Source organism: Nansenia antarctica (assembly GCF_963989245.1).
Source record: "Nansenia antarctica genome assembly, chromosome: 1".
In the NCBI taxonomy this organism is placed as follows: Eukaryota; Metazoa; Chordata; class Actinopteri; order Argentiniformes; family Microstomatidae; genus Nansenia; species Nansenia antarctica.
This window is the reverse complement of record NC_137674.1, coordinates 16,932,604-17,004,692: the sequence shown is the minus strand read 5'-3', so window position 1 is coordinate 17,004,692 and position 72,089 is coordinate 16,932,604. Positions and strand designations below refer to the sequence as shown.

The following is a 72,089-nucleotide window of genomic DNA, read 5'->3' as shown; positions in this document are numbered from 1 at the left end:
GTGTGACCGAGGCTGTGGAGGTGTCGGATCCCATTGATAGGGCCATCACCTGGTTGACCTGGTTGACCAGGGCCCTGGAGAACAGATCCACTGTGTCGTTGTAGATCTCTGAAGAGCTGGTGGACAGCAGGCTCTTGTGGCTGGAGTCTCTGGTCGGGGCGTTGCTGTTGGAAGCTTCCACCTCCATGCTCCATGATGAGGGAGGGACGATCAGTTGAAGAAGCAAACGCTTCACCGACTCCTCCACAAAGGCGGAGACCACCTCACTGCACACCATCGCACGCTTCTCTGCCGGTGGCCGTTTGTACAGAACACTGTCCGACACACTGGTCCCAACGGCCACTGGCAGACTGCTGTGGAGTGACATCAGCTCCTGGAGTCTGTCCACAAGGGCGATGGTCAGGATGCGGATCCCCCCCTGGGACAGCAGCTCCTCCCGTCTGGTGAGGACAGCTCCGAGAGAGGTGACCTCTTCAAGAACCATTGGGTCCATGTGGTCCATCAGGACTTGCACCACGTCGGCCATCCGCTGTTTGGAGTCACCGACGGAATCCTCCGGCACAGACTCGTCAGAGCTGCTTCTGACGACGGGGAAACTGCTTTCTGCTGGAAGCTCTGTGGGAGGCTGACATGTGAGACTACCCTCACTACACACCCTCTCTACATTCTCCAGCAGAGATCCTACAGCACTGTGCCATTGCTGTAGCTCCACTGAGGTCTCCATTTCCCCTGACTGTGCCTCCATGTCACCCTGAATGGCGACCAGGATCTGGCTAATGCTGTCTCTAGCCTCAGCCATCGATGCACTCTGCTCAGAGGCATGCATCTCACACCGAGTGAAGAACTCCTTCAGCTTCCTCTTCAGATCTCTGCAGATGGTCTGCGCTGTAGACCACAGTCTCAGCTCACTGGGAAGAGCTGAGGACTCCTCGTCCTGAAACAGGCTCTTCACACTGTTCACAACCATGCCGACGAGGTCTAATGCTGACGAGTCAGCACTGGCAGGTGACAGAGAGGAGGAGGTAGTTGACCCAGAGTGGTGGGAAGAACTGAGGGAGCATCTCTCTGATCTCATGAGAACATCCCTTACTTTCTCAGTGGCTTGACTCTGAAAGTCCTCCTTGGACAGTTCGCTCACGACTGCCTTCGGAGACACGCACAAACTCTCTGATGAGGAGGAGGAGGAGTACTCCCATAACCATGTTAACACGTCCTCCACAAACTCGCAGGCAGCGAGGGATTCATCAGACGCCGTTGGTCCAGCGGAGGCTGTCCTCTCGTCTTCTGTCTTATAAAAGACGAGAATCACGCTCAGAACCTCTTTGGTGGTGCGGTCGAGTTCGAGCTGGCTCACCGGAGGGCTCTGGAGAGCCAGCATCGGTTGAGGGCATTCACTCTGACTTCTACGCAGCTCTACTCCAACCAGTGAGTTGGATGGAAACATAGGCTCACTGCGAGAAGACTCCGCTTTTACCAGAGTAGATCCATGGATGAATCTATCCTGGTCTGAGGGCAGTTTACTCTTCTGGCTTGTGCCTTTAAAAGACACCAGCCGCGCGTAAAACGCTCTCAGCCTTCTCTGAAGCCTCTGAACTAGGGTCAGGGCAACAGGCAGAGACTCCTCCTTTGAATCACCAGACCCAGCTGAGTGAGTGATAGACCTTATGTCTGCCACAAACTCATCAACAATATCTGAGGCCTCCTCCATGTTTATATCTATAGATATAAGATAAGCTAAGATAAGATAGCTATAAGATAAGCCATTCCGGCTCAGAATTGCACTCACGGCCTTGGTGGCTTCGGAGTGAAATAGACTCCTGAGGTGTCCCACACTGCCAGAGGAGGACACGCGTCTATGCGGCGCTCCAGCAGAGGATCCGTCCTCATCAGAGACAGAGCTGATCGTGCTGATCTTCTCTGCCAACTGTCTGAGCATGTCAGCTGCCCCCTGATCAGCTGTGCTGCAGGACTCCACCGTCTCAACGATGGCAGTCATGACTTCTGCCGCCACTGGCCCCAGGTCGGTCTTAGAGGTTGTGACCTTGACCTTTGGCACCACTGGTTGGGTGATCCCCAACTCCCGGAGCTTGGTGCACACCACGTGCAACATCCTCCTAGCCGCGGACATGGTGGTGTCCCTGTCGCAGACTATGGGGGTGGAGATTATCAAGGAGACGTCAGAGTTCACCTGCTTCAGGACGTCTCTCACCACAGGTCTGGTCAGATCAAATGAGCCAGAGGAGACGGAGCCCAGTGATTGGAGGATGGTGTCCTCTGTGATCCCAAAGTGGACCTGGAGTGGTTCATCCAGGGGGGGGGATCCTCCGGACACACACTGCCGCAAAGTCTGGGAACTTCAAAATAAAGACAAATATGACATTCAATTCAATCGAATGCAACTTTATCAATCCCTGGGGGATAAAAGCATAAGAGTTATGACATTGGTGGCTCACATCAGACTCTGATGTAGTGGAGAGGGATTTGACTTTTTACAGTACGTTGTTACTCATTCTGATTATTGTTGGTATTTTGTCTATGGCCAAAACATTTCATCACCCAAAAAATCATTGTATTATCAGCATTGATAAAGTCCAACACTTAAACTGTGCAACAAACATTTGGTTCTAAAACAAAACAAAAAGAGCTTAGTGTGGGTTTACCCCCTGATTTAAGTTATTTGTGATGTTATGATCATTGTAGTCATAGAGGCGTGGCTGTGATTATAGCATACCTCGCAGAGGAAGACCTTGATGTGCTGGTCTCCCACTCAGTGTCTGAGTGGCAGGGGGACTGGGCCTCTCCTTCCTCCAGGGAGGTGGTGGAGGAGAGCCCTGACCCACTCTGAGAGACTGCAGCCTCCCTGGCCTTACTCAGCTCTATGACCCGCCGAAGAGTCGGGAGGAGGACCTCTATGGCCATGTTGGCGATTATTCTCACAATCCTCCGACCCGTGAACTCAAGCTTTGCCTTGGTCATCTGTGTTCATTCAAAAGAGAGTGAAGAATTAGTCGGTGTTCAGCTTAAAGAAGGTAATCATTTCGATTCACTGATTCACAACACAAACAATGACTGGTATGGTATGCCTGCTAACTCTGAAGTCACACACATCAAATACACTTACAGGGTCTCTCATGCCGTCGTGGATCACCGTCCACTGCCTGGTGAAGAAACAAGTCAACATTTTCAGTTGTTTGGTCTTGGCTCACACTTGTTGTACTGTTTATGCGCAGGGTGCAAAATATTGGGTGTGTATAGAAACATAAGGAGCATAGATACAGTAGAGCGCATAATACTTACTCATCACTGAGACCCTTCATGAAGGTCATCAGGATGGGGAAGGAGGCCTGATCAGCTGTGTTGATGTTTAACGCACCAACCACACCTTCCTCCGCCAGCAGCTTCATTACTGCTTCTCTGTCCTCACACTTCGTTCCGGAAGCGGAGGACATCACAGAAGGAGCTAAAAGAACCAAACAGAGAGGATTCTGGGGTTTTATTGCCACCTATGACATATAGTCTGTAGTACATTAAGACAATCAATGGTTGTGTTACAATATTCACACTAGCATACCATGATGGAGTCATTTCCCAGCCTTGCATTCATAATGAATGTTAGCATGTGGATATTGGAATGATGTTCAAGTCATTATCATTGTCTGTGATTGGATGTTTAATGGAATGAAAGACATTTTTTCTTCTCATCAAACAAGTCTTCAAATAGTCAACATAGGGACTTTTACAGGGAGAAGTAAACAGAAAACCCTCTCACCTGCATCAGTGTTGGAGCTCTTCTTAAGGCCCTTGGCGCTCTTCCTAGCGCTCTTGGCGCACTTCTTAGTGCTCTTGGAGAGCTTGGTGGCTCTCTTGGCCCTCTTCATGCCACACATCTGCAACACAACAGAGTTCAGATCTCACATTCTGGTCAACTTGTTAGGTGAAGTCAAAGTAGCTTCAGACGGGATCACATAAAAACGGATTAAAATGACAATCAGTCAGAAGGCGACAGCAAAAGGCTTGTTCTGTTCATGTTAGGATAAGACCTGGGTGTACAGGCTTGTTCTGTTCATGTTAGGATAAGACCTGGGTGTATAGACTTGTTCTGTTCATGTTAGGATGGGGCCTGGGTGTACAGACTTGTTCTGTTCATGTTAGGATGGGGCCTGGGTGTACAGACTTGTTCTGTTCATGTTAGGATAAGACCTGGGTGTACAGGCTTGTTCTGTTCATGTTAGGATAAGACCTGGGTGTACAGGCTTGTTCTGTTCATGTTAGGATAAGACCTGGGTGTACAGACTTGTTCTGTTCATGTTAGGATAAGACCTGGGTGTACAGGCTTGTTCTGTTCATGATAAGATGGGGCCTGGGTGTACAGGCTTGTTCTGTTCATGATAAGATGGGGCCTGGGTGTACAGGCTTGTTCTGTTCATGTTAGGATGGGGCCTGGGTGTACAGCCCTTTGACAGGACACACAGTATAATGGAAATCAGAGATACATCAAACGATCTGACCCAACCCCAGGGGTTAAGTGTTATATGTGCTATACTATACTACTCTTCTTGACAGTGCTATATAGGCCTATTACACTCAGTATTGCCAGATGGGGCGGGTTACCGCCGATTGGGCTACTTTTAATAACACTGGGCTGGAAGAAAAGCATTTGGGCGGGTTTTAGGCTGGAAATTGACAATCCCATCTGGCAAGCCTGATTACACTTGACCGTGCTGGTTTGCACGTGTCGTCACGGCATAAGGTGAACGCCCACCTGGCGAAACAAATCTTTCTTCCGCTGCCTGCCAGCTATTTTATCAGGTTTTTTACCAAGTAATTAGTTGTTTGACAAAATGCTGGATAGTTGCTATGCAATCGGGTGCACTAACCGACGAGGAGACGACCCTGGGTTGTGCTTCTAAAGAATTCCCTCAGAAAAAGAAAACCCAGAGAGAAGATTGTGGATTTGTGCTATTAGACGTGTCTTAGTCCCTGTGGAGGGCAAACCATCAAAGTACACACGTCTCTGCAGCTCTGAACATTTCAAAGATAAGCTCAAGTTAACTGATTATTTTAATTATTTACGTACTTTAGCCACTTTACTCTATTATACTGAGCCAATTACCACTATTGCACTATTGTCATTGTTCATATTGTATCACACCCCTGTACATTGTACCGCACATTTCAAATCTTTTATCTGATCTTTTTTGTATAGATAGTTATTTTTTAATCTTGTGTCTGTACATATATTGGATTGACAATAAAGCTGACTTTGACTTTGACTTTGACTAATTATTCTATTTTTAGTCATTATCTTTGCATAATCGTTCTGACATGGTTTGTTTTTGTGGACGCTACCAGCTTGGAGTTGGTTGTGTAGGTGCTTTAGCTAGCTAGCTAACATTAGCATGTAAACATCACCGAACTGCATCTCTGGCAGCGACTTCGCTGTTTTTACTGATTGAAATACTGCGGCGGGTCTCTATATGGATCGCAAGTGTCCAAAATGTGTAGTTTGTTGACATATCTTTGTTTTTCTTCTTTTGAGAGGTGATCTAATTAATCGTTGCTTGAAACAGGTGGGAAAATGACAGGTCGCCAGGGCTCTGCGCCAGTCACGTGACTGCAAACTATGAATAGGCGTATTGCTCTTGACAGTGATTTCAAATAGGTATTCTTACCGTTTCTTCTTGCTTTCTTTGAGTCTCAATCTTCTCGTTGTTTTATTATACAACGTGACATATCAGATGTCTGCCAAGTTGTGATTGATGACAAGACGCACCGTGGTTTATAGTGGTACACTCTTACGTCATAATACATTGTGCGTCTACAAGTGGCCCGCCGAGGACATTTTTATTTCTTAATGAAAATAAAAAATGATATTTAAAATAAATACTTTATTTATGACTGTCTTGTATCACGTTGGTTATTACATATTAAGGGTTTTAACCATTCCGTTTTTTGTTTGTTTTTAAACGACAAAAAATATGTTTTGATTTTGATAGGCAGCAGACAAAGCTGGTCCCGCTGATGCAGGCAAAAAGGAAAGTTCTAGACGAGGTGAAATCTTTCATGTCATTTCTGTCAAATACCTTTGAATATGACTTGACAAAAAGTGCCACCGTTTGTGTCTTTACTGGTCTTGACAGTGCTATACAATACTATACTGGTCTTGACAGTGCTATACAATACTATACTGGTCTTAACAGTGTTATACAATACTATACTGGTCTTAACAGTGTTACACAATACTATACTGGTCTTAACAGTGCTCTATACAGTCCTATGCTTCACAGTGCTATAGGCATATTGCTTTTGACAGTGCTTTCAAATAGGTATCCTTACCTTTTGTTGGTTTCTTTGAGTCAATCTTCTCGTTGTTTTATTATACAACGTGACATATGAGATGTCTTGCAAGTTGTGATTGATGACAAGACGCACCGTGGTTTTATAGTGGTACACTCTAATACGTCATAATACATTGTGCGTGATGTCATACATCAGTGGCGGCCAATCAGACCATCTCCAAGTGGCCCGCCGAGGAAAATGCTTTTTTTAAAATGAAAATAAAAAATTATATTTTAAATAAATACTTTATTTATGACTGTCTTGTATCACGTTGGTTATTAAATATGAAGTGTTTTAACCATTCCGTTTTTGTTTGTTTTTAAACGACAACAAATATATTTAGATTTTGATAGGCAGCAGACAAAGCTGGTCCCGCTGATGCAGGCAAAAAGGAAAGTTCTAGACGAGGTGAAATCTTTCATGTCATTTCTGTCAAATACTTTCGAATATGACTTGACAAAAAGTGCCACCGTTTGTGACAGATTTGGACTTGACAGAAGACAATTTGAGGAAGAGTTGATGGAGGTGCGTGCGATGGATTGTCACTTGGGTCCCAAATGCCCCATTGGCGAGAAAGTCTGCTAGCATGATTTTTTTCCTGAGAAGGCTGAGGTCTTTCGGTGTCTGCAACAAGCTGCTGCAAATGTTTTATCAGTCGGTGGTTGCCAGCGTTCTGTTCTTCGCCGTGGCCTGCTGGGGTGGAAACATCTGTGCCAGGGATGCTGCGAAGCTAAATAAACTGGTGAAGAAGGCCAGCTCTGTGGTGGGGACCGGGCTGGACAGCCTAGAGGTGGTGGCAGAACAGAGGATGGGGAAAAAACTGGCGGCCATGCTGGCCAATCCCTCCCACCCGATGTACTGCGAGCTGGCGGGGATGAGGAGCAAGTTCAGCCACAGATTTGTTCTCCCCCGTCAAAGTACAAAAAGATTTGGACAGTCCTTTGTTCCAGCTGCACTCCGTCTCTACAACCAGGCCCTGCAGGGTGGGGGAGACCTGGAGCTGGAACTTTTGGAACTTTTTACTTATTGAGCCTGCACTGTTTTATGTATTTTATTGAATGTTTTCTGTTTTCTGTATTGAATGTTTTCTGCCCTAACTGAGCTGTTTGACAACAAAATTTCCCCATTGGGGACAATAAAGGTTTTCAATCAATCAATCAATGATGTGTAGGTTGAGCCGAAAATCTACCTGTTATGGGGGTTTACACCCAAAGATCCCGAACACCTGCCCTCTACAGCTGCTCAATGCCGTCCCCATCCATCCCTCTTCACCCACTGAGCTATGGAACACTCACTGTCATTGCAATGGCTAGACTGTAGCACACGTGACCCGGGGTTGAGAGATGGTGTGGCGCACTAGTTGGGGGGAAAAGTGGACCTGACTACCCAGGGCCCCAGCAGGGAGAGGGCCCTTGAAAGTCCTGGAATTAAAGTTTTGTTTTCTTTGTAATGTTCTTTATTTCGAGTGAATTAGTGTCATAACTTATTTAAGTTAGTTGATTACATCAATTGAGAGCATGAACTTTGTGCCACAGCTCTCCCAACATATTGGAAGATCTGTGAGACAGAGAGAGACCTCTTTGGCGCAAAATGGTTTAGTCCATGGGTCGTTTGCCTGTCTGTGTACGGCTCGCTCTCTGTGTCTCGATAGGCATCGTTTTGGTATGTCAATTAATGGCACTCGCCTTAAAACCCCTGTCTTTTCCCCCTGCAAATTAAATCTTTTTAAAAACGTTTTGTAATTTTTGTGATTTTATTCACACAACGGTAACTCAAAATCCGCCTGGTTCCATCTCCCTCCACCAGGTTACGCTGTAGTGGAGCGGGACATAAGAGGTTACTGCTCAGTTCCTCAACAAACGGAGTAACTGTGATATCTTCCTAATATAATAATGATGAGCGGACAGCGGGTAAACATTAACTGGTTTATATTAATAAGTGCAGAGCATTACAGAGCATGGCAGTTGCCCACATTAGACTAACTGAACCTATGCTGCCCCCTACGGGACCTACCTAACCAGGCAGATAACCTACTACATTCCTCCCCCCTTAAGCTATGAGCTTCTTCTAATAAAAAACAAAAACAAATACCCACACAGTATATACTCCATGAAACAAAACAACTACCTGTGCATAACGACAATTAACCGTCCCCTTCCTTCTTTTTTTATTTTTACACTCAAAGTCCTTCAAATAACTTGGCCTGGACACTCTTCTTTGCGACTGTCGCACAGGAGTGATCCGCTGTTGTGACTGCACTGGCGTGCCTGGAGGTGGGTTGTCAGTCACTAATGTTCCCGACTTGTCCGGAGCAGGTTCTGCAGGTCCGGGAGAGTTTTCCCCTGGAACACAGCTGTTTCCCTCAGGAATGGAATTCTCTGACGTTGCAACAGCTGCTGATGGCAATTCAGGCAGCCCCGGAGGGTCTCTAATCTTCGGGTCCATCAAGTCCTTGTCCTCAGGTCTGGCCAGTATCTGGTCGACGTGTCTGCGCACAATGTTGCCATCTCCCAGCATGACCTTATAGGAGACAGGACCTGTGATTTTGATTATGATCCCGGGTATCCACTTAGGCCCATGACTGAAGTTCCTTGTGATCACTGTGTCCCCCTCCTGGAAACTTCTCCCTGAAACTTGCTTGTCATAATGCTTCTTTTGGATGCCTTGTTTTCGTTCCACCCTTGTTCGACGGTCTGGATGAATTTGGTCGAGTGTGGATCTTAACTTTCGACCTTGCAACATTTCAGCAGGCGACAGCCCTGTGGTGGACTGTGGTGTAATGCGATAACTAAACAACACTCTTGACACCTTAGTGTTGATGCTCCCGTCACCTGCCTTTTTCATCATTGACTTGAATGTCTGGACTGCACGCTCAGCACAGCCATTGGAGGAAGCATGATAGGGAGCAGAGGTGATGTGCTCAATGCCGTTTTTCCGCATAAATTGTTTGAATTCCGTGCTTACAAAACATGAGCCATTATCAGACACAATTGTCTCTGGTAGCCCCTAAATGCTGAAGCTCTTCCGTAGACATTCATTGGTGATGGCTGAAGTCGAGGCTGTCACCGGGTAAGCATCCATCCATTTTGAATGCGCGTCCATCAGGATCAAAAACATGTGTCCCATAAATGGACCTGCATAATCAATGTGTAGCCTTTGCCATGGTTTGCTTGGCCACTCCCATGGATGAAGTGGTGCTGGAGCTGGCGAGTTGCGGTGTTCTTGGCATGTGACACATCTCTTGACTACAGCCTCGATGTCCACATCCAACTTTGGCCACCAGAAGTAGCTCTGCCCCAAGGCTTTCATTCTTGTGATGCCAATGTGACCTTGATGTAGCTGCGGTAACAAAGCGGCTCGTCCAGGCGGCGGCACCACCACCCGTGAGCCCCACAGTACGCAGCCATCTTGCACACTTAACTCTGTTTTCCTAACAGCATACGGTTGGAAAGCTGGGTCTGGGACTTGTGATGGCCAACCATGTTGGACAAACTCTGTCACTCTGGACAACACAGGGTCCCTGCTTGTCCATTTCCTCATTTCCGCTGCCGAGACGAGGGTCACATTCTCCATCATCAGCACTCGTTCTTCTTGCTCTCTCTCTGTGGACTGATGAGGCAGAGGGAGTCGACTCAGGGCATCTGCATTGCTGTGGTATTTCCCTGGCTTGTAAACAATCTCGTACTCATACGCTAGCAATGTTACTGCCCACCGCTGAATACGAGGGGATGCCATTTGAGGCACAGCTTTCATCTCATTGAAGAGAGATAGTAAGGGTTTGTGGTCAGTGCAAATGACGAACTTCCTTCCATGTACATATTTATGAAAGCGCTGGATGCCAAACATCACCGCCCTTCCTTGTCCAGTTGTGAATAGTTTGATTCAGCCGACGTCAGTGTCCGCGACATGAAGCTGATGGGCCTCTCCTGTCCATCTGGCATGCGATGTGACAACACCGCCCCCACTCCATACGGAGAAGCGTCGCATGACAGGATCAGATCTTTTTGGCTGTCATAATGCACTAACACCTTAGATGACTGCATAAGTCGCTTCGACTCCTCAAAAGCTCTCTCCTGTTTTTCCTCCCATTTCCATGTTGTCTCTTTCCTCAACAGTTCATGTAAAGGCGATAACAATGTTGACAGGCTTGGCAGAAACCTGTTGTAGTAGTTGAGTAGGCCAAGGTATGCTCTCAGTTCTGTGACATTGGTCGGTGCTGGTGCCTTCTGTATGGCACTGACCTTGTGTGGTAGAGGATGTAATCCCGAGGCGTCCACCTTATGTCCTAGGAACTCTACTTCCTGTTCCATGAATGCACACTTGTTGCGTTTCAGACGAAGGCCAGCTTCCTGGAGCTGCGTCAACACCTGGTTTAGTGTGGCCAGGTGATCTTGGTCGCTCCGCCCCGTCAGCAAAATGTCATCCAGATAGACGGCCACATTTGGAATGCCGGCCACCAGACTCTCCATCATCCTTTGAAAAATTGCTGGGCTGGAGGAGACCCCGAATGGAAGACGATTCACCTGAAAAAGACCTTTGTGTGTGTTAATAGTGACATATGGCTTGGATGCTTCATCAAGTGTCACCTGTTGATATGCATGGCTCAGGTCCAGTTTATTTATTATTATCAGACTTTAACACAGGTACGATCGGTGCTGCCCACTCAGAGAACTTCACTGGTTCAATAATTCCCTGGTCTGTGAGTCTCTCTAACTCGATCTCCACCTTCTTCCTCATGGCGTAGGGGACTGGTCTAGGTTTATAGAACTTTGGGGCAACGCCATCCTTGACATAGATTTTCGCTGGTGGGCCTACCCAGGTTCCCAGCTCCTCTTTGAACACATCCTCATGTTGCTTTAGCACATCCTGTAATGTCAGTTGTAGCTGCTCCATTTTATTCACCAGCACACAGTTCATTCCTAGCTCTTTGATCCATCCCCTGCCCAACAGGTTGGGTCCTGTGCCTGCTACGACCACTACTGGTAGCTGTTTTACTTGGTCTCTGTACTTTACAGTCACTTCTGCCACTCCCAGTGTAGGTACTTTTTCACCTGTATACGTTTTCCCAAGGGCTCATTTTCAAGTGTGACCTGTTCACAGGCATACAACATCCACCACAAACAAATACAATACAAAACCTGGCCTACATAGTCTAAAAACTAAACTAAAAACTACATAGTCTAAAAATAGTCTAAAATAGTCTAAGATAATCTAAACTTTCCGTCAATATAGACTAAAACTAAACTAAAACTACATAGTCTAAAACTAAAACTAGTCTAAAACAGTCTAAGATAATCTAAAACTAAACTAAAACTATAAAAACCTAAAACTAGACAGCTAAAGATCTAGGGACAGGGAGGGGTCAGTAATGGGCAAAAGGGAGGGTCAACTTAATAGCAAGAACAAATCATGGACTCGCACTGTATGCCTCTCAGCAAGAGCTTGAAACTGGAAAGAGGGATCAGCTGAGACAGTTTCAGACTCTGCTGTAATGAATTCCAAGAGGAAGGGGCTGCAAATGAGAAAGCCCTTTTGCCTTTCATGGTCCGGACCAAGGGGATGGAGTATGTGATGATGTCCTGTGTGCGAAGGCCGTAGACAGATTGCTTGCGTGACAGGTGGTTAGAAAGGTAGGAGGGGAGCAGACCAAGGATGGATTTGTAAATGAAAATATACCAGTGAAGGGTTCGGCGGATAGAGAGAGATGACCAGTTAACCAGAGAGTATAGCACACAGTGATGTATAAGGGGTTTACAGCCTGTTATGAATCTTAACGCACCATGGTAAACTGCATCCAGATGTTGAAGAGAGGTAGCAGAGGCATTCATGTACAAGACATCACCGAAGTCCAAGAGAGGCAGAAAGGTGGCAGCAACCAGACGTTTTCTTGCAGCAGCTGAGAAACAATACTTGTTTCTAAAGAAAAAGCTTAGCTTCAATTTAGTTTCTTGTTCATGTGTAATTGAAAAGAGAGGCTGCTGTCCAGTTGAATGCCAAGGTATTCGTAGTTTGGTACAAGCTCAATAGGTGAAGCCTGACATGATACAATGTCAGGAAGAGCACTTGGCACCCGCTTGTTATTGGAAAAATGCATGACTTTGGTCTTCCCTGTATTCAACACCAGCGAATGGCTTTCATTTATATAAATGGTGAAGAGAGTTGACCCCAAGACCGAACCCTGTGGCACCCCATTGGAAACAGTGAGCAAGTTGGATGAGAGATCACCAAACTGCACAGACTGTTTCCGTTGTGACAGGTAGTTGGAGAACCAGCCAACAGCATGAGGGGACAGCCCAATATCAGACAACTTCCTCCAAGTTCACCGTTTATCTCGTCGCCAGATGTGATATCTTCCTAATATAATAATGATGAGCGGACAGTGGGTAAACATTAACTGGTTTATATTAATAAGTGCAGAGCATTACAGAGCATGGCAGATGCCCACATTAGACTAACTGAACCTATGCTGCCCCCTACGGGACCTTCCTAACCAGGCAGATAACCTCTACTACAGTAACGTTCATGTTAAAACCTTGTCCATGATGCTCGTTAATTCAGGTGTGTTAAACAAACTGTATAAACGCCATAATACTGTTGGTTCAAATGTAACATATTAATGAACAAGTCCTTGTCATGTTGTGTTAATACAAACATGTTCTAATCCTCCCATTTATATTATAGCGTAATTGCTTTTCACCAAAGTTTGTTTTAGAGTAATTATGGTTACGTTTGAACCACTTATTCTTGAGATGGCAGTACTTATCTTAATCTGTTAGTGGTTTATTTTTGTCTCTCTCACATCAGCTCTCTCATCTCTCATCTCCTCTTCTCCTGTCATCTCTCATCTCTCTCTCCTCCTGTCATCTCTCATCTCTCTCTCCTCTCCTCCTGTCATCTCTCATCTCTCTCTCCTCCTGTCATCTCTCTCTCCTCCTGTCATCTCTCATCTCTCTCTCTCTCTCTCTCCTCCTGTCATCTCTCATCTCTCTCTCCTCCTGTCATCTCTCATCTCTCTCTCCTCCTGTCATCTCTCATCTCTCTCTCCTCTTCTCCTGTCATCTCTCATCTCTCTCTCCTCTTCTCCTGTCATCTCTCATCTCTCTCTTCTCCTGTCATCTCTCATCTCTCTCTCCTCCTGTCATCTCTCATCTCTCTCTCCTCCTGTCACCTCTCTTTCAGCCTCATCTCCTCCAGTATTGCTCTGCTAGTCTGGTCTCTCTCTCTCTCTCTCTTTTCCCTTTGTGTCTCCTCTGCTCTTTCTCTCAGCCTGCTTTTCATAACCTGTCTCTGCTTTCCATAATCTGATCTCTCTCTGTCATATCCTCTTCTCTCTCTGATATCATCATTACATTGTTTCTATTCATTTCTCTCTCTTTGACCTGTACTCTTTGTTGTCTCTCACTCTCTGTATTCACTGCCTGTGCCTTTCTCTGTGACTCCTCACTTGTCTCTCCTGCAAGTGTGCAACATTATTTTTTTGGTAAAATTATATACACCTTCTTTATTTAATCTTTGTGTTTGAGAATTATGGAAATGTGTCTCAAACAGTACACAAACATGATGTGCAAAATGTGTGTTATACAATAATATACAATAATACTATATTATAATTTTTAATTTTAAAATTATTATTATTATTATTATTATTATTATTATGCTAGGTGTTTGTGTTGTTATTAAATTGAGCCTATAGGTTCCACTGTAATTACCAAAGAACATCTCTGTGGTATATTATTATTATTATTATTATTATTATTATTATTATTATTATTATTATTATGTAGTAAACATGAATTAAAACCTCTGTAGGTTGTCCTGGAAGTTGCTCTGCTCCATGTGTTGTGTTGTGCAATGGAAGAGAGGGATTGTCTGTAGGCTGAGCAGGAATTCTGTCGCGCCAGAACACACAAGGTCAGACACACAAGGAAGTATTCATCAACTAGACCGTCTCTGTGGCTCTTCTACAAAGAGTCTTTGAGTGTGCATCAAACAGAACAAGAACTGGAAATATCCATCTTAAAATGGCAGCATAAATGAACATAAAGTAAGGGGTATGTCTGTTTATTGCTACACAGTATTTTGTCCTTTGTTTATTAATAATAATATGTTTTACTACAAGTTAACTAAATTAATTGGTGGAAACATGCATCTTGCACTTCAGGAAAACAGGCGAAGATCCACTAATCTACAGGCTCATCTGTGTAACATAACTGTAGTCATTAACGGTACTCAGCACAGATGTAACAAGTGCAGGGATCTACCCTGTAACAACTGTAATACCCTCTAATAACTCATTACATGTGTTTCTGGTCCTGTGTTCTACACTTAACACCAGTAGGCCTACATATCTAAATCACTTCTCTGCAGAGTCGTCATGGTCACAGTGAAGAACGGCTGTTTTGTGTTATCTTTGATTGATGTCTTGTCAGTGGACAGTCACTGCATACTACATAAGAACATCTATTCCATAAATGTCCTTTACACCAGGTGTATTTCACATGGTGTATTGTTGATGATCGGGACATTGCAGGGTAATTGAACAACCTGCCCACACAGACACCTCAGTGACTGCGACCACATTATGACTATCCACTTCAGTTGAATAGAAACATGGTTATCTCTAGCCTTACCTGAGAGGATGAAAGAGAGGGAGAGATGTGGAGCCATGTGTGAGTTTGAATCTGGGTCAGTGTTCTTTGGTACAATACCAGTCCATATTATGTCTGTCATGGGCCAGGACCAGTGCACTGAAGAACATGATTCTATGAATGAATGGACTTTATTGTCATTGCTACAGTACAGGTACCAAACAACGAAATTTAGGAGGGGTGGCTCCCCTGGTGTTAGGAAAAGGGGGAAAAAAACACTTTTAAAAAATAAATCACAAGAAGGGAAGGAGCTGGTTTACATAAATAGAGGCTATGTACACAATCCACTGTACTATACTGTACAGATAGACGACTAGGGTTGTCATATTGCACAATAGTATTGTTTCACGTTATTTAAAGTGTCACAGTTTGCAGGCTTGAAATGTACATGTTTGTGCCTCAGCACTACACCTGATTTTTTCAGTCCAGCAGCTGCCATACAATCCGTCCAGACTGTCCAGGGCCTCCTGATTGTCATAGACTTCACTGTTCACTTGTTTACATGTATCCCTCTCTGTGGAGGAGTAAACTATTGCATTCTTTTGGCGATTTTTTATATAAAAAAACATATAGCCACATTATTCTATCAATATTTACACGTTAAACATTATATATTAAATTCTAATATAGACCAGTACTCATAGCCCTGTCTTATGATGATGATGTTCATTTCTATTGCAGGAACGTGGTCACACTGTTGTAAGTAAGTAAGTAAGTAAAGCTTTATTTATATAGCGCCTTTCGTACATGAAATGCAACTCAAAAAACACTGTTGTGTTCATGGACTCAAACGTCTCTTATGGTACCAGATCTTACAGTCGTGTGCTCTGTGCCCTTGGTGTCTTGAAAGAGTCATTTTAGTAATTCCCACAGAGACCTCATTATTCCGATAGTTATTAAAGTGCATCCATTGAGATCCTCATAGACCAGCTTTGGCGTTGTTAGCACTGTTGGCTACATATTTGTTGTCCAACTTGCCAATTGGTTCAGTGTGTGTGTGTGTGTGTGTGTGTGTGTGTGTGTGTGTGTGTGTGTGTGTGTGTGTGTATGTACAGTATGTATGTGAGGAAATTATGCCAGTGGGCAATTCAATTGCAATGCTCACTTCATGCAGAAGGGGGCAGTGAAATACCACCATACCACCTTTGACTAATAGCTGCTTACACTCAGAGAGTAAACTAAAGCTACATTTGGTCTTTTTCTTATCATGACATACACTTCTCCTAAGAATTTGGTTGTCAACTAGTCGACTCTGATTTGGGTGTGCATAATATAATATCTCAACAAAACAACATTCAGAAAACATGAAACCAACCGAGTTCGTTAACCTTATTATTAGGCAAGTTCACATTCAGGTTAGTAAGATGATTAGATATGGACTTTTTCTGTGAGCCCACAAGTTTAAATGCCTACAGTTCTGTGCACAGTAACACTGAATATTCATGAGAAGGGCGTGTCCACCTGTGACGGAGAGGCAGTGACACTACTGTACTTGACTGCGGGCGAAAGTCCACCCTCCCGTTATGATTATGAACACACCGCGAATGGAATTTAATAAACACCAACGAACTTTCCCGTCTCCTCGTAAATCAGGTAAAAGACTTATACTGTGGTTTCTGATTGTGATGTTCGTTTCTCCGTTTGGACTACCTGATGATGGATAGTACTAGGGGGGAACCTATTACGGCACATGCGGAAAAAAACAGACAATGGGCTGCAGGTGCGTGGTGCACCGGTGTGTGACCAAACACATACGGACTCATACTAGTAGGTTATTCTGATGGGCTATATCTGTTATTTTAAACTCTAATGGATGAACTTTGATTTTAAAAATACTTGTGCTAGACGTGCCATGATCCAATTATACGTAGTTCTTTGTGTGATCAGTGTTTATTTAATGGACCAATGATGTTTTGGAGCTCCGATATAGGCTACCATAGAACATATGTCATCTAACATTGCGAATGATGTTCAATGTAACTCATTTAACATCCACACAATAGTGCTCAATGCAACTCATATCACCTGCTGACTTGTCGCCTTGATGTATACTGTAAGTGCACTAATCGTGAAGGTGTCTGAAACTTATAGGTTTAGTATTAGTCATGTTCTTGTCACTTGCCATGTACTGGAGTATTGTAATCAGATCAGATCCCCATAGATTAGGTCATTGTTTCATTCATTGAGGCTTTGCATTTGAATGCATCAGGAGTCATCCAGTGTTTTGTGAGATTGATAATCACATCAAATCACCGTACTTGCACTTTTCGGTTTGAATCCCGGCTGTCAAAGTGTCCTCGAGGTGAAAAGGTGAAAACAATATGCTAGATAAACCAAGACTACCAAAAAATACATCAGCCAAAGCATTGATTTACATTTACATCTTTGGCATTTCAGAGACTTGATTTAACTTAATGTTTTTTGTTTTTTTGTTCATCATGATGGCCTAGTGGTATTGACCGCTGCCATGGTATTTGTTCGTCATTTAAGACAGTGGTTCAAATCCCTCTTCAGACACACTTTTTATTGCATTTCATTGTCTGAATCTAATCTAAAATCTCATCAAAAAAAGTATATAGGCTATAAAATGATGGTGCAGGCTAATTCACAAGAACTGACACGATTACAATGGTGTTTGAAGCAGGCTTTGAAGAAAGGCTCCTTTCTGAGTAAATTATGTTCTTCTGGACCCTGGATTTGGCATAGATTATTTTTTCTTATGATTACTGATGGATAGATTATTCACTTAGACAGAGATATATATATATATATATATATATATAGTAAATCGATTTGCATGAAGGCTTCTTTTAAATGTAAAAAAAAAGAAAAGAAAAAAAGAACGTTAAGTTAAATCAAGTCTCGAACCCTCAGCCTTTGGAACTCTAGCTGGCTGCCTTAACCCCTGCGCCAGCCACACCGCTGTCAAGACGGTAATGCAAGTTGATAGACATACCTATTTTATTTTATTTTTTACACTTTTTAATTTATTTATCTATCTATCTATCTATCAATCTATCACACTTTCAAAATATCAAGTTATCTATCACACAATCAAACTATCTATCTATCGATCGATCGATCACACTTTCAAAATATCAAATTATCTATCTATCACACAGTCAAACTATCTATCTATCTATCTCGTGTGAAGTGGGAACTAATATTTCCTAAAAGACACTTGAGGAACTGTCGTTCGGGATGTAGTTTCCGCATGTGAGCCTTTTTTGACGCACGCATTACCTAAACCAGCCTGTAAGTCTGCTCGGGACCAGAATTACTCAGAAGGATTGGTTGCATAGCAACCAAGCAGCGATTTATTTGAGCCACATTGATGGAACCGACCGCAAGCTTATTTAAACCTGGATCAGTTAATCGCCTGGATCAGAGTTAATCTCGCTTAGTGGAACAGGCCCCTGGTCATATACTCTGAAGGTGTCCAGTGTCTAGTCAACAGTGGTTCACCTCACTTGTTCAGAAAATAACAGTTTTAATCATATATATTATATACATAACGGTTCTAGACCAAGATGATATGGTGGAAGGAGTTAAAGAGCCCACTATCACACTCAAAGATGAGTTCTTGCTCTTTATGCCAATTATAATGGGACTCTATGAGTCAGTCAGTGTAATTATACAGTAGATTTGCTTATTACAGATGGTCATTGTGAGAGACAGTTCACAGTCATTAGTTTGTGCTAATTTGTTTCCCATTGACTGACAACCCCCAGGATAAATATATTCTCTCTTCTCTTTCTCTCTCTCTCTCACACACACACATACACTCCCTCTCACTCTCTGTAAGCCTAGTTCAATGGCATCGACTATCATCTTTACCACTGATTGTCTCTTTACATGCACGCACGCGCACATACACACACACACACGCACACACACACGCACACACACACACACACACACACACACACACACACACACACACACACACACACACACACACACACACACACACACACACATAATCTGTTGTCTTGCAATAAGCGTTATATTGGGATGTGAAATGGGAGGTGTCTGTTTCAGAGTGTGAATGTTGAGGGGGAGGAGGGAGGAGAGGTTGCACTTCCAAATTCTAATTCTAATTCCTTGGTTGTGGCCAGTAATATTCATTGTCCTGGTCTTGTCACCAGAACAATCCAAACATTTTCATCGGGACACAGCTAACTAAGTATTGAGAACTATGATGATTGGAGAAAGCAGAGGAGGGCATGTTTTCATCTGGCAGCTGGTAGAACATTAGAACATTTCTCTCTCTTGCACGCACACACACACACGCACACTCACTCACTCACACACACACACACACACACACACACACACACACACACATACACACACACACACACATACACACACACACACACACACACGCACACACACACACACACACACACACACACACACACACACACACACACACATATACACATACACATACACACACTTAAGCTCTCACTCTATTTTCTCTCCCTTTTGTATTTTGTCCGTGCTCACTGACTGTGCTGTGATTTATCACCTATATGTATTTCACTCATGAATCGTTAATAGGTTAACAGGTTAGCTGGATTCCAAAACGGCACTGAATCCACACACACTGCTGCGTTTAAATGCACTTCATATGTATGGCTATTGGACTCTATGAAGCCTCCCCGTGTAATGGGCTTTGATTAAGTCGTCTTCACCATTAGCTGTCAGAGGAAAGGGCTCTCGTGGTCTCTGATGTGTGGGTACTTTCAGTATGCTGACTGCTGATTGGATCCTGACGGTTCTCCTCGGACAGGGAGGAATCAGAGGCGACTGGCGAAGAGCTCCTCTTGTCCCGTCTTGAACACTAGAACAGCCATGGTGGGGTCACGGTGACCCTGTGAGTAAAAAAATAAAGTTTCAGGACCCTCCTTTCATGACTTTTCCTAGATATGTGCGTTCTACCACCCAGTGTCCTTCCATTTTCTAAATCACATCAGGATGAGCTAGTGTAAAGCTATTTTGCAGTTGTTCTGGGTAGGAGGCAGGCTAATTTACAAGAAGTGCCCACAAGTGATCTTTGTGTGTAAGTAACGACCCCTGAGGCGGCTCTGAGAGTAGGTGAAATAGGCACGGCTGTCCAAGAGCTTCTGAAAGCAGCCGCAGTGTTTCCTCTACATGCATTTCATCGTGGCGGTCCGCCACGATGGAATTTCCTCCGCCACCATTCAGATTTCTCAACCCAAAAAAAAAAAAAAGATTTAGGCCGCTTTTCAGACCTTCACAGCGCTAGACACACCCACAAGCGCTGAAACTGGACCAGTCCGTGTGTGTCGCGAGTATTGAACTTGAGGCTGCGTTCGTAAATTCGCTCTGAGAGCCCCGGAGCGCACACTGGGTTCAACGTCATAAAGGGACCAAGTCATTTGATTGGACAAGAGGCATTCCGTGAGTGCTGATCAGATTTCCAGAGCGTATTTACGAACGCGCCCTGGCTGTCACCCGAACACCGCGAGCTAGCGTAGTGTAGTGTAGTATAGGATGCGTAGTGTAGTGTAGTGTAGGATGGAGAGAGAGAGGAGAAGCCTCTCTATGTGTTACCTATGTCCAGTGTACTAGAACCACTCTAACAGGAGTGTTTGTCCGTGAATAACACCGGCTATGCCCGGGGTAGAAACACAAGACTATAGCTGGATAAGGTCTACAGGTCTACACGGTCATTTTAAGCCGTCGACCAGCCCTCTACGACCACGGGAAGTCATGTTAAAAGTGAAGATACTTCTGTTAAACTAAGCTAAGCTAAACATCGCTAATCGCTAACTCCCTTCTGGGCTTAAAGTGACAAGTAATAACGTTGTGAAAAAACCCGTCAGATCAGTGTTTTTGTTTTTATTGACAACGGAATTACATGCTGGAAAAACATGCAGACACAGACAATAAGAGACACACGGGAGAAGTACAGGAAAACATTTTATTTTTTTGGGCCATCCTCGAGTTTTGGCTGAAATGCGCGTGCGCGTTTCATGCGCGTGCACGCGAAAAAATCACGGGCGCGCGGTCAGCACTACCCGCCACCATTGTAAAAATTCCTGGAGGAAACACTGAGCCGTACCTTCTTGATTAAGAATGCCTTTGTAATGATAACACATTTGGTCATTTGAAACCATGGTTTTAACCCAATACATGGTTTTTCAGTGTAATAGATACAGGTGAATGTCTACAGTGTTTTATATATTGTATATTTCTATATTCTGCACATTTGTGCTCCTGCTTACCTGATCAATGTGAATCTGTTGTTTTATCTAGTATGTTCTACCTCTGTGTTCTGTTCTGCACCTGTGTGCTCTCGTTTAAACGATACATGATTGTGTACAGTATGTATGTATATTATCTGTATGTCTGCACTAGGGTTGGACTCCATTTGATTTCCACCAGAGAAGGGGATCCGTTAATTACAGGCTCACGACAACCGGCAGTCATCTCAGATTCTGCTCGCTCCTCTTTCACCTTCTTCTTCATGCAAATCTTACACACAGCCTCGTCAAGATTTGCTGGCTTGCTCTTGTCATTCGGTCGGAACCCGAAATGCTTCCAAATCGCAGCAGTTGCTTTTTTTTTAGGGACCAAGCTTGCGCTCACCATATCTTTTTTTTTTAATTCTCCGTTCTGAGGAGAAGCTGTCACGTGACACACACAGTTATGATTGCTTCTAAATAGTCTTTTTTGACAGGATATTTATTTGACAAATTACATTGTTCTGTCATCACTTTCAATATCGTCTTCAACCACAGACAGTGGAGATGGACAAACAATCTTAAGGCGTTTATTATATTTCACAATTTATGACGGTATTGACCAAAAACGTGCTATCTTTTAATACAGAGGTTTACGGTTTAACCGTAAAACAGACCAACCCTAGTCTGCACCTGTGTCCTGCAGTGGTTGTCCTGTATTGCTGATGAAGTTACGCCCGCACCATAACTAAATTAATGTTGCCATGAGCACTACAGAGTGTGTGGTGATGTTACAGTACTGTATAGCCATTCAGGAAGGTCCAACAGGAGCCTTCAACTGATGCACTGTATGTGAGTGTGTGAGTGAGTGAGCAAGAGAGAAGTACACTCCTCCCTCTGTGAGTTTGTTTAATGGAAACAGAGACGAGTGGGACTGTTTACATCTGGAATTGGAGGGACATTTCAAAGATTGAGAGGGAATGTTTACTCTAGAGAGGGAGAGAGAACGTGTGTTTATAGTCAGAGAGAGACAAAGAGAGAGACAGGGAGGGAGAGAGAGACTAAGCGAGAGTGGGAAAGGGACAGAGATCATTTCACCTTTGAAATCAAATGAGACAAGGTGACCAATGCTCCACAGATGTTATGTTTGACACACACACACACACACACACACACACACACACGTTCATGCACATGCATGCACACCTCTCTTTCTCTCTCTCTCTATCTCTTAAGCATGCAGCAAGACCTTTTGTACTCTGAACCCTTAACGGAGCGACACATTACATCAATATTCTTAATCTCAAACAAACCGTTGGGGCTACAACAACAACACCATTACAGATCTCCTCCTTTCCTCTGTGGAGTTTACAACTCTCAGGTATGTGCTTTCGTTTGGTCTTCACACTTTCATGCCAACTGGAATTAGATGTGTTGTCATCTGATCTGTAAGTGATTAACCTTTATATTGACCATTTAGTTCTGTGGGACGCTCCTTGTTTGGTTAAGGCTCTGGAGATTGGTATAGAGAGAGAGAGAGAGAGAGAGAGAGAGAGAGAGAGAGAGAGAGAGAGAGAGAGAGAGAGAGAGAGAGAGAGAGAGAGAGAGAGAGAGAGAGAGAGAGAGAGAGAGAGAGAGAGAGAGAGAGAGAGAGAGAGAGAGAGAGAGAGAGAGAGAGAGAGAGAGAGAGAGAGAGAGAGAGAGAGAGAGAGAGAGAGAGAGAGAGAGAGAGAGAGAGAGAGAGAGAGAGAGAGAGAGAGAGAGAGAGAGAGAGAGAGAGAGAGAGAGAGAGAGAGAGAGAGAGAGAGAGAGAGAGAGAGAGAGAGAGAAAAAGAGCTGGAGTTTACATTCAGCCAGGATATTAACGGTAACTGCAAAATGGAAAACGATAATGTGTTGTAGTACCTAAACCTCTCCAACTACTACCATTTTTTCTCCACTCTACTCCTACCGAATGTAACCTGGGTCATCTTGGTAAGAGTTTATCATTGTGTTTGGGGATGGGAATCGAGAACTGGTTCCAGTTGAAAAATTTGAATCGGAAGAGGTGTCGTACACTTCCACGGTTATCGATTCCTTTTATCGATGCTGGCATGTTTTTCTTACAGTTGCGTGTTGCAAAAGCGAATGTGTCAAACTCTGCAATGTAATATCCGGCATGATAGATAAACTTTGTTTGAGAAAGCAGATAACGTAGCATGTTATCTATTTTTAAATGCGACAGTCAAACGAAATGCAAAGTCGTGGATTCTAAATGGTAGAGGACCTGCATGTCGCTGCCACTGAATAATAACGCGCCCATTGATTCTTTGTGCTCCGTGCCAGATTGTGCTACCAATATGTTAAAGGGAACCCTGGCTATTAAGACAACAACCTGATGAACACTCTGATGAACAATCCCCGTCCCCACACACACAGTCTGATGAACACACACACACACACACACACACACACACACACACACTGTTGAACCTTTGCACTACTGCTGTTTGCACACACTCCTGGTCACTGTAAACACTAAATTACCCTTTGCACTGCTGCTGTTTGCACATACCATATTTCTGCACATTTGTACATACCTCTTTTTTGATATAACCTCTAATTTATACATCTGTATACTGTACATACCTTACTGCTATCTATTTCTTTAACTACCATACTTGCCATACTGTACCTATCACTTCTCACTATCATGTTTTACATCAGTGTTTGCACTATTTCAGGTTAGATGCTGAACTGCATTTCGTTGTCTGGTACTCGTACTCTGAAATGACAATAAAGTTGAATCGAATCGAATCGAATCAGAGAAGACTTCTTCCTTGTGTGTCTCCTCATTCATTCCCTTTTCTTCCTTCAAAGATACCGATGACCTGTAGCTTCTGCTCACGTCTCATTCACCACCTCCTCTGTATCCTCATCCCTTTTTATTCAGTTGGGTTGACTTTGCTGACTCATTTTTCGGAGATAATGCTCGGTGTTGTGTTTGTGCTTGCGGTTATCAATAACCATAATGTTAATGTTGTTGTATTTGTGTGTATGTGTGTGTGTGTTTGTGCGTGCATGCTTGTGTGTGTGTGTGTGTGTGTATTTGCTCTTTTTACAAGGACTAACATTGTTGTTTCTCTCATGTGTTTTCTTTCTCCAGATAGTCTGCTGTGAGGACATGAGCTAGCTGCTTCAACCTCCCCTGGATTGCCCTTCACTTTGTTTCTTTCAGTGTGGGTGTGCGTGGGTGTGTGCAAGTGTGTGTGTGTGTGTGTGTGTGTGTATTTTGCTCTGAAGATAGGATAGAAGCTTCCTATTCAGCTTGTCTGTGTGTGTGTGTGTGTGTGTGTGTGTGTGCGTGTGTGTGTGTGTGTGTGTGTGTTTGTATGTGTGTGTGTGTGTGTGAGGAGCTGAATTCAGTGAGTGAATACTTTCAGTGCATGCGTGTGTTTATGTGTCTGTGTGTGTGTTTATTTGCATGCGTATACAGTATGTATGTACGTATGTATGTATGGATTGTTGACTGAATGTGTGTGACGCCCACCCCCTCTTGGCGTCAGTGTCAGTAGAGATGGGTGTGTGTGTGGGTGCTGTCCTACTCCTGCTGCTGAGTAGCTGTCTGTGTGCAGCGGTGGGGTACCCCGTCAGACCCCCACTGGACCTGGACGCAACCCCCAGGATCACTGTCCTGAGCAGCGGTAAGGACGCCCCTATACCCCCCCACCCCAACCCCCCTCAACACACACACACACACACACACACACACACACACACACACACATACACACACACACACACACATTCTCTCTTTCTTTATAGCAGTGTTTTTTCTTGAGGAAAAATGTTGAATGGACCTATCGCTAAGCCACGCCCCAAAATAGAAATTGTCCAATCATATCACAGCAAATATACAGGCAGAAAACTCGGACAAACAACTCGCTAATATCTGATGGTGAAAAGCTTCTAGACTAAATATTCTTGTCATCTTTAAAAAAACATGTCTATTACTTGCTGTGGTAAATCAGAAATCAGAAATGTGCCAACTCCCGCCATTGTAAAGCCCAATTTATGCTTTTGCGTCGAATTTACGAGCGGCTACGCCGTAGAATACGCAAGGGCTCTCCTAATTTATACTTCTGCGTCGCGTTGATCCGCTCCGTTGGAACGGTGTACTCATAGTGGCATAATCGCGATTTTTCTTGTTATGCTTGTTGTAAAGAAAATGTCCATAATGCATTGAAATGACATTAAACTAAGATAATACGATGGTTATCATATCAAATCTTTATTAATAAGTAATTACAGAAAAGGTAAATGGCATTTCTGCATGGCTTCCGCATTCCTACGAGAGAGTCGGAATGTGACGCAACTAAGCGGACCAATCATAGTTCTTATAGATAACTTTACATTAAATATGTCTATCATAAATATAATTTAAACCCAACGAACAGCCATGGGGCTCCCTGTAACTAATCATTTATTTCTAAATAAACAGGATTGTACATCTCGTAAATGTGAATCGCGCTCCTTATAGGAAGGCTGTGCCTGACGCTTCCATAGGGCGCTCCGTTGGAACGGTGTACTCAAAGCGGCATAATAGCGTTTTTTTTTTATGCTTGATGTAAACCAAAAAAAGCCCATAACTTGAGAATGATCACTCTTTTCCTCTTCAGATTTGGAAGATTTTACAACCCGCAAATTGATAGAAAAGCCTTTTTAGAAACGGTGGGTGCAGAAACTCTCCCTTGAGATGAAACTCTCCCTTGAGACGCACCACGGAGCAGACTGATTAACCACAGCGGGCTGTTTGAGGACGGAGACTGCTGCTTGCATGTCAATGGTGTCACGATAGTTGAGGAGAACAGCGGAACAAGGAAATGAGGAGAGGGTAGGGAATCTGTCTGTCAGCTCAGCCACGTCTGACTCCAACTGCTAAAACAGGCTGTCAGTTTCATTTAGTCAAAGTGACAACTGCAACAACCTTGAAGCTCGATAGCAAATCTAGCTACGGTATTGCACGTCAAGTCGCGTTGACACCTGTTAGATTGAAGTCTGAGCGTCTGCACATCATTAACCCTAGAACAGCCGTGCCTTTTTACCTACTATAAGAGCCTGTTTACAATGCTAAGCTGCTATTTACACACAACGACCACTAGTTGGCCGCTTGTAAATTTGCCTGCCTCCTACACTGAAAAACTGCAAAATAGCTTTATACTATCTTATCCTGGTGTGATTTTGAAAATGTAAGGACACTGGGTGGTAGACCGCACATATCTAGGAAAAGTCATGAAAGGAGGGTCCTGAAATTTGATCGAGTGCAAAGATATAAAAAATGTTTTACTCACAGTAAATTACCCCGCCATGGCTGTTCTAGTGTTAAGAGGACAATCTGAATACCTGTCGTTTTCTTATTCTGCTCTACGACACCAACTGTTTATCATGTCCCGGTGCTTTGGTGCAGCAGTTATGCAGCTGTCTCTCGTCTGAGCAACGAGGGACAGAAATAGGTACACATTAGCAGCAGTAGGTAAAGATAAATACTACGAATAATAATAATAATAATAACTTTTTATTTTCCTGCAAACGTTGCAGCTCAAAGTGCTCCAATCATTATAGAATTCTAATTTAATTATTTAGTCATTTAAAGGCAATATTAAAAAGATGGGGTTTTAGTCTTGACTTGAACATATTTGCTGAGGTTGCATCCCTAATGTAAACTGGCAGTGCATTCCACAATTTGTACATGTGGTACACAGAGAAAACCAGCGTCAGAAGACCTGAGAGCTCTATTGGGCTGATATGCTAGCAAAAGGTCTTTCAGATATTCTGGTGCTGTGCCAGTGAGAGCTTTATAAACAAGCAGAAGGATCTTGAAATCTATTCTGAACTTAACCGGAAGCCTATAAATATAAATACTACGAATAACTGTTATTACAACTCTTCTTACGGTAGATCTGTAAATCGTATCTCCTCTCCTAATCTCATGGTGTTGGTCTCAGTGTTTATGAGATGAGACACATATACAGTATTTGGTATCATGTTCACTTGAACTCGATGAGATATCACTCCCTCGTTAGCATTCGTGAATCGGATTCCAGATTTTTCAGTTATCACTATTGTATCAGGCGTGTGTGTGTGTGTGTGTGTGTGTGTGTGTGCGCGCGTGCGTCTGGTTGACCTGTCTTTGTGTAGGGAACTGTGTGTATGCATGATGATCCTGCAGCTGGGAGTAACGCTGAGGTAATGTTCTGCATGAGCAGTGCATTCTGGGTCACCCTGATACCGTGGGTTACTCCAGAGTGTGTACAGACAGACTTATCCCCTTCACCTCTCTGTTCACCCTCCTCTCCTTTAACTGTCGTCTTATCTCTCACCTGCTTTAAATCAACACTGTCTTCTCTCCCACTGCTTACTAGTCCACCTGCAAACTGCACCTCTCCTCCTCCTCTCCCTCTTCATCCCTCCTGCCTCGCTTTCCCTCTCCTCCACTTTCATCTCCTCTCTCAGCTCTCTTTCTTTCTTTCTCTCTCTCTCTCTCGCACTCCCTCTCCTCCACTCCTCTTTCGATTTCGAATAAAAAATGTGTTTTATTGGCATGAACTACAGTCACAATGATAATCAGGAGCATTGTCTCTCTCACTCTTTCACACACACACGCACACGCATGCACACACACACGCACACACACGCACGCACACACACACAAGCCTATATTCCGTCCTCTCATCACTTTGACAAATCTCTTTAACGTTAGCGTTCCCAAGCAACCCAAGGCCAGGTTTATAAACACACACACACATGCACGCACGTGCGCACGCATGCACTCACACACACACACACACACACACACACACACACACACACACACACACCTAATATATATATACTGACTATATTATATGTTATATAATAATGTCTCTCCATTCTCATACACAGCCTTGGGGGAGTCGTCAACATTTATGGAGAGTTAAAGAGCAGAAGTGAGAGAGCTAGGGCAGTGAGATGGTGAGTGAAGTAATGTGGAGAGGGGGGAGGGCTGTATTCGGGGAGGGAGAGGGGGGAGGGCTGTGTTCGGGGAGGGAGAGGGGGCAGATATGGATCGGGGGAGTAATACAAACCTTAACCGTAAATCTTGCTTTCACTGATCGCGATGTCAGAATACGTGTATTACATTCTTAAGACTAATGTGTCTTTTACAAGACAGCCTCCACTAGTCCTGTTTAGATAATAATTATAATAATAATACATTAGACTTATATAGCGCTTTTCTAGACACTCAAAGACGCTTTACAAACTGAAAAGACTGAGTAGTAATAATAAAAAGAAATAAAAGAAACTATAGGGGCCTAATTAAGGTAGTGCTGGGGACACATGGGAAGGGGAGGGGGAGAGGGTTAACTGGTGAAGGCGAGCTTGTAGAGGTGGGTTTTGAGGGCCTGTTTAAAGGGTGTTGGCCTGTCTGATGTGGTTGGGGAGGGCGTTCCAGAGGGACGGGGCTGCGGCTGAAAAGGCCCCATCACCCCAGGTCTGGATCTTAGATGTGTTCTATGGCAGAATGCAGCCTACAGTATGTTCTCTATAGCACCACCCTGGGGGTTGGTTTACATGCAGATGAGCAGAGAGGTAATGGATGACCCCGACATCAGGTCCTTCCATCATGTCAGAGTATCCCGCACTGTAAACATGTCTGATGCACCATGACATAGAACACGGCGTTCTATCCAGACCATATGTATACATCTCTCGCTCTCTCTCTCACTCTCACTAGCTCCCTTCCTCTAGCATAGGTAATTTGATAAGCCTGTAATATGAACTCTAACCCACTAGTGCAGTAAACATTGACCCCTGGTGACTCACGTGTGTGTGTGTGTGTGTGTGTGTGTGTGTGTGTGAGTGTGTGTGTGTGTCATATACCGTGGCGTGGTATGAAAGGGGGAACAAGTCGGCAACCAATCAAAATGTTAGAACTTTTATTTCGAAACACCGAAATACATTTCAACACACACACTCGCTAGTCAAGCCAAAATATTGCAACGCAATGGATTCAGTGAGTAATCCCCACTGCTACTTAGTTAACTATAACACTATTTTACATTGTTAGCAGGCTCACAAAACAAGCTGTGTTAGTTGACTAGAGATGTGTCATTGATTTCCAACAACGCTGAAATGTATATGCCACCAGACCGTGTCATGACCACCGAGTGGTATTGGTGCTGCTCTTAGTAGCTAGCTATCCCACTAGTCTCTCAAGCAGCACTTATTAGTATTGTACATATATATTTCTTTATTATTATAGCAAAATTTGGCCCGGCTACTTGTCCCACAGTTTTGGCACTAGGTAGACATGAGGTGTCAAAACGTGCGGCTCGTTCCAACTCGCGTTGCTATTGTCCGACGGAAAGTTACGGCCTACGGTTTACCCACAATGGCCCGTTTAGCGGACAAAAAATCCCATAGACAATGAATGGGGCAATATTGAAAACGCCACAGCTCGGCCTCTGGGTGACGTAAAGACACGCGGATTTTCACTCACACACACACACAGCCACAGGGTAAGAAAGAGCGCGTGCGTGCGTGTGTGTCTATTGCGCGCGCACACACACACACACCAGTGGTGTAGTCTAATTTTTTCTAGTGGGTATACTGTGACTTTGCCCTCCCAGTCAGAGCGACACCTGTCCCGTAGCGACACCCCATAAGCACCACCACACTCACTTATGCATACAGTATGCATCTACACCGGTGTTTGCTGCCTTGGGGGGGGGTGGCGGCATGGACTGTACTTGTACATCAAGCTGCCTCATGCTACAGAAACAGGAGATAGGCTCCTGCCCCCTAAGGGCCGTTAGGCTCGAGAACCATCGGTTCTCAAGGCTACTTATGTGGTCTTGACTACGTACATGTCCACTTTCTCACCTGGTTCTTGCTGTCTCTCTGGTGTGCCGACACCATCCTGCTCTCTCTCATTCTCTCCCTCTCTATCCTCCTCTCTCCCTCTTTTGCTGTCAACCAAAAGGCAAATATAACAACCAGAGTATTTATAATTTAATAAGAGGTATACATTGAATTCATATCAAATCATAACACCATTCTATGAATATTGGGTTGCTGTGGGCAATGCAGTCAGATACTGTCTTTACTTACTCTCTCACCTGTAAGAAAATCGTATGTCCAACTACAAAAAACAGACATTTCCAATGAGTGAGGGTTTGTTCCAATGCTTCAATCCACTGTCCATGTACTGTAAATATACCATTATGGTATTACCATAAAGACCAATTCTAGCAGAATAAGAAAGATTGTATATCTACTTTAAGTCAAATAATAAAGTGCATCCAGTTAGCTCTTTAGCTGGCATGTGTGCAGCAGACTAGCTCATCTCATCACCTCTGAGCTAGCTAGCTTGCTAGTTCTTTGACACTATTATTCACACCATGAAACTATAATCAGACACTTTCTAATCACAATAATAACGACTAATTTGAACCAACTTTCTCTGTCAGAACACAGTAATTATATTTGCTAATGTTTCAACTTGCTTACTTTCTTCTGCAGAGCTTTCACCCTGCAAAAAGTCTCTCGCGTCGCACGCGCACGCGCACACAAAACAAAAACAAAACCATTCTCCAGCTCTGAAGCTGTGTGTGGAGGCAGGTCTGGCCCGCCCACCCCAAGGCAATTGTAGGGGAAATACTGAGACTAGCATTCTGAACGACTGGTTATGCGATAACAAACATGTCAAAAAGTTCGAAGTAAGTGCTTCGTAACACAGACGGGGTGAATTTTATGAATAAAAGTGTGAAAGTTCTGTCACAAAACGCCGTTACGTATCCTCGCGCATTTTCTAGTGGGTATACGCAAATCCTTGGCCGTTCCTAGTGGGTATACGGCGTAGTCCTGCGTATCACGTAGACTACACCACTGACACACACACACACCAACCCCACAACTTGGCCTCTGGGTGAGCTAGAAGAACGCGGTCTTCGTCGGGGGGGTGCAGGGGAGTTAGCTAGTGCTAGTTAGCTCGGCATCTGTGAGCTAGAGAAACACGGTCTTCGCCGGGGGATGCAGTGGAGTGGCCCGGGGGGGGGGCCAAGCACACTTCACAATTTCCACAGGAATTGTCCCTGTCTAGTTATTATTATTATTGGCCTCCCTCCCTGGCTTAGACACAGCATCTCAGATGTTGAACGTGGTTGTTGTTGGATGAAGGTCTGTAGAACCATGAGCTCTTCGTTGAGCAACATGGTGAGATTACATTGTTAGAACCTCAGGGGTTGACATGTTGCAGCAAGCCACATGATGATGCTGAATATGAGCGGACATTCACTTCATATTTATTGTTAACCTTTATTTTATTTTAGTCCAGCTCACGTGCCACAAACTCTAGATGGACCATGTTGGATCAGACATTTGGAGGTGGAGTTAGTTCTACAAAGCTCAGAGATGGAATGTTATTACGTGTGTGTGTGTGTGTGTGTGTGTGTGTGTGTGTGTGTTTACTGGCAGTTCTTCTGAAGCTCTCCCCTTATCTTCCCTCCTCTCCTCTCTTCTCCCATCCCCTCTACCACTGCTGTCCTTTCCTCTCCTCCTCTCCTCTCCTCTTCCCTCCTCTCCTCTCTTCTCCCATCCCCTCTACCACTGCTGTCCTTTCCTCTCCTCCTCTCCTCTCCTCCCATCTCCTCTCCTCTCCTCTCCTCTCCTCTCCTCTCCTCCCATCTCCTCTCCTCTCCTCTCCTCTCCTCTCCTCCCCCATCCCCTCTACCACTGCTGTCCTTTCCTCTCCTCCTCTCCTCTCCTCTCCTCTCCTCTCCTCTCCTCCCATCCCCTCTACCACTGCTGTCCTTTCCTCTCCTCCTCTCCTCTCCTCTCCTCTCCTCTCTTCTCCCATCCCCTCTACCACTGCTGTCCTTTCCTCTCCTCCTCTCCTCTCCTCTCCTCTCCTCCCATCCCCTCTACCACTGCTGTCCTTTCCTCTCCTCCTCTCCTCTCCTCTCCTCTCCTCTCCTCCCATCCCCTCTACCACTGCTGTCCTTTCCTCTCCTCCTCTCCTCTCCTCTCCTCTCTTCTCCCATCCCCTCTACCACTGCTGTCCTTTCCTCTCCTCCTCTCCTCTCCTCTCCTCTCCTCTCCTCTCCTCCCATCTCCTGTCCTGTCCTCTCCTCGCCTCTCCCCTCCTTACCACGCCTCTTCCATTCTCTCCTCTCCTCTCCTCTCCCTTCCCTTCCTCACCACTCCCATCCTCTTCTCTCCTCCCTTCCCTTCCCTTCCCCTCTCCTCTCCTCTCTTCTCTGCAGGTCTGCTGGGCTGCAGGCGTTTCCAGTCCTCTGAGGTGAACTATAGCACTCTGCTGCTGGAGGAAGACACAGGGCTTCTCTACGTCGGGGCCCGGGGGGCCGCATTCGCTCTCAACACCGCAGACATCTCAGCTAGCACAGCCCTGAAAGTGAGTGAGTGTGTGTGTGTGTATGTGTGTATGTGTGTATGTGTGTGTGTATGTGTGTATGTGTGTATGTGTGTATGTGCGTATGTGCGTATGTGCGTATGTGCGTATGTGCGTATGTGCGTATGTGCGTATGTGCGTGTGTGTGTGTGTGTGTGTGAGCTCAGTATCTGCTATTATTGGTAGCCGCTCAATATGGAGAAGGCGGTGCTTCTTGTACCCATGAGCTGTCTGTTTTACAGTATTGATACTGTATCTGTCAAATTCTACTGTAATCATCATTTAGTGTGAATAACATCCTATGTGTAGGCATAACTGGTTGTTGGCTCAGCACTACTGTAACTGACTGTTTTCATAATGTCAAAATGCTCTGATAGTATTTATGTCCTTTAGATATTGTACATGTATGTGGACATAAATAAAGCATTTAAAATGTGTGTGTGTGTGTGTGTGCGCGTGTGTGTGTGTGTGTGTGTGTGTGTGTGTGTGTGTGTGTGTGTGTGTGTGTGTGTGTGTGTGTGTGTGTGTGTGTGTGTGTGTGTGTGTGCGTGCGTGCGTGCGAGTGAGTGTATGTTGGAGAATTAGATTTTGGGTCGATGACTACTTTCTGCTGTAGGTAGCATACAATATGTTATCGTTAGCCTCATAGCATAATTGCATGTCATATTTTGGCCAAATTGAGATATCTGCCTAACTCTATTCTCCTAACTCTCCTAACACTGCCGATTCACTGTGCATTATTGCCTATGCCATCAGCCTATCAGAAGGCTTGTTACATTCCAAAATCACTATCTGCCCAAGTCGTCTCTTTGACATAGGCATTTTTGACACCACATACAAAGATGGCTGGGCTGACCACAAGTGAAGCATGACTAGGTTGCATGACCATTATGCAACCATTGTAAAAACATCGAATGGTTTTAAAAGTCTCTCTCCATGCAGTAGTAATAATGAATCAACTGACGTCTCTGTGCTGTGTCAGATTGCGTGGGAGGCGTCCATGGAGCAGAAGCAGCAGTGTCTGAGCAAAGGGAAAGACAACAGGGTGGGTCCAGGTCTTTCTACGCCATCTGTACCTGTCCGTCTCATTCGCTCTTTTTTCCTACAGGCATCCATCTCTACATTTTTACATTGACATTTTGGGCATTTACGCCTTATTCCAAAGCGACTTACAATCGATACATTTGACTAAGCAAGTGAATCATCAATCCACCAGTCGTAGCAGGAAGAGTAATCCAGCTCAGGCCCAGGGCCATTGGCAGTCTCCGTGATGGAAGGAAACTTAAAAACAAATATATACATATAGACACTGGAGAAGGGGGGCAGTAGAAGTCATAGGGGACACAGTAAAGGGGAAAAGCAGGTGTCTCAGGAGACAGTGCTGGGGGGCAGTAGATGTCTCAGGAGGAGCAGTTAAGGTGTAACCTGAAGAGATGGGTCTCCGACGGAAGATGGGTAGTGACTCTGCAGTTCTGACAGCCGTGGGAAGCTCATTACACCAGCGGGGAGCCAGTGTAGTGAAGAGACGTGATAGGGTAATCTCTCTCTTTCTCTCTTTCTGTATCTCTGTATTCTGGCTGATTAAGGCTTTTTTATGGAGTGTTTGGGAGTCGCTTGTTTTGAAGCGATTGTAAAATGCAATGGACCTATCGCTAAGCCACGCCCCCTTTGAAAACTCGGACAAACAAACAACGCTTCACTGACCGTGACTGACTGACCGACCGTGACTGAATGACTTACAATGGCGGGAGTTGGCACATTTCTGATTTCTGAAATGTGCCATATTTAGTCTAGAAGTTTTTCACCAACAGATATTAGCGAGTTGTTTGTGAGATTTCTGCCTGTAGTGACTTTTGCTGTGACATGATTGGACAATTTCTATTTTGGGGCGTGGCTTAGCGATAGGTCCATTGCTCTTTTTTGGGTCTTAATTATTCGGGGGTATTGGCCTAATACTGCCCTACATGCATTGTTTGCTGTTTGTCTTTGGACATGCAGGATGCTTTTACAAAAACTCAACGCAAGGAATGTTTGGCTGTCTCTCTTCCCCTACAGACAGAGTGTTATAATCACATACGTCTCCTCCAGAGGTTTAACTCCACTCATCTCTACATGTGTGGAACTCACGCCTTCAGACCTCTCTGTGCATACATAGTAAGTTCAGTGCAGTTACATACAGTACATAAGCAGATGATTGTGAGCCTATGAGGTATAGGTAGATTATAGATTAGGAATGATCTGACACATCTCACACACTCTCATTCAGTCCACATCATATTCACATTATTTCCATACGTGGTTATTCTATGTGCTGTCAGCACACACATTCCTGACATTGGTCTTGAAATAATAATAAGTTATGTTGATATAAATGATCAGTGTGGTGTGTGTGTGTGTGTGTGTGTCTCCTGGCTAGAACGAGGAGAGGTTTGAGATGTCGTCTGCGGTGGAGGAAGGCAGAGAGAAGTGTCCGTATGACCCTGCTACAGGGTACACTGGCCTCATGATAGGTAAGACACACACACACACACACACACACACACACACACACACTTACACTCACACTTACACACACAACACACACACACACACACACACACACACACACACACAGTTTAATGCTTTATTTGGATTGACAAGCAGAATATATATCATGCAAGATCCAAATATGACTAAAAAGAGGTCTTAACAGCAACAAAGGGTAAGCCCACAATATGCACATCAAGGGTAAATCCGCGTTTCCAGATGAAGAGACCAGTTATAGCTGAACGCTGAACTGTACTTTGTGAGTTGTCAGCCCCTGGTCAGAACCTCTGACAGTCTGCACTTCTTTAAGACCCAGCGTCAGACTCACCTATTTAGGCTTTTGACATGTGACTCTGGATGTTGCCTGTTCTGTCCTAGTACTGCTTTTGGTTGAGTCTTTTTAACTTGTGCATCATGTGTATGTTTTTTTTTTTTTTTTTTTTTTGATTTGTGATAGAAGTGCTATACATAAAATGTATTATTAGAATGGATTGACTGGTTGGTTGAGTGACTGGTTGACTGGTTGGTTGAGTGACTGGTTGACTGGTTGACTGGTTGGTAGAGTGACTGGTTGGTAGAGTGACTGGTTGATGGTTGGTATAGAGTGACTGGTTGATGGTTGGTTGAGTGACTGGTTGATGGTTGGTGTTCATGGTGTCCTCCCAGACCAGCAGATGTACACAGCCTCCCAGTATGAGTTCCGCAGCTCCCCAGACATCCGCCGTACCCCCCTCTCCCCCTCCCCCTCCCCCCATCCCCCCTCCACGCTGAGGACAGAGGAGGCTCCCACACGCTGGCTACACGGTGAGCACACTGGCCACAACTACAACCACATCTAACCCTTAAGTTAAACCACTTCCCAGTTATTCTTGGTCAAATAAGGGATGAATAAAATAAATCAAGTTTGAAATAAACAGATCTCGTCAGAGATAGAAGGGATAGAAGTTGTTTTCATACCAAGCGAGCCACACCGGAGACCCATCAGTATGATAGATATCTCCAACCTAGAAATAATTATTGTCTCTCTCAAACAAATCGATGACTTATGGGTTTTATTTTTGCCCTGTTGTTTATTCAGGGTTCCCAAAGGTCCTTGAAATCCTTGAAAGTTTGTGAATTTGAGGAAAGTCACGGTCTTAAAAGTTTTTGAAAATAGACATGGGTCATTGAAAGTGCTTGAATTCCCCTCTCTTTTTTTTTTTTTTTTTACTTAGCTCATCAACTAGTAAATAAGTCTCTGTATTGCTTAACTTTACACATATTTCACAATATATTGTTTTGCTGTGCTGTGGTAGAGAAGGCAAGAGACCATCTAGTGTTCACACATTCAAGCCTCTCTTTTTAATTGTTGTCTGTGAGCGGATAGTTCCTATTATATCAATTCTCATCTAGATCTGTCTCAAACTATGCCGTGTTGGGTCCTTGAATTTGAGGGAATTGAGTCTTGAAAGTCCTTGAAAGGTGCTTGAATTTGATGTTTCAGAAGGTGTGGGAACCCTGCTTATTGTGTGTTTGTTTGTTTGTTGGTCCCCCCCCCAGAGGCTGAGTTTGTGGGCTCTGCGTTGGTGAGGGAGAGTGAGGGCAGAGCAGGCGGAGACGAGGATAAGATCTACTTCTTCTTCACAGAGAAGAGTGAGGAGCAGACGCCCATGTACAGCCACAGCAGGGTGGCCCGCGTAGCACGGGTCTGCAAGGTGGGGGCCTGTGTGTGTGTGTGGGGGGGGGGGGGGGTGTGTGTGGGGGCAGGGGGTCACTGGTCTGCAAGGTGGGGGGGTGTGTGCGTGTGGGGGGGTCACTGGTCTGCAAGGTGGGGGTGTGTGTGTGTGTGGGGGGGGGGGGGGGGGTCACTGGTCTGCAAGGTGGGGGGGGGGTGTGTGTGTGGGGGGGGTCACTGGTCTGCAAGGTGTGTGTGTGTGTGTGTGTGTGCGGGGGTGTGGTCACAAGTCTGCAAGGTGGGTGTGTGTGTGTGTGGGGGGGGGTGGTCACTGGTCTGCAAGGTGTGTGTGTGTGTGTGGGGGGGGGGTCACTGGTCTGCAAGGTGTGTGTGTGTGTGTGTGTGTGGGGGGGTGGTCACTGGTCTGCAAGGTGTGTGTGTGTGTGTGTGTGGGGGGGTGGTCACTGGTCTGCAAGGTGGGTGTGTGTGTGTGTGGGGGGGTGGTCACTGGTCTGCAAGGTGTGTGTGTGTGTGTGTGGGGGGGGGGTCACTGGTCTGCAAGGTGTGTGTGTGTGTGTGTGTGGGGGGCAATGGGTATGTTAGAGGAGGCAGATGAAGTCACAAATCGTGAAACAAAGGAGATGATCATTCTCATAACCATCTATTACACACAGCTTTAGTAACTCAAAGCACTCAGCGTTTTTGTAAAGACGGAGCTGTCTGCATCATAAGTGCAACAACTTCGCGGCTGATCTTTAGGTACATTTCGTGCATCATATGCCATCAAAAGGGGGAAATGCGACATGGGAATATGTCAAAATACGGGACTGTCATGCACAAATCAGACTTATAACATGTAGCATTAGTAGGGCCGAGGGATGAAATGGGATTGGGCCTTAGTTTTATTTTAGAAGCAAGGCTTGTTCTCGATGCCCGTCTCTGTCGTCTATATCGTATGAATCAGAAAACGAACAATCTCTCTCCTTGTCTTCCGTTATATCCTTCTCCCGCATCCTTTCCTCTCCTCCTCCCCCCTCCCTCCTCCCCCCTCCACCCTACTCCTCCTCTGTTCTGTCCGTCCCTCTCCTCCTACCCCCTCCCTCCTCCCCCCCTCCACCCTACTCCTCCTCTTTTCTGTCCGTCCCTCTCCCAGGGGGACATGGGAGGTCTGTTGACGTTACAGAAGCGGTGGACGTCCTTCCTGAAGGCCAGGCTGGTGTGTTCTCTCCCGGAGTACGACTTCTACTTCAACGTGTTACGCAGTGTGTACGTGCTGCACGGACCCACGCCGCAGGACACGCTGGTCTACGGGATCTTTGGCCTGGAGTGGTGAGCGGTCATCGCCTCCTCTGTGTGTGTGTGTGTGTGTGTGTGTGTGTGTGTGTGTGTCATCTCTTACAGTCTTGTGAACGGTATTACAAAATAGAACGTTTTTGGGTTAAAAAGGAAAAAGCTGAGATTGGAAGGCTCCGGAACATCAAAGGCCTTAGCGGTGTGCCTGTTAGTACCAGCCCACTGTCCTCTGCAGCAGAGAGTCTGCAGTGGATTAGATATCTCTGGTGTGTGTGTGTGTGTGTGTGTGTGCGTATGCGTATGCGTGTGTGAACGCCTGCTGTAGATTAGATATCTCTGGTGTGTGTGTGTGTGTGTGCGTGCGTGCGTGCGTGCGTGAACGCCTGCTGTAGATTAGATATCTCTGGTGTGTGTGTGTGTGTGTGTGTGTGTGTGTGTGTGTGTGTGTGTGTGCACTTCGCGTGTGTGTGAGGAGGAGGAGAGAGAGAGAGTGATGTCTGTCTGCCTGAGTATCAGATGACAGGTGATATAGAAGAGCAGCGATAGTCAACACGTCTCTTACTTACTGTTTTTTCTCTCTCCATTCCCTCAAGGGGCCTCAATCTTTCTTTTGTTTACCTCTCCTGCTCCTGTCTCCCACTCATACCTTCCCCCTTCATCTATCTACCTACACTATTCTCCCTCCCTCTCTCCCTCTCTCCCACTCATACCTTCCCCCTTCATCTCTCTACCTACACTATTCTCCCTCTCTCTCTCTCTCCCTCTCTCCAACTCATACCTGCCATTTACATTTACATTTTTGGCATTTAGCAGACGCCTTATTCCAAAGCGACTTACACTGGATACATTTGACTAAGCAAGTGAATCATTGATCCACCAGTAGGGCTGTCCCAAACGACTATTTTTCTAACGATTAATCTAGCGATTATTTTAACGATTAGTCTACCGATTATTTTTTTTACTGTTCGATTAATGTATCACTTAATTTTCCCCAAATAAATTTCAAAAACTTCTCTTATCAACATTTCAGTATTTTATTCAATTATTCTTGTACAAATATATACATCGTGGTCAGACTGTATGAAGTCAGCTCCCAGTCTTCAGAGATAAAGTGGCAGGTGACTCCTAAGTACGCCTCGGTGGCAATACTTGTCCAAGCATCTGTGGTGAGTGTGATTTTTTTATTTTTTATTTCAGATTTCACTCTCTAGAGTAGCCTCGTATTTCTTCTCCATCAAATTTGTGAAGTGGTGCCTGGAGGGAAGTGTATACCCTGGGTGAGGGGTATACACATACACCCATGTGTTGATCATCTCACGGAAGCCTTGACCCTCCACAATAGCAACAGGTCTCATGTCCTTGACGATCATCTCTAAGATGAAGTTAGAAAGCTGAGCAGCCATCTGGGGTGTGCATGGAGTTGTGTTCTTTTTCTTTGCCTCCTGAAAAAATAAAAAAAGCACATTTCTTATCATGTGTAGGCCCCTTAATTTCCACCTCACTGCTATGTTTAGCCAACTTGAATGCCAACATGGCCATTTAGAAGTCTGTCCATCACCACAACACATAGCTAGCTAGTAGCTACATGGCTAGCTAACGTTACTCTCGCTGCTATGTTATGATTAGCTAAATTGATGCTAACGTAGCATGCGAGCTACGAGCTAGATAACGTAGGTGCAATCACCACAATGACAATAGGCTACCGTAGCTAGCCAGCTACATAGCTAACGTTACTAACACCAGAAGACAAGACATAGGCTACAAACTGTGGTGAGCTACATTGCTTGTGTAACATTAGCTAGTAGCTATCCATTTTTCACTCATACACGGCCGGAAAAGTGAACAGAAATACAACGGTGACTTACAGTGCTATCTTGCGGCTGTCTTCACAAAGAGCTCCAGGATGCTTTCGCTTGAGGTGCTCGTTCATTGCAGACGTACTGCTGTGATAGGCCATTTAATTTTTATTTTTATTTTTTTATTCTTTTTTTTTCAGATTTTATCCCTTTTTCACCCAATTTGGTAGCCAATTGAACCCAACCTAGCATCCAATTATCCCCTGCCTATTGTGAAGGATCCGCCGCACGACCCCGTGGCCGGCAGTCCCAGAAGAGGCCGCCAGGCAGACTAGCTGACTGGCTCCTCGAGCCCAGCACCTGTTATTCCGGCACCCCGGGGGCGCTGTTGCGCGACGGATCCTTGTCCGGAAATACTCCTATACCGCCCTCGGGAGCGGCCGCCCAATATGCCGCTCCCCGTGTGTGCCCCAGCCATATCCGGATCTGGCGAGCTGGGATTCGAACCCAGTCCCCGGTGGGCAGCATGCACTAGTGGCCAGTGCTTAGACCGCTACACCACCGCGGGGCACTGGGGCCATTTCATTTCTGCACAGTTTACAGACCACCACATTGTTTTCTTTTTTTGTAAAGTACTCCCACACATTGGATGATCGTGGGCGAAGTCTTTTAGCTGCCGGCTCTCATGTTTCCACTGGTCGCAGCCATGTTGTTTATTTACGACGCACCGACGCACATTATGCAAGTCGACGTATTGACGTAGTCGATTGCGTCGACGATGTCGACGCGTCGTCCCAGCCCTATCCACCAGTCGTAACAGGAAGAATAATCCAGCTCAGGCCCGGGGGGCCATTGGCAGTCTCTGTGCTAGAAGGAAAAATATACTTCTATCACCATCTTCTAAGCCTAGACCTTTTTTTATTTTTATTTTTTTATTATTATGTAGACACTGGAGAAACAGAGAGACAGTACAAGGGGGGCAATAGAAGTTTTAGGGGACACAGTAAAGGGGAAAAAACGTGTGTCTTCAGGGGACGCAGTGCTGGGGGGCAGTAGAAGTCTCAGGAGGAGCAGTTAAGGTGTAACCTGAAGAGATGGGTCTTGAGTCTCCGACGGAAGATGGGTAGTGACTCTGCAGTTCTGACAGCCGTGGGAAGCTCATTCCACCAGCGGGGAGCCAGTGTCGTGAAGAGACACTGGCCTTTCCCCTCCATCTCTCTACCTACACTATTCACTATTCTCCCTCCATCTCTCCCTCTCTCCCACTCATACCTTCCCCCCTCATCTCTCTACCTACACTATTCTCCCTCCCTCTCTCCCGCTCTCCAACTCATACCGTCCCCCTTCATCTCTCTGCCTACACCATTCTCTCTACCTCTCTCTCCATCTCTCCAACTCATACCTTCCCCACTCATCTCTCTACCTACACTATTCTCCCTCCCTCTCTCCCTCTCTCCCACTCATACCTTCCCCTTCATCTGTCTGCCTACACCATTCTCCCTCCCTCTCTCCAACTCATACCTTCCCCCTCCATCTCTCTACCTACTCTATTCTCTCTACCTCTCCATCTCTCCCACTCACTGCATCTCATCCTCCTTAGTCACATGTCAAAGGAGATGTAGAACCTTTCTTGATTAGCTTTGTACATTTCTCTTAGTCACACCTCAAGCCATCCCCACCTCCTCCTCTCTGCTGTCTCTATAGTAACACTGTAACTGCTGGGGTTGTGCCCGGTCGATGCTCTAGTCTTTCTCGCTGTGTGTGTGCTTTTGTGTGTGTGTGTGGGTGTGTGTGTGTATAACAACTCCCCCTCCTACTTATGGGAAACGGCTGTGTTATCACAAAAAAGTTATAAACAGAACAACCACAAAGGGTCTTCAAGTACAGTAAATGTATGTACGATATACAAAAAGGCAAGACAGTAAATAAAGGCAACTTCAATGTAAATAATATCTGTATTAGACCATCTTTAGGGTTTCAACCACACAATAAACAACAAATGAAATACAAAGGAATAATACATTCACTTCACTCCTTCAGCAATAATAATAAACTGAATTTCTCAATAATTATAAAGTAGGTGCTTCAAAATTATTACAGGAGTTTAGAATGTTTCTTTTTTTTCACAGTCAATTAATTAAACAAAACAAAGGTCCCAAACAAAGTCCCTGTTAAATGTTGGTTATTGCGTATTGGCTAAAACCATAACGATCGGACTACACACAAATCATACACTGTCAGACAGGGTTCAAGGAATCAAGGAAGCAACTTTTATTGTGGGAATGGTCACATATATAGGATCAGCTGGTTCAATCATTCATGTCACACAACTGGTGTCAATCAATTATGCCCCACTCACACTGGGATAGGGATGACTGGAGAGCACACTCATGTCAACAGTCCCAAGTTGATTCGTTCAAGTCCGTTCCTTGAATCCCCCGAGGCAAAAAAGTATAATCCCCAATAGTCAGTTCATTGAGACAAACGCTCGTCAGCGCTCTCAAACAAACACGCAAATGGATTGGCTCACCCGATTGAAGTGGTCCGTCCTCAGCGGCGCGGTAGATTCAACATATATAATCCTTAGGAAAAGTATATCCCACAGCGAGAGTACCGCTCTCCAACGCGATGCGAAGGTTTTACAGTTTTACAGGCTCTATCTTTTGTTCAAAGCCAACAGCAAAACATTTATATATTTGGTCGAACGGGACTGTCTAGAACAAACACTTCTTCTCTAATTTCGTTGTTTGGTACCTGTACTATATCAATGACAATAAAGACCATTCATTCATTCATTCATTCATTCATTCTCTAGCTCGTCCTCTCTCCCCCCTGGTGAATGTTCACCTCCATTAATACAAGTCTCTTCACCTGCACCAGAGCGCTTTGACAGGTCATTTAAAGAGACAGTCCCCCAAAACAAGAAGACAACACTAGGAAAATAATAACAGAAAAACACTTCTAATATATATATAGTATATATATATATACTTATAAACATTTAGGGTAGGCTATTAGTGTACAACAACAACACAGTACATCAATGTGGCTTTGTCACATGTGTGTGTGTGTGTACAAATATTTCTTAAACGGACAGAACAATAATGCACGCTCCCCACAGTGATTCGCAACGCCCCTACCCTGGTCACTTTCAAATCAGCCCTCAAAACTCATCTGTTCACCAAGGACCTTTGGCCCCTAGTTTAGTTTTGTCGCCGTCACTGTCTCTTTGTTTTTTGTTGTTTTTATTTCTGTTTTTTTCTGTCGTGTCTGTCTGACTTTCTGTCTGTAAATTCTGTAAAGCGTCCTTGGGTTTGTGAAAGGCGCTATATAAAACCAAGCTATTATTATTATTATTATTATTAGATGGATAGATAGTTTATTAGCCACACGACCAAAGCCGGTGGAATTTGTTTTCGGTACAGCATATTATTGATCTCTGCATCACACAAATGACAAAACAAAGAAGTGCACAATAGACAACATCAGACCAAACATGTAATAAATAAATAGACAACAACAGACAATCGTATTCATGTCAGTCATGTCAGTGAGGAGGGGCCAAGAGGGAGGCGTTCAGAGTCCTGATGGCTATGACGAAAAAGCTGTTGGTGAAGCGTTTAGTCTTTGTGGAGAATGACTTCTCCGTGAGGGGAGGAGCTGGAAGAGGTGATGAGCAGGATGTGAGGGGTCAGAGGTCATCTTCTTTGTCCGTTGTACAGTTCTGTGGGTGTGCAGAGATTCAACTGAGGGGAGTGGTTTGCATATGATTTTGGATACCTTTTTAACAAGCGCTGTAGTTTGATCCGAGTTTGACTGTCTGTGCTGCCGTATCATACTGTAATAGAGGATGTGATGATGGACTCCATGATGGCTGAGTAAAACAGGATGAGAAGTTGTTGTTTGACCCGGAATGTTTTAAGTTAAGAAGAAAATAGAGACGTTATTATATCGTGAGCTTAGAATTATAAGGTTCTTTCTCCATTTAGGGTAGTTCAGAGATATTGAGCGTCAAAGTATTTACATTCCATTACGTTTTGTGAGATGGAACCTTTGTATTTTATGAATTACCTAACTCAAAAATGTCAACATTTTAAAAATAACACCACACAGGCATTAATAAACACCTAATGGATCAGATTATGTCAAAAACAAAATTTGGACAAAAATGGAGATAGAACCTAATTCTAACGTCACAATATAGAATATTTGTATTATTATTATTATTAATAAAACCACCTCCTCTTGTCTCCCTGTAGGAAGAATGTGAAGGCCTCGGCGGTGTGTCGGTTCTCTCTGTCTGAGGTGGAGCAGGCCTTCCAGGGCCCCTACATGGAGAACCAGGCTGGGTCCACATGGAGCGAGTACGCAGGGAGGGTCCCTGACCCACGGCCTGGAACGGTCAGTGACACACACACACGCACACTCACATATACACTCACACACACACACACACACACACACACACACACACACACACACACACACACTGCTGTCCCTTGTTTTCCCTGATCTCTCTGACCTCTCTATCCCCCGGCATCCCCAGTAAAACAGAAACACAGAGATGGATGAAAAGAGAGGGAGGGAGCGAGAGACGGAGGGAGAGAGAGATGGAGGGAGAGAGAGATGGAGGGAGGGAGAGAGATAAGGAAGCAGATTGGCAGCATGAGGCTCAAATGGAAAGAGCTTATGTCATTGAAACCTATTTCCATGGCGATTAACGAGACTTCAAATGGGACTTGTCGGTGATAGCTTATTATGGTATGGCAGTTAATCCGCGACACCATTAGCGGTAGAAGTCACGATCTACTGTGCTGTCACTCCAGTGCTTAAGAAAGCTTAATTTAAACGTTCCACTCAGCTGTGAAATGGAATACGGTATGGAAGTGGTTGAGGGACTTAGCTCTGACATTCCCAAAGCCTCTTAGTGAAGTTCGGCAAAGTCATGTTAGCAAAATGTAAGAACTTGTTCAGGTGCCTCCTCAACCTACATTTAGACTGTAAGTGAAAACCACACACTCACATTGGCTATACTTAACTTTAACACTAGAACAACCATGCCTTATTACCTACTATAAGAGCCGCCTCGGGGGTCAAATGACCATAGTCTTTACAATGGGAAGCTGCTATTTACACACAACGACCACTCGTTGGCCGCCTTGTAAATTAGCCTGCCTCCTACACAGAAAAACTCGCTAGCTTTATGCTAGCTTATCCTGATGTGATTTTGAAAACGTAAGGATACTGGGGTGGTAGAACGCACATATCTAGGAAAAGTCATGATGGGAGGGTCCTGAAATTTGATCGAGTGCAAAGATATAAAATAACTTTTACTCACAGGGTCAAATAACCCCACCCATGGCTGTTCTAGTGTTAAGGGATACGTATGTTTCAGAATGCAGATGCCTCTATATCTGCCCTCCATCCTTCTCTCTACCTCTCTCCGTCCATTTTTCCTCCTATACACAGCTCTGAAAAAAAAAAAAAGAGACCACTCCAAATATGTCTTAAATCAGCATGTCTACATGTATGGCAGCCATTCCATTCCAATTGCTAAACGTCACGTTTGACGTCAGACTTAACAACCAAATAGGACCAGCTGGATGACAAAAACAGTGCTAGTAGTACCTCAAAAGTAATTGGAATCAAACAATTATGGATGGCCATCAAACAAAGCTGAGCTGCTTGAATCTTTGCACCAGGAGTGGCATAAAGTCACCCAACACCCATGTGAAAGACTGGTGGAGAGCATGCCAAGATGTGTGAAAGCTGTGATTGAAAATCAGGGTTATTCCACCAAATATTGATTTCTGAACTCTGAAACATTCATTCTTTTAGTTATTTGGACCAGTTGTCATTTTCTGCAAATAAATGCTCTAAATGAGATTAGATTAGATTCAACTTTATTGTCAGTGCAGAGTACAAATACTAGACAACAAAATGCAGTTTAGTATCTAACCATAAGTGAAAATAGAGATAAGAACATAATATTTAAAAAAACATGATATAAAAAACATGACAATGATAGTGATAGGTACAGTAAGGCAGTTGTTTGTACAGTAGTTTAGAGGTATATACAGTTATGAGCTATGTACAGTTAAGGTAGCTTATGTGCAGATGTATAAAAGAGGCTATATCAAAGGTATGTGCAATGTGCAATAATATACAGTATGTGCAACGGTAGTATTGTAAAAAGTACTCTAAACCAGTAGTGCAAAGGTTATAGAGTGATCACATTGACCAGGGATGTGCAACCAGCAGTAATGCAAAGGGCTAAAAAATGACAATATTTTTATTTGAAATTTGGGAGAAATGTTGTCAGCAAGTTTATAGAATGAAACAAACATTTTCATTTTACTCAAACACATACCTAGTAATGTACATAGTAAAACCAGAGAAACTGATCATTTTGCAGTGGTTTCTTAATCCTTAATCTTATTTTTTCCTGTATAGGTGAGCTGTTGAGAGCCAGGGTGCTAACTCCTCTCCTTCTCCTCCTTCTCCTCTCTCCTGTTAAGTGAACACCCCATCCCTCCATCCCTCATCCATCTCTCCCTCCGTCCCTCTCTCCTGCAGTGTATAACGGACCAGCTGAGAGCCCGGGGCATCAACTCCTCCACCTCCCTGCCAGACGACGTGTTGAACTTCGTGCGGAGGCACCCTCTCATGTCCCAGCAGGTCCGGCCCTCAGACCGTCGCCCCCTGCTGTTCAGGAGGACCACTGACTACACCAAGATGGCCGCTCATAGGGTGGAGGCCCTGGACGGAGAACTGTATCACATGCTCTTCATGGGGACAGGTGTGTCTGTGTGTGTGTGCGCGCGTGTTTTTTCCGGCCCAGTGTGATCAAAAGTAGCCCATTCGGTGGTAACCCGCCCCATCTGGCAACCCCTATACCACGTCATCCTCTGATGAAATGACGCTTTAAGTTAACACAAACGCTCCGCATTTCATGATTGGCATTTTCGAAATTCGCTTAACTTTTATGGAAACACCAACTACTGTGTCGTTTCACTGATCTTTATTCAAGCAGCATTTTCTCTGCTCTCCAGCCAGACAACTGAGGTTGGGCCGAGACGCACAGTGAATGGAAATGCACAGAGAATCCAGTTAAAATGCAGATATTGTCAACAACACCCCTTGGGATTCTCTGTACCTACAATAGATACATTTGTCGCATTGTTGCATCGCGGGGACGGGGTTCTAAAAAGCTTCTCATTTTTCAGTTTATTGAGAAATTTAAAAATAAATTCCCTATCTGCTATCACTGAATGGTTATTTCACTAACTACCTGAATTGACTGAATTGAAATTCAACTGATCCCAACCCCCGTGGCCGTGACATGGTGTGTGTCTCCCTGCAGACGAGGGCTGGCTACACAGGGCCGTGGAGGTCAAGGGTCAACTCCACATCATAGAGGAACTGCAGCTGTTTCAGGAACCTCAGCCTGTCGACAGCTTGGTCATCTCCACCACACAGGTAGCATTATTTGACACACGCAAACAGACACTCGCACATACACACATACTTGCACATACGCACAGAGTCAGACATGTATACTTGCATACATGCACGCACACACACACACACACACATACACACACACACACATACACACATACACACAATTTTCCAGTATACAGGGTTCCCACGGGTCCTTGAAATCCTTGAAAGTTTGTGAATTTGAGAAAAAGGAATCAAGGGTTAGGGTTAGACATGGGTCATTGAAAGTGCTTGAATTCCCCCCTCTCTCTCTCTCTCTCTCTCTCTCTCTCTCTCTCTCTCTCTCTCTCTCTCTCTCTCTCTCTCTCTCTCTCTCTCTCTCTTTTTAATTGTTGTCTGTGAGCGGATAGAGTCTACATTCTCATCTAGATCTGTCTCAAACTATGCCGTGTTGGGTCCTTGAATTTGAGGGAATTCAGTCTTGAAAGTCCTTGAAAGGTGCTTGAAGGGTGCTTGAATTTGATGTTTCAGAAGGTGTGGGAACCCAGAGTATAGATATCTCCCCTTTCTCCTCCCCTCCAGATGAGTGTCTACATTGGCGCTGCCTCCGGGGTGGTGCAGCTCCCCCTCTCCACCTGCCTCAGGTACGCCTCCTGCTACGACTGCGTCTTCTCCCGGGACCCCTACTGTGCGTGGGACGGCGCTGAGTGTGTGGATATCACAGCGCACACAGACAGGTGAGAGAGAGAGAGAGATCAAGAGAGCGAGAGGGAGATTCTATGATCAGACAGAGTTATCAGCCAGAGTATTACAATAAACAATGAGTGTCCTCGCCTCGGATGAGTCAGTGTTGTCACCGTGACTTTGTTGTTGGATCCTTTGTGAAGAGCTGCCAATGTAAACATCCTAAGGCTTTGGCTTCTGTGTGACTGTGCATAAACGAGTGTGTGTGTGTGTGTGTGTGTATGTGTGTGTACGTACGTATGAGTGTGTGTGTTTGTGTGTGTGTGTGTGTGTGTGTGTATGAGTGTTTGTGTGTGTGTGTGTGTGTGTGTTTGTGTGTGTGTGTGTGTGTGTGTGTGTGTGTGTGTGGATGTGGTGTGTGTGTGTATGATTGAGTGTGTGTGTTTGTGTATGAGTGTGTGTGTGTGTGTGTGTGTGTGTGTGTGTGTGTGTGTATGTAAATGTGGTGTGTGGGCGTGGGCATTTGTGTATGTGAGTGTGGTGTGTGTTTGCGCATGCGTGTGTGTGTGTGTGCAGTGTGTTATATGTGTGATTCCCCTTTTTTGTTCTGGGACAGGGTAGGGTGTCTGTATGAAGATGGTGTAACCAACACAGACCTGAGTGGGTGGGCTTGGGTGGGCTGATCGGACTGCAGGTGTCTGCTCTCTGTTTCATTTAGTTTGGGTTAGTCAATGGAAAGTGCTGCAGCGTCTTCTATATGTCACGTGTGTGTGTTCGTAGCATGAGATTTAAACCAATCAGGAGTCGCCTATGCGCCACATGCCCAGCAATACAATAGTAGCTTGAGAAAAGCATGCCCAGTTCAGACAGCTCTATCTCAAAAAGTATAAATGTCACAGCTTAGATATTCACACCGTAGGAATCCTACGCAAATGTACATGTTGTCGCGGTCACAAGTTAGAAAATGGGTTTGAAATGGAAATGACCAGCTGTTGCTAGAGTGGAGTTTTGAACATTCCACCATTTGTGTGAATGGGGAGCATGGTTTTCAAACAACACTGAATATTTGAACAAACTATAAATGTCACAGCTTAGACATTTACGCCGTAGAAATCCTGGGACCCAGGTGAACATTTTGATACATATTATGTCTGTGTACCATAACAACTGTAGTCGTCGTCACAAGTTGGGTTTGAAATGGAAATGACCAACTGCCGCTACATTCTGTGCACCCTCTTGTTGGGTTTGGAATTCCATTGCTATTTGTTCAACTAATAACTGTCATCTTTCCTGTTTGTTATCAGACCTAATAACTGTCACTTTTTGATATGATTTATCTGATTTATGATATATTAATGTATATGATAAACCTGCACCGCTTACCTCACCACCTGCGTGTGATTTTTTTCAAAGCCCTGGGGAAGTGGTTCAACCAGATGAGCTTTTGAATGGGCTATCATAGAGGTCTGGGATATGTCTCACCTGTGGCCTCGAGTGGAAACCACTAAACATTTGTATGACCTAACTTCCATTGCAAAATCAGCTATTCAGACCATTGAGATAAGATCCCGACGTGTGAACTGGTTAAAAATAAATAATACATACATTTTGTGAGGGGGAGTGAACAAGAACAGATCGACAACTTCCTGGAATGAAACACAGCCCTGTACGGTACTGTATCTACAGCTGTATGGTCTGGCTCGCCTGAGGTATCTTACTACTGTATATTTAAGCAATATCACACGAGAGGGAGTGCTGTTATACTGAATATCACAGGAGAGGGAGTGCTGTTATACTGAATATCACAGGAGAGGGAGTGCTGTTATACTGAATATCACAGGAGAGGGAGTGCTGTTATACTGAATATCACAGGAGAGGGAGTGCTGTTATACTGAATATCACACGAGAGGGAGTGCTGTTATACTGAATATCACAGGAGAGGGAGTGCTGTTATACTGAATATCAGCACGGCTGTGATTCGGTCGTAGTTGGCCGTAATATCGTCCGTGCTGATATTCAGTATAACAGCACGACCTCGAGTGTGATATTGCTTTTATACAACAGTTCTACAGTTTATTAGTTAACAGTAATAAGCGACAACAGAGGTTGTTTATTTAATCTATCAATTTATTTTGGCTCTGCCAACAAAAAACTGTTCTGCAACTGAACTTCAACTGTACTGTTGCCTAGTAACCCGAACACAAATATCCGCAGGCTAGCTACTTTGTATTAACGGTCATTTAATAGATCACCTGTGCGGCGGAGTGATACATATAGTTAAAAGTCCCAGTGCTGTTATACTGTATATCGTCACTCATGGAATGCCTCTCGTCCAATCAAATGACTTGGTCGGAACTAACTGTTGTATAAAAATAGTTGATTCAGTTTTATTTAATTGTTGACCAGTACTGGATGACAGCCTGACCGCCTCTCTCTGTCTCCACAGATGGAACCTGACCCAGGACATCCAGTATGGGAACAGAGGATGTGAGAACAGCACAGGAGATGGTACGCAGAGCTCTTTTTGTCTACTACACTCCAGACAAAATAATATTTCACCCCCTCCAGGATGACTGATGACTTTGGTTGGTTTCAAACAGATTCTACACAGTGAGTGATAAAAGGGAAAACTAAAGATAGCGAAGCTTTAGCCGTATTTATAGAACCGAAATGTTTGAAGAAATGAAGGAAGGGTTGAAACGTGATTACGCGTACCGTTTCTTCAGCATCCTCATCTCTCTAATCACATTTCTGAAATCCAGAGAGCAAGAGAGCGAGAGAGCGAGAGAGCGAGAGAGAGAGAGAGAGAGAGAGAGAGAGAGAGAGAGAGAGAGAGAGATCTCTCTGTTTGATATTCAGTGCAGTTACACTTCCACATGGACAGTCTTCACATATTAAAAAAGTTTGACTATGAATTTCCGCATCTGCCATCCCCAGAACATTTGACTGTACAGCAGTAATTGTGTCTATTTTCATTTGGGAGAATAACTTGACGTGTTTATGTACTAATGTTTTTTGCTTAAGTCGTAAATTTGCAAAAAAGGTAAGTCAACGTTTTGTATAAGTTGAGTATGATCAACTAACATAACGAACATGATCAACTAACATAACAACGTTTTCTGATTTGCGGTTTTCACTTAAAATGATGACAGCTAGGAAGGCTGCACACGATAGGTCTGCCTGTGAAAAAAAAGTTGATTTTGCAGCAACATTTGCGTTCGATACTCATTTACTAATACTAAGACTTATTTTGAGGTCATTAAATGACAGGAATCTAATTTCATTTTTTAATTTAATTTGTCGGTCTAAATTTTAGACTTTAAGTGACTGGAGTCGCCTTTCTTTTAGACGTGGTGGTCCAGCGCAGCCGTTCCGTGATGGCGGGAGACGACGTGCTGCTCCAGTGTGAGCTGAGCTCCAGCCTGGCCGCCCCGGTGTGGACCCTGGAGGGCCGGGACCTGCAGGGCTACGGCCTGGACTCGGGCCTCCGCATCGGAACCGACGGACTCCTGGTGATCGAGGCCCGACCGGACCAGAGCGGAGAGTACACCTGCTACGCCCTGGAGAACGCCATCCGGGTTCCTATGGTCACCTACAAGGTGGCAGTCCGCCTGGATCTGCCTCCCCCTCCGCCTATCGAGCCTACCGAAGACCCCCACACCCCCTCCAGCACTCACCCCCAGATCAGTGCTCCCCCGTCCCCCGAGAGGGCCCTGCCGCCTCCTCCCCTGGTCCCCCTACCCCCCCGCTCCGAGCTCCTCTCCCCCAGGAACATGGAGGCCATGTACCTGTCTCTCATCACCATCCTGGGGGGTCTGTGTCTGGTCCTGACCGTGGTCCTGTTGTACGTGGGCTTCTGTCTACGAGGGGCCCGCAGGGGGAAGTACTCGCTACGAGCCGCCGCCGCCGCCCGCCCGGACAGGAAAAGACCCAACAACAACAAGAACCGAAAACAGCATCGGAACTCCTCCCACCTGGAGCTCAAGACCGTCTCCAGCCACTGTAACGGCAACGGGACGTGCAACCGCGTCTCCAAGCGGCCCGAGGCGGGCCACAGCCACGACGGCGGCGGCTTCCTCCGGATCGTCCCCGGGGAGGGGCTGTCCTCCCCCAACAAGGACCCTCCTCCGCCAGCCCCTCCGCTCCCCCCGCCCCCCCAGCTCTCCAGCCCGGAGCGCGGCTTCTCGGCGGGTCTGTCCGCCACGTTGCCCAGCGTGCTGAGGAGGATGAACGGGAACAGCTACGTCCTCCTGAGGCAGAGCGACGCGGAGGGTGGCTCCTCCCCTCACTGCTACTCCTTCACGGATGAGCTCAACAGGATCCTAGAGAAGAGGAAACACACCCAGCTGATGCCCAAACCGGACGAGAGCTCCGTGTAGTAGAGGACTTTCTCTCTCTGGGATTGAAGGCGGGAGGACAGAACTGCTAACGACCTGCTACTGAAGTGCCTTTTTAGGACTGAAACAAGTGTGAGACGTGTCCTTGTTTGAGGAACACAGTCTATCTGGAGTCTCTAGTGGAGAGTATAGTGGAGAGACAGTGGAGTATCTAGTTAGTATGTCGGAAAGAGATTCCTGCACACTGGCCTTCGGGCTTTTCTAGGAGACGGTGTCTTATCACAATATTCCTGTTGGGAGTTTGAGATGGTTTACGACTCAGAGGGACTCCCAGAGGATAAGCATGCCTTGGACAGACAGGGGGAATCTACCTCAGCTCAGCGGAACTCAGCAGTCAGTCAATAAGGCTCAGTCTGGGTCTGGAGGAGGGCTGTTCAGGGGTCTGTCAACCCCAGACCGAGGTTCCCTGCAGGAGTCGGCACGGGCACAAATATCCACTGGTTATCAGGAAGGAGAGGAGGTTAATGAGAATATGAGTCCATGCTTTAGAAGTAGTGTGAGAATGACATTTCACTTTTTAAACAACGTTTTTAAAAATGGAAGAATCTAGCCAACGTCGGTTTGTAATTTGAACACAACAGATTTAACAAATTTCATTTGAAACTTTACTGAATATTGAGGGAAATGGGGCAAAGTTGACTGTACGATACAATGATGATACAACCAAACCTGTAATAACCAACAAAAGCCTACCATTAACACAGCGCCTACAACTCTCATAACCCAAGATACCGTTACAGTATAGTAATCCAGTGATCAAAGTCTTGTTTTTGTACAATGGGAGAAAAATGTGACAGTATTAATAAAAATGAAATAAATGTTTTGATGCACTTTAAAAAGCTAGAAGGTTCATTGGGGGAATGACACTACAAGCACATGATGATTATGAGGTGCTCAATAACATCACACTATAACGTCAGAAGCCAACGAGTGACTGGGAGAGGAATGGCTCTGTTCTATTAACTATTGGAGGGATGTCTTTATGGAGACCAAAGGCCAGCTGGGGCAGCATGAAGTATCTTTTGCACTGGACCTGGGACAACAGCCTGAGCCTGTTAGCAACATCCCAATAGAAATACCTTCTGGTGAACTTGGATACAGTACATAAAAACAGGAAGAAGACAAATTTCCAACTCAAGCATTTTTCCTAGCAGATACAGACGACTGCACTGTCAACTCTTTCCTCTCATGAGATGTCGAGATTATTGTGTACCCGCATGCTTTTATTTATGTTATGTGTTCGGTGTGTTTGGTTTTTATATGATGTATAGTGTGTTGAGACCTTGGTGAAAACTTTCAAACAAAATCACTCACTCCCTTTTTTTTCTCCTTCCATCTTTATCTTAATGCATCTCCACATTTCTCCATTATTCTCTGTGTATGAAAGCCAGGTGTTATCGGGGGGGGGGCGGGTCATCTGACTTTGTCCCTCCCCTGAGAGAGAGGGAAGAGAGAATAGAAAAGAGAGAGCGAGAGAGAAACACAGACACGCACATCACGTCTGATTGAGTCTAACAAGCCAGGACAGGCCTGTGATGTTGAATGGAGCAGTGGATGCTGCTGTAATTCTAAAAGGGTTTGGGGCGCTTGCAACCAAACCTCTCGGGGCGATGGAATTGATCTGAGAGATGAAAGGGATGCAGGGAAAGCAACACAAACCATTACAGGGGAAAAAAATACTTCATTAAGGCCTTTTCAGTTCAAACATTCAGGAGTAGAGAGATGTGCTAATGAGAGTTCTGACAGTTGTATTCATAAGGTTACATTCCCCATTCCCAGGAAATGACGCTAGGCTGCATTTAAAACAAATCTGAATGGTGGGTAGAGTTTTAACAGATGCACAACTTTTGAAAAGTTATGTTAAAGTAGTAAAGTAGAGTTAAAAGATGTATAATTGTTAAATAATGATTGTATTTCAGTAGTCAGACATGTGACAATCTCTAATATACAACTGCTCTCCTGACTTGAAACAAAGTCAAATGCAGCAAGCTAGCAGCGGTATGCTAAGCTAATGTTAAGTTAAAATAAGCTATTATAACTCAAACAAATGGATATGAATATTCAACTAAATGTTTTTGATAAAGTCAGTGGGTGCTGACTTATTGGTATATTTCAGACATAGCTAGCTATTCTATGAATCAACATTAGTAAGAGATCAGGGGGGTATTCCGTCAACATCGCTAAAAGGAAATCCAGTCTTATTTTGAAGTCTCGCTAATTTCAGTGAGTCTCGCTAATTTCCGTAACCCTGGCAACTTGCCTCAGAACAAACCTGGTACCAGGGCTGTGTTCAAAATAGCATACTAGCGTACTATTCATATTATGTATAACGTAGATTTGAGTATGTAGTGCGTTCACACTACATAGTATGTGAAATGTGTGTACGCGAGAAATGCCTGGATGTATACTAGATTAGCCAGAATGTATAAGTATGCGGCGTGAGGTTACTTTTCATACTCAACTGCCCCAAAATGCATTGCGTGTCTCTTCAGTCTCGTCAAACTGCGTAATACAATCTCGTCATACAGCTGTTGTTTACGTGGTCCGAATGCCTGAAGAGACCAAAGGCTGGCAACAAACAACGTTTTTTGCACAGATTTGGTCTTGCGGATGCTGCTTTTTTGCACTCTATTTGATACTCTTCAGCTGCAGCACCTCAGCTAAGTCTGATCACGGATGAGCAGGGGTATTTTCACTATTTTGGTAATTTACATGGTGAAATGCATTCTTAGACATAACTACGTCGTCATGATTACGAAGATGCCACTTGAAATGCATAAAATCCAAGTTTATATGTGTCACACACACACACACACACACACACACACACACACACACACACACACACACACATGTTCGCCTAGTATTTGACTGCCTGTAGCCACCCAGTCACGAAATTGTCCCAGTATTGTACCTTCAGAAGGAACAAATTGGTTTTTATTGTGCTTGCTGTAGCAAGCGGCACTATATGTTATTATTTACCATATGCTCATATATATTTTATATAATCCTGTTCTTTTACCACCTGCTAAGACAGCAATATAGTAAGCTAGTTACTTTAGCTAGCTAAAGATATGGGGTCATCATCCCTATGTTTGCACAGCCCTATGTTCCCACATTTTAAAGAATTTTTAAGAAATGTTTCCCCCATCAAAATTAGGCCCTATGTTCCCACATTTCTAAGTAATCATACTGTAAAGGCAGGAATCTCTGTAGGCCTACTGTATGTGCGGCAGTATTGCCCTTTCTGGTGATTACTTATGTTTCGTCTTCATAAAGCTCCATCAGCAGGGCTTGTTACGCTGCTGCAACGGACACGGCTCTGCGTGTTTTCCCGTCATAACGTCATAGTAACTTCTTTTTCGACAATCTGGGCTGCTGATTACTCCGTGTACTTGCCCAAACCGAGACTTTCCAAGCCTGGGCAGAGTTAGTGTTACGAGACACAGCTGAACTGTGTTATTGGAATGGCTTGAGTCTTCTTATCGGTCCTATTTTTCAGGTTTTCTGCTCGAAATGACATGATGCCCACAGTGAATATAGAATATCTCCACAATCACTAGGGCCTTCATAATGATCTTGGTATCAAATGAAACACCTGTGGGGTGGCTGTAGAAGTGTCAGAATCAAAATATACAGTATGTTACTTTGTCAGAGTAAATAGAGCTAGAACATTGTGAAAAATCTCAATAGCTTTTAGAGTGAATATCAGCTTGGAAACCTGACTAAAGAAGCCCAAATCATCTAGGAATCAGTACTCCAGAGTCTGATGAGTACTTGTGCCAAATTAGATGCTAGTAATGTGAGCCAATGCAACTTTGTACCTGTTTTAGTACAGGTATGTTTAGGCGGACAACCAAATTGTGCCATTTGGAGACATTTTGGCACCATCAGTGGTTCAGACTTTCTCATGTATCAAGACTGTAAAATTGATTATATTTCATCGACATATCACTATAGGTATAAATTGCATCCAAATCCAACTGTTTAGACTCTGTTTGCATCCAGCAGGGGTCTCCTGCGCGGTTTTCTGTGCGCTCCTAATAGCGCACCCGCCTCGTTTTCACACCAGCTCCGGTTACGCAGTGAATTTTCTCCCGAACCCATTGGTCAAAATGTCATGATTGACCACTCATTTGAAGCGTCAGAGCCAATAGAATCGAGCAAAAATGACTTTCGAGGACCAATGATATGGAAATTCGGGGGTTGAAACCAAGAATGCTTGGTTTTCCTATGTGACGTGGCTGTAAACAAGGGCTTGTGACTCGCACTGTGTTTACCGGCCGCCGAAAAAAACGATATGGACTTATGGTTTAGAATGGAATCTAATGAATCGTTTGCGACATCGATGAACATTATTGATAATGGTAAGCTCTTTATATCTGTTACATTAAACATGGACCCGAGTATCGCCCCCTCGGTGGGGCGGTGGATAAGAAGAGTCACTGTTAAATCTAACCAGGTTTTTTCAATTAAGTGCTGCTTTATTTAGTGACGTTGATGAAATACCCCCCTGCTAAGCAGCTAGCTCTCTTTAGTTAGAGAATTGTACGTTTTTGGCCACAGGGCAGAATAACTGTCCTTTTTTTTCAGACATATTATTCACCATAACATTTATTTTTATTTTTTATCTGACTTACATGTTATGTATAACTTGACACCTAACTACCTAGCTTTATTCAACATGAACTACATCTGCACTACATACGTCTTCACTATATCTGTCCAATGTGGTTTGAAGACGATAAAGTAATTTTGGTACTTTGTTGTTTTACAGTTGATACTAACGTTGTTGTTATGATGCCATTTGTAAGAGGCCCTGATGTGGGTGTGGGTCTGTCAGTCCATTGGTGTTGCACTAGATAGTCTAATACACTGTAGAAGCATGGTAGCCAACAGCATGTACAGAATATACTGTACCACTATAGGGATGACTTCAGCTGTAGTCAAACATGATCACGTTCTTAACAACCAATCCAAATATCCTATAACTCATTTATATTGCTTTGGTCGGATCAGCTTGTTCAGCTCATTTTGTGCCATCAACAGCACTCACCCATCTGTCATTCTCTCTGTCCATTTCAGTTGTGCTTGATTAGTTCACCAAGAAAACTAACACTTATAACAGTGTTCACTAAAACCACAGTAATACATGGATTAGTAGCTGTCACACATTTTGGTATGTTTACATTTCACTTTTGGTGGGTTGAAAGTCTTATTAAAACGATATATTTCAACATCTTTATCTGTGTTGTCATTGCTTGTTGTGCATGAATTAGATCAATGCATGAATTAGATCACTCGATCCTAGTTAACAAGCCTGTTTGAATTTCCAGAGTTGTATTTTCTAGTCCCTGTATGATCTCCAGTTTGTTTATTTTATTCCACTGTTACTATGGAGACACTAGCAACACATCAAGTTCTCTCCCAACATGTTCTGGGAACTTAGCACTTAATGATTAATTGGAATTGTAAAAATTCTAATCAATTCAGTTGTGAAGTTACAGCGAGCTAACTTGGATTATGCCCACCTGGGGGGTATTCCATCAATGTCGCTCAAGGAAAATCCGGGCTTAGTTTTCAAAGTCTTGCAAGATTTACCAAAATAAGGCTGGATTTTTGTATAAATCCTGTGAGATTTAGCAGAATAAGCCTGGATTTTCCTGTAGTGACGTTGATGGAATACCCCCCTAGTGTACTAGCCAACTAAAGCACTTGCATGATAAGATCGTATCCCACCCTCTCTCTAAACCGCATCCCTGGCCCTGTTTGGCCTCATAAGGACCAGGGGGTAGAAGAGGCTAAAAGCCCTGACTGGCCTGAGAGTGACTGTGTCCTGAGAGAGACTGTGGCCTGAGAGTGACTGTGGTCTGAGAGTGACTGTGTCCTGAGAGTGACTGTGTGAGAGTGACTGTGGTCTGAGAGAGACTGTGGCCTGAGAGTGACTGTGGTCTGAGAGAGACTGTGTGAGAGTGACTGTGTCCTGAGAGTGACTGTGGTCTGAGAGAGACTGTGGGAAGGGAATTGACCCTGGGGTGTTGCCTTGGGTTTGTACTTTTGTACAGCATGGTACTGAAGAGGCAGTCACAGAGGCTGGTTTCCAAGGAAACGTCTTGGTTTGCCTCCAACCACTCCTACAAACCATGCTCCACTGGTAGGGCTTTCACACCGGCAAAGAACCGTGCCGGTTCGCGTTCGCGTCCGGAAACCTCCGAACGTTGGCGCTGTCTGGCGAACGATACACTGGTATGAACGCGGGCTCGTTCGCCAGACAGCGCCAACGTTCGGAGGTTTCCGAACGCGAACTCGAACCGGCACGGTTCTTTGCCGGTGTGAAAGCCCTAAGAGTGTATGGAGACTCTAGCAGGGGGTAGCGTCTGATGCTGTCTCAGTTGAGCAGTTGAGAAAGGGCACTGCAACTGAAACATTGGCACTTGACTACATAATATAGATACCTGTAGACCTTCTCTTCATCTTCTGTGTGAAATTGTCTCTCAAACAATCAATCAATCAATCAATCAAATGTATTTGTATAGCACTTTTTACATAGAAATGTCACACTGATGGATAGATGATTCACTTACTTAGACAAATGTATTTGTTGTAAGTCACTTTGTATGAAGGCGCCTGCTAAATGTCATGTGAATACCCTCATGTTGCCCCATGTTGCCCCATCTCAGACAGGACTATCCTCCTTACGAGGACTTAGGCACTAGCTAGAAAGAAAAAGTGAAAATAGTGTGAAAGTGAAACAGCATGAGAGAAAGTTGACTAATTACTCCAAAAACATGTTTCTCAAACCTGGTAAAAGTGTCAACACGATTCCATTTCACATTCATTACATTTGATAAGATACTCACTCAGCTATAATCACAAGTCAATCAGTCAAGTTTGATCAGTTTGGAAATACCATCCTTATGCATGCCTCTTGTGGTTTTATCTGGATCAGACACTGGTTCAGCTTATCAACTTGTAATTAAAAACGTGTAATGGCTGTCTCAGGTGTGTTTGTACTGGGATTCAGGGATGCAAACTGGTGATGGCCCAAAAAGGTGACAACATATTCTTTTGCATTAAAACAAAGAACATTTATGAAAATTGTTGACCTATTTTGAGGTAAAAACGGCTAAAAGGTGACAAGTTTGCACCCCTGGGGATTGAACAGAAGCCTACACTGTAGCTCTCCAGCACCGGGACAACACGGTCTGTCGTGTCGGAGGAGATGTGTGGAGCGAAACAGGACTCGCTGTTGAAGCTGACTGTGAGCCTGCCTCTCACGTATCTCTCTTGGTTCAGTATTCTATATTTTCACCCATGCCTGAGGCATAAGCAATGCTGTCCCTAGAGAGGGCTCTGCCACACACGACTGCACACACAAACACAAACACACACACACACACACCACATCCACACAAACACAAACACACACTCATACATACACACATGCACACACACCCACACACCACGTATACACACACACACACTCATACATACACACATGCACACACACCCACACACCACATCCACACACACACAAACACAAACACAAACACACACACTCATACACACACACAAACACACACTCATACATACGCACATGCACACACACCCACACACCACGTACACACACACACACACACACACACTCATACATACACACATGCACACACACCCACACACCACATCCACACACATCCACACACACAAACACAAACACACACAATCATACACACACACACACACACACTCACACATACACACACACACACACACACACACACACACACACACACACACACACACACACACTCATACATACACACATGCACACACCCACACACCAAATCCACCCCCCCCCCCCACACACACACACACTGACTGATTTATGCACAGTCACACAGAAGCCGAAGCCTTAGGATGTTTACATTGGCAGCTCTTCACAAAGGATCCAACAACAAAGTCACGGTGACAACACTGACTCATCCGAGGCGAGGACACTCATTGTTTATGGTAATACTCTATTCTTTATTCTGACAACACAAACACTGGATACATCACAGTCTTTTAATGTGTTTTATACAATATGCCATTGAAAACATGACCTGTGTCATGTTTTATTCAGTTGAAAACATGACGTGTGTTTCCAGTGTGACAAAAAGGTGACTTGGAATGAAGACATAGTGGTGACAGATTAATGTGATGGATTACACACACAAGCAGGGTCCTTTGTGTGTCAATTAACTATCTGAACAATAACAAGCCCTGACAATAATCTCACACTCTCTCTCTCTCTTCTCTCTCTCTCTCACACTGAACCCCTAAATTGCTCCCAATGAGCAGGCCGACGCCTTGCATGGTAGCTTGCTGCCATTGGTGTGTGAATGGGTGAATGAGAGGCCGTTGTAAAGCGCTTTGGAATAAGGTGCTATATAAGTCAGTCCATTGACCATTTGAAGGGAACCATAGAGGGCCTCTATAAGTCTAATCAGCTGCAGGGTATTGTATGGTCATTATTCCTTATATAAATGAGTGACATACAAATTGTTGTTGCTAAATTGAGTCGGAGTTTAGGATGTGCCTGTCACTATAAGCATTGGGAGCCCCAACCATATAACTGATTATATGACCACAAAGACGAGTGAGGAACACTGCAGTGTTCTCTCCACAAAACAAACAGACACTGTTGCCGACATCGCACGCAAAAGAAGCAGCTCTCTCTCTCCTCTCGGACTGATTTTGACGCCAAGAGAGCCACGCGTTTGTGCTGTCACACACACACTTCCCTATCAATCAAGCCTTTATCCCTCCACTTAAGGATGGGCAGCTGACTGGGCAACACAGCCTCTCTAGACAGATCACACACCCTGTCACACACACACAGACAGACAACCAATCAGTCTGGAAGAACCAGAAACCCTGCGGTGTATCTCAGTAATCTAAAGTGGCATCATCTGTTTCCCTTCCCCTGAAAACTGGCTAGGTGAGAGGATGTCTGTGGTCTACCACTTTAGACTAAAGTACCTTAGGACCTAGGCGAGGTCTCATAGCAACACCGTAAACATCAACAGCCAGTTGACAGGAATGACATCACTGCCATTCACATGTTTCTGGTGTCTGTCTCAGAGACAATCAAGATCTTTATTGCTATTTTTAGGAGCCTACCTCACAGGTTCAGCTGAAACGTTCAGTTGAAATATTGCACAGCATCATTGTTTACATTTCTGGCGTTATGATGTGCTAAAGATGAGATTTTGATGAGGCCAAGGGTTGAATGGTGATTTATAGACTTGGTGATTTATTGACTTGGTGATTTATAGCTGCACACATGGTGATGTTCCCATGGTGATGTTCCCCCCTCGCTGGCCAAGAACCTCAACAATATCATGCTGTCCAATGACGTTTTTTCCCTGTTGCCCTCCTTTTTGCGAGGTTGAAACCCACTTCATCAACGTGGTCAACCAAAGTGGCCCAAATCTCATCAGAGGCGATGGCTCTCCGAGGTTGTTGTCCTGGTTGTCCTCTTGTTCTTGCTCGTCCTCATCCTCCTCTCACACCTCTCGCTCTACCTTTCTCTGCAAAGTTGGCATCCAAAGCTATGATTGCTAATTCAAAAGCAATAGGTGTTTGCCCATATGAGGAGTGTGATTGTGTGATTGGTGGTTTGAGTTTAGCATTCTGAATGGTAGTGTTTTCCATGTGAACACAAGATTTGATCAAGGAAGAGTGTGCCAAATGTAGAGAATTGTGTTTAGTGTTTTGTTAACTGTGTTGGTTTAGAACTGCAAAGTGAGTGAAAAGCAGGAAATTAGTTTGTATTTCTGCAGAATTGGTGTGAGATAAGGTACACGAGTTCCAGGTTTTGTGGTGTCTCAAGTTCCGATGTTAACGTAATAACATCATTACAACATATAAATAAAGTATTCAAATGTGTGTGTCTGTGCACGTGTGTGAATGTGTTTGTGTGTGTGGTACCAAAAACGTTGTGTACACTGGTCACAGTCATTTGTTATCGAACTGGCACATTGCATTCATATGCTTGTGGCGCCCCCTATCGAATCTCTCTTAAACGGTCTAAATGAAAAATACTGCACTTTTGTTACTTTACCAAAAGAGGTCATGTATTGCCTGAAGAACTCAGCACAGTGGAAGTTGAAAGCAAGGATTCCATTACCCAGCTTCCACAGATCCAGTCATGTCAGATCAGACATGGAGAGACAGATCTGTAACAGACTCTACGTACAATGACTGCCATGTCATTTCAATGGGGACTCTATGTGACTTCATAGAGCCTTTATGTAACATTGTAGGGTGTCTGTAATCTGTAGGGAGTCATGTACTTAGTGTTAGAAACGGAAGTCAATGGCAGTAAATGGGAAACTGAAAATTCTGTATCTTCAGATTTGAATAACTCACATCTTTGTCTTTGTACATCAACTTTAATAAAGTATATTCCGTTAGAAACAACATTTCTCATTACTTCATAGCTGGCAGATGCAAGTGAATGATGATTGTTTTAGCAGCCATGTGAAATCTAGCATTTTTCATCTATATATATATAATATACTGACTCTGTCAAACAGTAGACTTGATAAGGTTTATTTTTTGTCTTGGTACTGTAGGTTCACATTACTTATTTGAACACTAGATGGCAGATACGTTTAATAATTAAACTATTCTCAAAATGTTCCCCTCATTGTTATGAAGTCAATTCAAACAAATCATTTTACACAATATAAAATGCAATAGTGACACTTTGCTCGGTCATCGAACAGTATCTCACTCGTGATGTTGGGCCCCTTTAAGAGCACAGGGCAGACGTTAGCTCTATGTTTCTACCTCTGGACAGTTTATTACCCATAACTGTTGCGGTCAGATAGGGAACCCAAGCGCAGACAGAGACAGGTTAAAGTAAAATAAAGTATAATTTATTTTAGGGAGTAGGCAGAGAATGGTCGTAGGGCAAGCGGGGGGTCAGGCAGGGGGTTTAGGCAGGAGGGGTTGTCGGCAGGCAGGCGGGGGGGGGGGGGGGTTGGGCAGGAGGGGTAGTCGGCAGGCAGGGGCTTAGGCAGGAGGGGTAGTCGGCAGGCAGGCAGGGGCTTAGGCAGGAAGAGTAGTCGTTAGGCAGGGGTCAGGCTGGTAGGACAGGCAGGCAGGAGGGCAGGCAGGCAGGTAGGAGGAGGGCAGGTAGGGCAGGCAGGCAAGAGGGCAGGTAGGGCAGGCAGGCGGGAGGAGTCCGGTAGGGGTACTGGGGGGTAAAGGCAAAACAGGGGTAAGTAGTAGTGATGGCGAGATTAAGCTTCTTGAACTGTTGAAGCTTTCCATCCAATTGCGTCACACATGGACCGAAGCTTCGTGTTGCTTCATTTGCTCTACTGCGCCATCAAGTGGACAATAAATATATAGCAGGTAGAGTGGTGACACCGTGGCTTCGTTGGTGTGTGAAGCTTTGAATTGAATAAATGTGCTTGTGTTACTAGGAACAACAACATTTTATTCATTGATTCATTTTTATTTAAAAATAACAACTTCTCCACAGTGCTGGGCTTTAGGCGGTTTCTTTTTTTTTTTAGACGATTTCACCTGCTTTTGAAAATATCCTTTCACAGGGCACAGATGAAGCTGGGGTATAGAAAATTAACGGCAAGTTTATACAAATTAGGATATACATTTTTGTGTTCTTCCCAATACTGTATCCTTACGGTATCTGCATCCTTTCGTTGTTTGGTTCAGCCAGGTAGGTATAGACCTCCACTGTTGCGTCTGCAGTTACATTTTGGGTCCTCGCCTGCAGGACTGTGGTGTCTAAACGACGCCACAGTTTGTTACCTAAGACAGACAAACAGGCTGTCAGTGTCAGTGAATATATACAATAAGACAATTAGAATGTATCCAGTATACATTACCTTGAGTCACAGGCTGCGAAGCTTCTGATATGGGGGGTTGTGATGACGAGGAGGAGGAGGAGGAGGAGGCGGCGGAGGAGGAATATCGCCTCTTTCTCCCTGGTTCCATCGCAACAACAAAAAAAGAAGCTCCAAAAGATTGCAAACAAACAAACAAACTATAAAGTCGCAAGTCAACAAACTGCGAGGGGGAATCCATTGCGTTTACCTGTCCCTTTTATGTTTCGAGCCTCGCGCCAAATCCGAGCCACTTCCCGAATCGGTCACGTGGTACGGCCGGCAGGCGAAGCTTCACTCTTACCATACATACATCATCAACACATGCCTCGATACGCGCTTCACAAAAATCTGCCTCGGTTACTCAACACACGCTACGAAGCGTCGGCTTCATCTCGCCATCACTAGTAAGTAGGAGGCAGGTACAGGCAGGGTAGTAAATAGGTAGGGGAGCTGGAAGCGTATCTTTAGGGTAAGCTGAAGCTACGATCTGGCAGAGAAGTGAAGGCTGGAACGGGTCTTTATGCAGGGCTAACGATGAGGTAATTGTGAACAGCCGGACAAAACGCACACCTGAAGCCACTCCTGCCAATTAGAGGGAGAGAGAGAGAGAGGGAGAGAGGGAAAGAGAGAGAGAGAGGCACTGCCCACTACCTAGAGGTAGAGGGCGTGACAATAACAAATGTATTATGTTTTATTTACCCCAAAACAATGATTTCCAAATGTATCAACAACTGACTTCTCCATTTGTCCCCTGGGCACAACCTCAGCATCCATCTGGTTTGAAGTAGTGATGGGGGAAACGAAGCTTTCGACGCAATTGACAGTTCGACACAATTGTGTCGGAAAAAGTGTCGATCTATCGATACAGTCGATACAGCAGCTCCACAATGACATCTGCTGGTCAGGTCGTGTTATGGCGACTGTATCGACTGATTCACAAGTCAGGAATTTGAGGCAAAATACAATAAGCCCACCGTCATCTGCGATGTCTTGTTCAATAAAGGTGCTGTGACAAACTGTGTCAATGTATATGTGGCCATATATGTGGTATTAAATGTTGCTGTGTCTAGTAGACTATAATAAATACATATGAATAAATAAATAAATGCAACTGTTGTGTCCATTTCTGATATGAATAGAATAGAATTCCCCCTGGAGTAATTGTAGTACTCAAGGGCACACTAGTGGTGGTGTTTCAGGCAGGATTTGAACTCACAACCTTCCGATCACCAGTCCAATTCACTATTCACTCCACTATCCCCTTGACATGTAATTGGAGCAGATATACTGTAAATGGTCAACATGTCATAACAGGGCCAACAGTGTTGGGACGTGCTTGTGGAACAGGGAAAGAGTGCAAAACAAGGCTATATTGTGGGAACTGGACAGACTTGTGCTTATGTGAACAATCACATATTTATTGCTTGTGTACATGAACAGGCAACTTTTTTTTTTAATGTATATCTATCTGGCTAGTCTATGTGTTGCAATTATGAATCTATGACTATCTCTGTATGTTCTATGTCTATCTATCAATATCTACCAATCTCCTGTCTATTTCTATCTCTATCTCTGTCTCTGTCAATAAATGTATTCTGTCTAACGTCCGTATGTCTCCACTCTGACTACAACCCTCGAATATGAGTGAGTTCAACGTCATTTTATACAGTACGAAACTTGGAACACTGCCTCGTCTGCGGAATGATTGACACACCGGTCAGAGGTGCTCGTGTGACGTACGAAGCTTCGTTCGAGTAGTCACGTGGTTTTTGCCAATTTGACACAAGCATCGATACATTTGTATCGACGCACATTGTGTCGGAAGATCGACGCCGTGTCGTGACTACTGCGTCGAGCGTAACATCACTAGTTTGAAGTAGGGATGTTACGCTCGACGCAGTAGTCACGACACGGCGTCTATCTTCCGACGCAATGTGCGTCGATACAAATGTATCGATGCTTGTGTCAAATGGCAAAAACCACGTGACTACTCGAAGAAAGATTCGTACGTCACACACGCACATCTGACGCGTGTGTCAGTCGTTCCGCAAACGGGGCAGTGTTCCAAGTTTGGTACTGCATAAAATGACGTTGAACTCTCTCATATTCACTCATATTCACTCATATTCACTCATATTCGAGGGTTGTAGTCAGAGTGGAGACATACGGACGCTAGACAGAATACATTTATTGACAGAGACAGAGATAGAGATAGAAATAGACATGAGATTGGTAGATATTGATAGATAGATATAGAACATACAGAGATAGTCATAGATTCATAATTGCAACACATAGGCTAGCCAGATAGATACACATAAAAAAAACGTTGCCTGTTCATGTACACAAGCAATAAATATTTGATTGTTCACATAAGCACAAGTCTGTCCAGTTTCCACACTGTAGCCTTGTTTTGCACTCTTTCCCTGTTCCACGAGCACGTCCCAACACTGTTGACCCTGTTATGACATGTTGACCATTTATATCTGCTCCAATTGTCAAACAGCCATGTCCCACACATGCCGAAATGTCATTCCGATTTGTATCCTTACATGTCAAGGGGATAGTGGAGTGAATTGGACTGGTGATCGGAAGGTTGTGAGTTCAAATCCTGCCTGAAACACCACCACTAGTGTGCCCTTGAGTACTACAATTACTCCAGGGGGAATGTCCCTGTAAGTAGCTTTTGGATTAAAAGCGTTTGCTAAATGGCAAATTCTATTCTATTCATATCAGAAATGGACACAACAGTTGCATTTATTTATTTATTCATATATGTATTTATTATAGTCTACTAGACACACCAACATTTAAGACCACATATGGCCACATACACATCGACACAGTTTGTCACAGCACCTTTATTGAACAAGACATCGCAGATGACGGTGGGCTTATTGTATTTTGCCTCAAATACCTGACTTGTGAATCAGTCGATACAGCCGCCATACCATGACCTGACCAGCAGATGTCATTGTGGAGCTGCTGTATCGACTGTATCGATAGATCGACACTTTTTCCGACACAATTGTGTCGAACGTGTCAATTGCGTCGAAAGCTTCGTTTCCCCCATCCCTAGTTTGAAGTATGTGTGCCATGACAACTGTGGCATACTAGTTACACCTTAACTGCTCCTCCTGAGACATCTACTGCCCCCAAGCCAGGGCCGCTTGGGAGATATGCGAGGCCCTGTGCAAAGTCAGATTTGCGAGGCCTTTTTTTTTTTTTTTTTTTTTGGAGGATTTATTTTTATTTTTATTATTATTATTTTTTAAATTAGATTTAGATACACAATACATATGTATCCGAGGCCTTTTATAATGATGTAGGCTACTGTTATAACCGCGCGACACGCACGCACCGATATATTGCAAGAAATGCGCTCACATGCTGTGCTGATAGACAATAGCATATCTACTTATTTAGATAGTTTACAACCATGTTTGTTTCATTTCAAACCTTTTATACTCGTAAAGGATTAGGATTTAGGATAAAGCAGTCATCATACCCAACATTAAATACGCACAAGCCATTATTGACATGAATAGAGATGTTACGCACCACCATGTAGACCTATCCTTTATGTTGAAAAGCTTACAGCAAAAGCAAAAAGACATGTCCCGTTTTTGAGAGTACACAAGCCACTTTCTTTCTATTTTTTCCCCATTTGGTAGTTTTCGGAGAAATAAAGTTTCACTAAAGTTCCTGTTCTCATTATTTTTAGGATAACTAAATCCAGGTTTCATCTTTGGGGGACCTCTTCTAATGATCACTTCTGTAACTGTAGAGTCCATATGTACCGGCCAATTTACCAGGATCATCATACATGACATATCTAACACCGTAGGCTCGTCTTGCGTTCCATCACTCTCAGCCCTGCTGCTGCTCTGAGTAGCTCCATCTTCCGCCTCCGTATCCTCTACTTCGCCACTCCTGACCATCATCACCTGGGGCTGGGCAGCCCCACTGCTGCCGGTGTAGCAGTTGTCCTCCTCCACCTCAGAGACATCATCTTTGCCTCTCAGGGGGGGCTGTGCCGTGCTACTACTAGCATTGCTAGTGCTAGCAGTAACGTTAGCTTCTTCGGTGCTAACGGGAGCCTCACTTGTTTTTAGAAATGTTTCGAACGAACCTCTAAGCGAGGCCCTGAAGCCTTCCTTTCTTTTATTTGTATTTCTTTTTTCAGCACCCGATTAACATTTTCTTCCTCGGTCTCGTTCCCTCTGCATTTTGTCCGTTGCACTAAGCAGTCACTATGCACAACAAGTGTCAACGCGCGGCCAAAAATTCTTTTCACGTTTCACGTAAGGTGTCATAGGGGGAAATTACTTTTTTCTGTTGCTAAGAATCTCCCTGTCCTACAGGTATGCTAGATTTTAGATGTATGATTGACTATGATTATCACATGTGTGAACATTTAGAAATGTATTAAAGGCAAAAATAATAATATGGTCCCTTGCCTGGCGCTTTGGAGGGCCTCGCCAGCCAGGGTACAAAAAATAACAAAAAATAAAAATGTTTTTATTTTTATTTTTTACCCTGCCTCACGCGAGGCCCTCCAAAGCGCGAGGCCCTGTGCCACCGCCCCAGCTAGCCCCCCCTTAAAGCGGCCCTGCCCCAAGCACTGCGTCTCCTGAAGACACCCGCTTTTCCCCTCTACTGTGTCCCTAAAAACTTATATTGCCCCCTTGTACTGTTTCTCTGTTTCTCCAGTGTCTAAAAACAAAAACCTAGGTTTAGAAGAAGGTGATAGAAGAAGGTTTTTCCTTCTATCAATGGCCCCGGGCCTGAGCTAGATTACTCTTCCTGCTACGACTGGTGGATTGATGATTCACTTGCTTAGTATTCAAATGTATTGATTGTAAATCGCTTTGGAATAAGGCGTCTGCTAAATGCCAAAAATGTAAATGTAAAATGTCTGTAGATGCTGCTGTGTTCTTCAATCCTAGATGAATGAGGAAGGATGTTCAAGATAGATGGTGCCTATCAATCATGTTAATATGGGAAGAAACATTGTTGGATCTCTGTGGTGGATGGTGCGGGCTATGGACAAAACCTAATCAAGCTGCTTCAAAACTTTGTAACAAAGTGATTAAGTAATATGCCAGGCATGGTGGCATGGTGCACCTGAAGATATGGTGAAGAGAAGTCTGTTCATCTGGCAGGTAAATAAGAGCAAAGCATTTTTAGAATTGGATGGCATGGAGCAAGTTGTTCAGGTGAAATCTATGAATGTTCCACAAACCTCCACCCGCACCCTCAGGTCTTCAAACAGCTCCTCCAGGTCCCCAATACCAGGCTCCGCACCATGGGGGACTGAGCCTTCTGCTCGGCTGCGCCGCCCCTGTGGAACAGCCTTCCTAGCCAGCTATGGGAACAGCCTTCCTAGCCAGCTAAGGGAACAGCCTTCCTAGCCAGCTAAGGGCAGTACAGAGCCTGGACTCTTTTAAGACAGGCCTAAAAAACCTTTTTATTCAAAGGTTTATTTATTCAAAGGCCTTTGACTGTTGAACCTGTGTTCATTCTTGTGATTTATTTGGTGTTTTCTTTATTATGTTTTGAACTTATGATGTTTTTAGGCTGTTTTTGTTTTGAACTTATGATGTTTTATGCTGTTTTCTTTTGAACTCTGTAGCACTCTGAGATTCTGTTGAATGAATGAAAAGTGCAATAAAAATAAAATGCATTATTATTCATTATTATGTTTAGACATGTTCACAGGTTCAACATTATTTTAGAATGAATATAAGATCAGTGGGTTCAGTACAGTAATCTAAGGAGAACCGAGGCCACATAACACCAAACCAAAACATCTCAACAAGGCTGGCAGGATCATCAGTATACCTTCAGATCTAAAACAAAGAGTATTATATTAGGCTGAGAAATGTGTTCAAAAACACATTGTGTTGTTGAACTGTGGGATTAGATTTGAGTCATAAGGTGACTGTATTGTGACTGTTCCTCTTTGCGAGAGCTGTTAACCTCTCTTAATAGGGATTATGTTATTTAGAAAAGCAGATTTCTGGATAATTTTTGGAGCTTTAAGGGATCAATTAGCATGCAAGGAGTAAGCTATTTTTTCTCAGACTTTGCAGTATTAGTACAGGGGCTATTCGCAATATAAACACCAGGGCCAAGCCAACTTTAAAAATAAACTTTAAAAAATGTATTACATCCCATTATACAAGTACAAGAGACTAGAGTAACATTCTTATGGCTTCCAGTCGACATTGCAGCAGCAAGAGAAAACAAAATGGCAATGGAAAAAATTAGGCAAGATAGATATGAGCAATACAATAATAGAATGGTAAAAAATAATAATGTTGTGTCCGTGTGTATGCATTTATTATTATAGTCCATAAAGCATCTAGTGGGACTTCGGTGTAGTTCCTTCACATCCGATGTGGGCATCAAAGCTGTAATACAAATAGAAGACAATAATGGTTGCCTACTGTTACCAACTGTGAGGGATGTCATTAGTATTGGATTCTCTGTCTGTGTGTGTGTGTGTGTGTGTGTGTGTGTGTGTGTGTGTGTGTGTGTGTGTGTGTGTGTGTGTGTGTGTGTGTGTGTGTGTGTGTGTGGGGGGGGGGGGGGGTGGAAACACACAGGGGGGGAAAACACCAACCAGCAGGGGTCACCTGGACCAATCCAGCCAATCCTAGGAGACAGCCTGCCTTAAAACACACTGAGTGCTCATCACCATCAGCTGTTGTGAGTCTCAGTGATTCTCACAACAGTTCCCACCATGTTGTGTTCTGTGCCATGCTGGTTTCATTTGTTAGTTGTTACTTTGTTCTGCAATTTAGTTGATACTTTGATTTAGTAATTTAGTTGATACTTTGATTTTGTGCTTTAATAGTCACCATTATACTTTAAAGATGTTGATATGGTGACTCTTTTATTTGATTAGACAACCATCCTTGGTGGATGTGTTCTTTGTGACATTTTGTGATTTTGTACAAAGCATTTGTTTGTTATTTCAAAACGCTACATTGTCATGGCCAAATAATATATCTTTAATTTCACCTTTTTGGCCTTGCCCTTGCTCATTTCTCCAGTTTATGTGCGTACGCATGGGTCAAAGTGTCCGTGGAGGGCCGCACATTCTACCGCAAAACTTAAAAAAAAAAAAAAAAAAAAAAAATCCCAAAGTTTGCTTAGAAAGTGGTGTATGGCTTCTTTTGCAATGTTTATAAATGAGGCCCCTGGGGGTATTCCATCAACGTCGCTAAAGGAAAAGGCTTATTTTGATAAGTCTTGCAAGAGTTGACAAAATAAGGCTGGAGTTTTTGGCAAATGTGCAACATTTATCAAAATAAGTATGGATTGTCCTTTAGAGACGTTGATGGAATACCCCCCTGGACTCTTGTTTCATTGTTCTCCTCCTGCGTGTCAATAAGAGGTTTCACTTTGTGTTTTACTTGGATAGTCTCCCAAAAGCAGAAAAAAAGTGTTTATTCTGCTTTTCGGAGACTACCGTACCCCAAGTCCCTCTGATCAGCTTTAAGTCAGAGAGGGCTTGGTTTTCCCTAGCTGGCCCAGCAGTCGTCACATAGCCCCCTACACCCCCAGATCCCCCTTTGTTCGGCTCCATGGACCAGTAATCTCAAACAGTAGCACTTTCTCTTTCTCCACCTGGCTCTTTTTAAGAGCCTTGTGTTTCTCACAGCTAATTAGAGTTTCTCTCCAAGGAGCTTGGCTCGCCGTGCCTGGCCCACTCCATGTCATGCACAGGCTGTCCCCATGGCTGTCCCCCCTGA

General features: G+C 44.3%; 1 protein-coding gene across 4 annotated transcripts; it reads left to right on the top strand.

The window, feature by feature from the left end:
• Positions 1–16,456: 16,456 nt before the first annotated feature.
• On the top strand, positions 16,457–53,735 carry LOC308149687 (semaphorin-4G-like). Of its 4 annotated transcripts, none has more exons than XM_080522586.1 (15): positions 16,457–16,580; positions 24,348–24,885; positions 32,485–32,633; positions 33,613–33,675; positions 34,629–34,784; positions 35,047–35,140; positions 35,823–35,960; positions 36,696–36,850; positions 37,964–38,139; positions 44,159–44,300; positions 46,476–46,698; positions 47,263–47,378; positions 47,925–48,079; positions 50,473–50,534; positions 51,375–53,735. In XM_080522586.1, the coding sequence occupies exons 2-15, from the start codon at positions 24,759–24,761 to the stop codon at positions 52,403–52,405; spliced, it is 2,787 nt and encodes a 928-aa protein (XP_080378712.1). In that variant the 5' UTR covers positions 16,457–16,580; positions 24,348–24,758; the 3' UTR covers positions 52,406–53,735. The 4 variants fall into 4 exon arrangements, with proteins under 4 accessions (XP_080378712.1, XP_080378714.1, XP_080378711.1 ...); XM_080522588.1 differs by lacking the exon at positions 16,457–16,580 and adding an exon at positions 23,028–23,176 and having other exon boundaries at positions 34,686–34,784; XM_080522585.1 differs by lacking the exon at positions 16,457–16,580 and adding an exon at positions 23,028–23,176.
• The last annotated feature ends 18,354 nt before the right edge of the window (positions 53,736–72,089 follow it).

Excerpts from the sequence above, each read along its gene's own strand:
- LOC308149687 (XM_080522586.1), top strand. The coding sequence starts at position 24,759 with ATGGGTGTGTGTGTGGGTGCTGTCCTACTCCTGCTGCTGAGTAGCTGT. Across the intron at positions 36,851-37,963 it reads GCGTAGCACGGGTCTGCAAG|GGGGACATGGGAGGTCTGTT; the intron begins GTGGGGGCCTGT and ends TCCCTCTCCCAG. Across the intron at positions 48,080-50,472 it reads ATCACAGCGCACACAGACAG|ATGGAACCTGACCCAGGACA; the intron begins GTGAGAGAGAGA and ends CTGTCTCCACAG.